Genomic DNA, 62,474 nt, shown 5'->3' on the forward strand with positions numbered 1-62,474 from the left:
ATGGGGTTTAAGGGGTGAAGGGTTAAAAGGGGGAGATGGGGGTTAAGCCGAGAGGCATTAAAAGCAGAAGATGGGGATTAAAGGGGGAGATGAAGGTTAAAGGGACAGGTTTGGGTTAAACAGGGACATGGGGGTGAGGGGACATGGGGGTTAAGGGGAGAGAGATTAATGGGAAGATGGGGTTTAAAGGGAGAGGGGTTAAAGGGGGAGAGGGGTTAAAGGGGGAGATGGGGGTTAAAGAAGAGTGATGGAGCTTCAAGGAACAGATAGGGGTTAAGCAGGGACATGGCAGTGAGGGGGGCATGGGGGTTAAGCGGAGAGGGGTTTAAGGGGAGAGGGGTTAAGGGGAGTGGGGTTGAAGGGGGAGATGGGGTTAAGGGGATAGGGGTTAAAGGAAGAAGGATTAAGGGGAGATGAGTTAAAGGGGAGAGGGGTTAAAGGGGGAGATGGGGGTTAAAGGGGAGAGGGGTTAAAGGGGGAGATGGGGGTTAAAGGGGAGGTGGGTTAAAAGGGAAGCGGGGTTAAAGGGGAGATGGGGTTAAGGGGGAGAGGGGTTAAGGGGAGAGGGGTTAAGGGGAGAGGAATTAAAGGAGGAGATGGGGTTAAGGGGGAGAGGGGTTAAAAGGGGGAGATGTGGGGTTAAAGGGGGAGATGGGGTTAAGGGGATAGGGGTTAAAGGAAGAAGGATTAAGGGGAGATGGGTTAAAGGGGAGAGGGGTTAAAGGGAGAGATGGGGGTAAAGGGGAGAGGGGTTAAAGGGGAGAGGGGTTAAAAGGGGAGATGGGGGTTAAAGGGGAGAGGGGTTAAAGGGGGAGATGGGGGTTAAAGGGGAGAGGGGTTAAAGGGGGAGATGGGGGTTAAAGGGGAGAGGGGTTAAAGGGGGAGATGGGGGTTAAAGGGGAGAGGGGTTAAAGGGGGAGATGGGGGTTAAAGGGGAGAGGGGTTAAAGGGGGAGATGGGGGTTAAAGGGGAGAGGGGTTAAAGGGGGAGATGGGGGTTAAAGGGGAGAGGGGTTAAAGGGGGAGATGGGGGTTAAGGGGAGAGGGGTTAAAGGAAGAAGGGTTAATGGGGAGATGGGGTTAAAGGAGAGATGGGGGTTAAAGGAGAGATGGGGGTTAAAGGGGGAGATGTGGGGTTAAAGGGGGAGATGTGGGGTTAAAGAGGAGATGGGTTAAAAGGGGGAGATGGGGGTTAAAAGGGGGAGATGGGGGTTAAAAGGGGGAGATGGGGGTTAAAGGGGGAGAGGGGTTAAAAGGGGGAGAGGGGTTAAAGGGGAGAGGGGTTAAAAGGGAGAGGGGTTAAAAGGGGGAGAGGTGTTAAAGGGGAGAGGGGTTGTTAAAGGGGAGAGGGGTTAAAAGGGGGAGATGGGGGTTAAAGGGATAGGAGTTAAAGGAAGAAGGATTAAAGGGGAGATGGGGGTAAAAGGGGAGAGGGGTTAAAGGAAGAGATGTGGTGTTAAAGGGGGAAATGGGGGTTAAAGGAAGAAGGGTTAATGGGGAGATGGGGTTAAAGGGGGAGATGTGGGGTTAAAGGAGAGATGGGGGTTAAAGGAAGAAAGGTTAAAGGGGAGATGGGGGTTAAAGGGGAGATGGGTTAAAGGAAGAAGGGCTAAAGGGGAGAGGGGTTAAAGGGAGAGGAATTAAAGGGGGAGATGGGGTTAAGGGGGAGAGGGGTTAAGGGGAGAGGAATTAAAGGGGGAAATGGGGTTAAGGGGGAGAGGGGTTAAAAGGGGGAGATGTGGGGTTAAAGGGGGAGATGAGGTTAAGGGGATAGGGGTTAAAGGAAGAAGGATTAAGGGGAGATAGGGGTTAAAGGGAGAGATGTGGGGTTAAAGGGGGAGAGGGGTTAAGGGGAGAGGAATTAAAGGGGGAAATGGGGTTAAGGGGGAGAGGGGTTAAAAGGGGGAGATGTGGGGTTAAAGGGGGAGATGAGGTTAAGGGGATAGAGGTTAAAGGAAGAAGGATTAAGGGGAGATAGGGGTTAAAGGGGGAGATGGGGGTTAAAGGGGGAGATGGGGGTTAAAGGGGATGGGGTTAAAGGAAGAAGGGTTAATGGGGAGATGGGGTTAAAGGAGAGATGTGGGGTTAAAGGGGGAGTTGTGGGGTTAAAGGGGAGATGGGTTAAAAGGGGATGGGGTTAAAGGAAGAAGGGTTAATGGGGAGATGGGGTTAAGGGGATACAGGTGAAAGGAAGAAGGATTAAGGGGAGATGGGGGTTAAAGAGGGAGATGGGGGTTAAAGGGGATGGGGTTAAAGGAAGAAGGGTTAATGGGGAGATGGGGTTAAAGGAGAGATGGGGGTTAAAGGGGGAGATGTGGGGTTAAAGGGGAGATGGGTTAAAAGGGGGAGATAGGGGTTAAAGGGGAGAGGGGTTAAAAGGGGGAGATGGGGGTTAAAGGGGAGAAGGGTTAAAAGGGGGAGATGGGGGTTAAAGGGATAGGGGTTAAAGGAAGAAGGCTTAAAGGGGAGATGGGGTAAAAGGGGAGAGGGGTTAAAAGGAGAGATGTGGGGTTAAAGGGGAAATGGGGGTTAAAGGAAGAAGCGTTAACGGGGAGTTGGGGTTAAAGGATACATGGGGGTTAAAGGGGGAGATTTGGGGTTAAGGGGATGGGGTTAAAGGAAGAAGGGTTAAAGGGGAGATGGGGTTAAAGGGGAGATGGAGGTTAAAGAGGAGAAATGGGTTTTAAAGGGACAGATAGGGGCTAAACAGGGACATGGGTTGAGGGGGACATGGGGGTTAAGGGGGGAGGGTTTAAAGAAGGGAGATGGGAGTTAAGGGGGAGGGTTTAAAGGAGGGAGATGGGGGTTAAGGGGGGAGGGTTTAAAGGAGGGAGATGAGGGTTAAGGGGGGAGAGTTTAAATAAGGGAGATGGGGGTTAAGGGGAGAGGGTTTAAAGAAGGGAGATGGGGGTTAAGGGGAGAGGGGTTAAAGAAGGGAGATGGGTGTTAAGGGGAGAGGAGTTAAAGCGGGACCTGGCGGTTAAAGGGACAGATAGGGATTAAACAGGGGCATGGGGGTGAGGGGGCGATGGGGATTAAGGGGTGATGGGTTAAAGGAGGACATGGGGGTTGAGGGGAGATGGGTTAGAAGGGGAGATGGGGGTTAAAGGGAGATGGATTAAAAGGGGAGGATGGGGGTTAAGGGGAGAGGGGTTAAAAGGGGAGGATGGGGGTTAAGCCGAGAGGTGTTAAAAGGGGAAGATGGGGGTTAAAGAGAGGAAATGGGGTTTAAAGGGACAGATATGGGTTAAACAGGGACATGGGGGTGAGGGGGACATGGGGGTTAAGGGGAGAGAGATTAATGGGGAGATTGGGGTTAAAGAAGAGTGATGGAGTTTCAAGGAACAGATAGGGGTTAAGCAGGGACATGACAGTGAGGGCAACATGGGGGTTAAGGGAACAGGGGTTAAAGGGGGAGATGGGGTTTAAGGGGGCAGATAGGGGTTAAAACAGGGAGATGAGGGTGAGGGGGACATGGGGTTTAAGGGGAGAGGGGTTAAAGGGGGAGATGGGAGTTAAAGGGGAGAGATGCGGTTTAAAGGGACTGATAGGGTTAAACAGGGTCATAGGGGTGAGGGAGACATGGGGGTGAGAAGGAAATGAGTGTTATCGGGAGAGGGGTTAAGGGAGAGTTGGGAGCTAAGGGGAGAGGGGTTAAAGGGGGAGATGGGGGTTAAGGGGAGAGGGGTTAAAGGGGGAGATGGGGGTTAAGGGGAGAGGGGTTAAAAGGGGGAGTTGGCAGTTAAGGGGAGAGGAGTTATATAGGGCAATGGGGGTTAAAGGGAGATGGGGGTTAAAGGGGAGATGGGGTTAAGGGGAGAGGGGTTAAAGGGGGAGATGGGGTTTAAGGGGTGAAGGGTTAAAAGGGGGAGATGGGGGTTAAGCCGAGAGGCATTAAAAGCAGAAGATGGGGATTAAAGGGGGAGATGAAGGTTAAAGGGACAGGTTTGGGTTAAACAGGGACATGGGGGTGAGGGGACATGGGGGTTAAGGGGAGAGAGATTAATGGGAAGATGGGGTTTAAAGGGAGAGGGGTTAAAGGGGGAGAGGGGTTAAAGGGGGAGATGGGGGTTAAAGAAGAGTGATGGAGCTTCAAGGAACAGATAGGGGTTAAGCAGGGACATGGCAGTGAGGGGGGCATGGGGGTTAAGCGGAGAGGGGTTTAAGGGGAGAGGGGTTAAGGGGAGTGGGGTTGAAGGGGGAGATGGGGGTTAAGGGGAGAGGGGTTAAAGGGGGAAGTAGGGGTTAAGGGGGAGATGGGGTTTAAAGAGAGAGGGGTTAAAGGGGGAGATAGGGATTATGCAGGGACATGGCAGTGAGGGGGACATGGGGGTTAAGGAGAGAGGGGTTTAAAGGGGGAGATGGGGGTTAAGCAGGGACATGGCAGTGAGGGGGGCATGGGGGTTAAGGGGAGAGGGGTTAAAGGGGGAGATGGGGTTTAAGGGGAGAGGGGTTAAAGGGGGAGATGGGGGTTAAGCAGGTACATGGCAGTGAGGGGAACATGGGGGTTAAGGGGAGAGGGGTTAAAGGGGAGATGGGGTTTAAGGGGAGAGGGGTTAAAGGGGGAGATGGGGTTTAAGGGGAGAGGGGTTAAAGTGGGAGGATGGGGGTTAAGGGGAGAGGGGTTAAAGGGGGAGATGGGATTTAAAGGGAGAGGGGTTAAAGGGGGAGATGGGATTTAAGAGAAGAGGGGTTAAAAGGGGAGGATGGGGGTTAAGGGGAGAGGGGTTAAACGGGAAGATGGGGTTTAAAGGGAGAGGGGTTAAAGGGGGAGATGGGGGTTAAGCAGGGACATGGCAGTGAGGGGTACATGGGGGTTAAGGGGAGAGGGGTTAAAGGGGAGATGGGGTTTAAGGGGAGAGGGGTTAAAGGGGGAGATGGGATTTAAGAGGAGAGGGGTTAAAAGGGAGGATGGGGGTTAAGGGGAGAGGGGTTAAACGGGAAGATGGGGTTTAAAGGGAGAGGGGTTAAAGGGGGAGATGGGGGTTAAGCAGGGACATGGCAGTGAGGGGTACATGGGGGTTAAGGGGAGAGGGGTTTAAAGGGGGAGATGGGGGTTAAGAGGAGAGGGGTTAAAAGGGGAGGATGGGGGTTAAGGGGAGAGGGGTTAAAGGGGAAGATGGGGTTTAAAGGGAGAGGGGTTAAAGGGGGAGATGGGGGTTAAGCAGGGACATGGCAGTGAGGGGTACATGGGGGTTAAGGGGAGAGGGGTTAAAGTGGGAGATGGGGTTTAAGAGGAGAGGGTTAAAAGGGGAGGATGTGGGTTAAGGGGAGAGGGGTTAAAGGGGGAGAGATGGACTTTAAATGGACTGATATGGGTTAAACAGGGACATGGGGGTGAGGGAGAGATGGGGGTTAAGGGGAAAAGGGTTAAAGGGGGAGATGGTTAAAGAGGAGAGATGCGGTTTAAAGGGACTGGAAGGGTTAAACGGTAATAGGGGTGAGGGAGACATGAGGGTTAGAGGGAGATGAGTGTTAATGGGAGAAGGGGGTTAAGGGGAGAGGGGTTAAAGGAGGAGATGAGGGCTGAGGGGAGATAGGTTAGAAGGGGAAATGAGGGTTAAGGGGAGAGGGGTAAAAGGGGAGGATGGGGGTTAAGGGGAGAGGGGTTAAAGGGGGAGAGATGGACTTTAAAGGGACAGATATGTGTTAAACAGGGACATGGAGCTGAGGGGGAGATGGGAGTTAAATGGGTTAGATGGAGTTTAAAGGGACAGATATGGGTTAAACAGGGACATGGGGGTGAGGGGGAGATGTGGGTTAAGGGGAGATGTGGTTTAAAGGGGAGAGAGTTTAAAGGGGGGAGATGGGGTTTAAAGGGACAGATAGGGGTTCAAACAGGGACATGGGGGTGAGGGGGACATGGAGGTTAAGGGGAGAGGGGTTAAAGGGGGGAGATGGGGGTTAAAGAGGAGAGATGCATTTAAGGGGACAGATAGGGGTTAAACAGGGGGTGAAGGGGAGATGTGGATTGGGGAAGTGAAATAACTCCACAGAGGCCAGTGTCCCATGACCAAGTTACCCTTTATTTACACGTGCATCGTACATGTCACTGACCCAGGTAGCTCAGAGCCGGCCCCTAGAGTGAGCGGAACCCCTGTTTATGTTTTTTTTTCTTTGCAGGTGCCGGGCACATTGAAGAACAACAAGGGAACCCCTATTTATTTTTTTCTCTTACAATGGTAGTGCTTATATTTTCCCCAGCACCGATGTTGTGTGTGTGTAGGTGTGAGACACAGTGTAAGACAACCGGTGTATTAATCTTTATTCAACTTCCACCACCAGGAACAAAGGAATTACCTGAGTGGCTAGTGACAAGCAATGCCCTTCTCATGAAAGGGGTGTACTGCATGATCCGAACCCCTGTTTATATCTGTCAGCCAGGGCTCCCTGATTGATTCAGGTTAACAGCCCCAATCAGGGAACACATATTCTGTGCGGTCCACCTCTTTCCAATCACTACAGGGGTGGGGGGGGGCGAGAGGTATGGGAAAGTGGGAAATTGAGAGTGAGAGCTTGGGGTGTCTGAAGCATGGGAGAGCTGGGTATTGGGTGGGGGTTAGGAGGGATTGGCGCCAGTGAGGTGGGGAGGAGAAGTGGAACAAGGGTTGGTGGTGTGGGAGACTGTGGGGGGAGGGAGGCGGTTGAGACAGGAAAGGAGGCATAAGGAGGTGGGGGGTGAAGGTTGGAGGTTGGAAGGGTCTGGGGAATGGTGCAAGTATGGAGGGGGAAGGAATTGGGGAGAGGTATTGCTGAGGGGGTTAGCGAGAGGCTGGGGAAGGGAGGGTGAGGAAGAGTGTGGGGGGGATGGAGGCGGGTGGAAGAAAGTTGGTGGAGGGAAGAGGAGGAGGAGGGGGGGAAGGAAGAGGATAGGGGATGGAGCAGAGTGGTGAGAAGGGGAGAAAGCAGGGAGGGGAGACATTCTGTGAATGGCATTGCTTATGTCCCAGCTGTTGGCACCCTAGTCTCCCATCCGTTCGCCCCCTTTTCTTGATGTGGCTGCCTGTACGGGTCGGAAACCCCCAGATCATCTGCTTGCTTTGTCTCAGCTGCTGAGGGCACTTGCAAAACTGCCCCTTCAATGCTACCCCACCCCACCACCACCACCATCATCAAGGAGAGTTGGGGTTAAGCTCCATTTCTCGCTCTCCGTAAGTGAGTCAGATTTAGACACCAAATTCAACTTTCAAAACCACTCTTCTGTTTTTTTTTTAATTGCATACTCCAGTGGGTTGTGAAATGACTTGCTATTTTAAGACAAGCAAAACTACATGGGCCAAGCAAGTGCTGACGCTCTTGCCCTTTCACAGAGATAAGACTGGGTGCGATTGGTGAACAGTTAAGCTGTGAACCTTACCCACCGTCCTGTAGGTGGGGAAACTCTCCGTTCCTTTGCAGACTGCGTGTACCCTCACCCACAATCTGTTTACAGAATTGCGTATTGTGCTGTTTTGATGTGCTTAACCAACCACGTCTCACCTGGAGATTCCCCCCCCCCCCCCCCCCACTCATGATCTCACAGTTTGTGAATCACGAACAGCTGCTTTTGCTTGCCCATCCCCTTCCCAAATCCACAAACAAGTCTTTGCACTCTTGCAACAAAACGAGAAAGAGGTGGAGAAACTCAGCAGGTCGTAGAGTCATAGAGCTGTATAGCACAGAAACAGACCCTTCGGCCCAAATCGTCCATGCCAACTAGATAGCCTAAATTAATCTAGTTCCCATCTAGAGTCATAAAGGTGTACAGCAAGGAAACAGACGCTTCGGTACAGCCCCTCTATGCCAATGAGATATCCTAAATTAATCTAGTCCCATTTCAGCCAGAGAGTGGGGAATCTATGGAATTCACTGCCACAGAAGGCTGTGGAGGTCATGTCATTGAGTATATTTAAGACTGATATAGGTTGAGAATTAAGGGGATCGAGGGGAGAAAGTGGGAGAATGGGGTTGAGGAACCTATCAGCCATGGTTGAATGGCAGAGCAGACTCGATGGGCTGAATGGCCTACTTTCTGCTCCTATACCTTACGGTCTTTAGTCATAGAGATGTACAGCATGGAAACAGGCCCTTTGGTCCAGCTCCTGCGTGCCAACCAGATATCCTAAATTAATCTAGTCCCATTTGCCAGCATTTGGTCCATATCCCTCTAAACCTTTTCTATTCATGTACCCATTCAGAATGCCTTTTAAATGTTGTCATTGTACCAGCTTCCACCACTTCCTCTGGCAGCTCAGTCCACATCCATACCATCCACTCTGCATGAAAAAGTTGGGTCCCTTTCCAATACTCCAGTTACGTTCTCACCAATGCCTTGTACAATTGCAGCAACACCTCCCTACTCTCATACGCTATACCTTCAACAATACATTCTATTTGCTCTCTTGGGTCTTCTGAGATTGCATTGGGATAAAGTTTGAGAAGTGTTACTTTACAGCAAAGAGAATTTTAGGTGCTTACCACTCCCCACCTCCCCAGTCCTGAGAAAGTGTGGTAAATGTTTTTATCATTTATTTGCAAATACCTTTCCCTAGTTTAGTTGATAAAGTCAGTGGAGATTGCTGGGCATGTGCGGAGACATGAATGAATGAGTTTAATTGTCACTTGTGTTTTGCACTGAGAAAAACAGTAGAATACAGTGAAAAGTAATGCCATTTACAAGTTCGCTGATGACACCACCATAGTCGGTCGAATCTCAGATGGCGATGAAACAGCTTACGGACGGGAGGTGGAAGAAATGCCGTCAAAACCAAGGAACTCATTATTGACTTTCAGCAGGATGTTACTCATGCCCCCTCCTACACATTAACAGCACAGTGGTGGAACGAGTGAGGAGTGTCAAGCTCCTGGGAGTGGTCATCCACAACGAGCTTTCTTGGACTCTTCATGTGGACGCACTGGTTACAAAGGCCCAACAACGTCTCTTCTTCCCTCAGGCAGCTGAGGAAATTTGGCATGACGGCGAATACCCTTTGCCAACTTTTATAGGTGCGTCATCGAGAGCGATCTGTCTGGATGTATCACTGCCTGGTATGGCAGCTGTACCATTCAGGATCGGAGACGGTTACAGAGAGTGGGGAACTCGGCCCGGACAGTCACAAAGGCCAACCTCCCATCTATAGAATCCATCTCCCAGGCCCCACTGTCAAGGAAAGGCCGCCAGCATTCCCAAAGATCCACCCCACCCTGGCAATGTTTCTCTACAACCTCTACCATCGGGGAGAAGGTACAGAAGCCTGAACACACGCACCAGCCGGTTTCGAAACAGCTTCTACCCTCCTGTTGTTAGAATACTGAATGGACTCACAAACTCTTAACATTCGCCCGTACCTGTATTTTTGTTTTTGCCGCTGTTTACCTGTTATTTACTTCTCTATGTGACTTAACTCTGTGATCTGTCTGTGTTGCTCACAAGACAAAGCTTTTCACTGTGTCTCGGCCCACGTGACATTCAACTCAATCCAAAGCCTATCCACTTGCACCAATTTGAATAGTTTCAAGAATATGAAAAAAAAATAAGGTCGAGAGTGTGTTGCTTGAAAAGCGCAGCAGGTCAGGCAGCATCCAAGGAGCAGGAGAATCGATGTTTTGGGCATAAGCCCTTCATCAGGAATGCTTTTCGAGCACCACACTCTCAACTCTGACCTCCAGCATTTGCAGTCCTCACTTTCTTTTATGAAAAAGATAGAAAGATATGGCTTTAAAAACGGTCATGGAGATGTACAGCACAGAAACAGACCCTTCGGTCCAACCCGTCCATGCCGACCAGATATCCCAACCCAATCCAGTCCCACCTGCCAGCACCCGGCCCATATCCCTCCAAATGCTTCCTATTCATGTCCCCATCCAGATGTCTTTTAAATGTTGCAATTATACCAGCCTCAACCACTTCCTCAGGCAGCTCATTCCATACACGTACCACCCTCTGTGTGAAAAGATTGCCTCTCAGGTCCCTTTCAGGTTTTTCCCCTCTCACCCTAAACCTATCCCCCTCTAGTTCTAGACTCCCTGACCCCAGGGAAAAGACTTTGCCTATTTACCCTATCCATGCCCCTCATGATTTTATAAACCTCTCCAGTCCTGAGGCAGCCCATCCTCGACAACGCCAGTGGCAGCCATCATTCCACCGACACCTCACCACCGTCTACACTGGACCCAACCAACGTTGAAGTCGCCACTCTTCAGCTGCCATCTTTGCTGCCAGGCTGATTCTCCTCCACCGTCACCTCATGGCCACCTGCACCGGACCCACCCACGCCAGAGACACGTCTCCTGCTGCCGGGCCTACCTCAAGGTCGTCCTTCCTCCACCGCATGCACTAGACCCAACCACCAACCAAGTCGCCGATCCTTCAGGCGCCGTCTCTCGTTGCTGGGGTCTACCTCGCCGATATCACCTCCACGGGCGTCCATTCCGATGCTCGCCCCAGGCATTAAGTGGTGGCTCACTTGCCACCGCCGTGAGATCCTCGCTGGGTCCACTTGAGTTCGCACTGGGATTCCGTAAGTCATGGAGACGCATGTGCAACAATCAAGCAACATCTTGGTTTCAAAGTGTTTCCTTAGAGTCATAGAGATGGTCAGCACGAAAACAGATCCTTTGGCCCAACTCGTCCATGCCAACCAGATATCCTCAGTTAATCTAGTCCCATTTAGACTCATAGAGATATACATCATGGAAACAGACCCTTCGGTCCAACTCATCCATGCTGACCAGAGATCCTAAATTCATCTAGTTCCATTTAAAGTCATAGAGGTGTACAGCATGGAAAAAGATCATTTGGTCTAATTTGTTCGTCCCAACCAGATATCCTACATTAATCTAGTCCCATTTAGAATTATAGAGATGGTCACCATGAAAACAGATCCTTCTGTCCAACTCGTCCAACTTGTCCATGCCGACCAGATATCCTAAATTAATCTAGTCCCATTTAGAGCCATAGAGATGGCCCGCACATAAACAGACCCTTCGGCCCAACTCGTCCATGCTAACCAGATATCCTAAATTAATCTAGTCCCATTTAGTTATAGAATTGTACAGCACGGAAACAGAAACTTAGGTCCAACTCATCCATGCCGACCACATATCCCAACCTAATCTAGTCCCATTTAAGTCATAGAGATGTACAGCATGGAAACACACCTTTCGGTCCAACTCATTCATGCCGACCAGATATCCTAAGTTAACTGGGTTGCTACTTCAAAAAAGCAACTATATATCAGACATATTCCTCCAGCTTCTGGCTCACTCAACAGGAAACCGATACCTTTCTGCAAGGCCATGTTGTTGTTGACCCCACTCGAACCCCCACTGAAAATACTTCAAGAAGGTACCCCAGAGCCTGAATTTTTCTTATTTTGAAGGCAAACGTAAGGTGCTGTGTTCCGCATGCAATACGATTGGCCAAAGTATTCGACGTTAAGCAAAGCACCATTTATTTATTTATATAGAGTCGTAGAGATGTAGGGCACGGAAACAGACCCTTCGGTCCAACCTGTCCATGCCGACTAGATAACTGAAATTAATCTAGTCTCATTTTCCAGCACTCGCCCCATCTCCCTCTAAACCCTTCCTATTCATATACCCATCCAGATGCCTTTTAAATGGTGCAATTGTAACAGCGTCCACCACTTCCTCTGGCAGTTTATTCCATTTATGCACCACAGAACCCAATCAAATTACAGTATGGAGACAGGCCCTTCGGCCCAGCACATCCATACCGACCCTCCGAAGAGTGACCCACCCAGACCCATTCCCCATATTCACCCCTGACAATGGGCAATTTAGCATGACCAATTCACCTAACCTGCACATCTTCGGATTGTGGGAGGAAACCGGAGCTCCCGGAGGAAACCCACGCAGACACGGAGATGGTGTGCAAACTCCACACAGACAGTCGCCCGAGGCTGGAATCGAACATAGGTTTCCTGGTGCTGTGAGGCAGCAGTGCTAACCACTGAGCCACCGTGCCACCAAGGAGTACTTGGATGTTGGAAAACAACTAGGAGAAAGTGAGGACTGCAGATGCTGGCGATCAGAGCTGAAAAATATGTTGCTGGAAAAGCGCAGCAGGTCAGGCAGCATCAAAGGAGCAGGAGCTGAAGAAGGGCTTGTGCCCGAAACGTCGATAATTCCTGCTCCTTTGATGCTGCCTGACCTGCTGCGCTTTTCCAGTAACACATTTTTCAGCTGTTGGAAAACAAGGTTGGTTCCCCAGGAAATATCATTGGGCTAAGTTGTGAATACATGGAATGCGTTGCGCGTGGTGGTGGTGGAAGCAGAGTCATTAGGGACATTTAAGCGACTGCTGGATAGCAGTGAATTAAGGGGTGCGTAGGTTAAGTTATTTTATTTTACATTCGGATTAATCCTCGGCACAACATCGTGGGCCAAAGGGCCTGTTCTGTGCTGCACTTTTCTATGCTCTAAGTTGCTGTCAATAAAACCATTTCTTTAAAATTGATTGGTAATTGTTTGAATGTGCTCTATGATTATGGCCTGTACCTCTCTTTAAGAAAAGAATGAAAAATGTTTTAAGCCATGTATATGCGCAGTTTCTCCGAGGAACATGGAAGTGTTTAACCTCTGCATTACTGGACGACCTGTGCCTAGCTGAGACCGAATAAAGTGTGAAATCTTACAGGAATCCACCAATCGCGGAGCCAAGAGACCCCTCCCGTGGGTCGAGATCTTCAAAGTGCTGGTCCTGTTTTTCTCTTCCCGGTTATAAATAGATCCGTGCGGTTGAGGTACTGACGTGGAGCGAGTCAGCAGCACTGCAGCCAAGGTTATCATAAAAGTCTAACGTTTGAGGGAAGCCCCCAAGTAAGAGCCGTTTATAAAAGGGAATGAAAATCAGCTGCTGATGCCTGAGGAATGCGATGGCATGTGTCAGACAGTACGCGAGCAATTCTGGATCTTCGAAAGATTAAGCTGCCGGCATCTTTCCAGACCGTATGGTTGCTCTGTCATTAGACAGACTGGCGTTGGTTTCATGTTGGAGTCACCACGCCTCAGGTAAGGAGAGAGGTTGAACCCATACGGTTGACATCACTCAGACCCCCTTCCCTGTTGACCCAAAAACAGTAACTGAAGTCGGATCCTGAAAAGTAGAACAGGTACAGACCACAAGGCATCCATATGTTTGTAAAATTAATCAGGTCAAAAATCTCCAGACTTCTATGGCTTTATTCAGGAGAATGATATACAGATGAAGTTACAACCCCACACAAAAATCAAAGGAGATTGTTCCAAAATGACAACAGATTTTGATAATCTTGCTGGGCACATAGGGAACAAAAGTAGATTTCCAAACTAGTGGTTTCCAAACCCAGCATCAGGGACCCAGGTTTGATTCCACCCTGAGTCTGGTGTGGAGTTTGCACGTTCTCCCCATATCTGCATGGGTCTTTTCTGGGTGCTCCGGTTTCCTCCCACAGTACAAAGATGTGCAGGTGGATTGGCCGTGTTAAATTGTCCCAGTATCCAGGAATGTGCAGGTTAGGGTGGATTGGCCATGTTAAAATGTCCCAGTGTCCAGGAATGTGCAGGTTAGGGTGGATTGGCCATGTTAAATTGTCCCAATGTCCAGTAATGTGCAGGTTAGGGTGGATTGGCCATGTTAAATTGTCCCATAGTGTCCAGGGATGTGCAGGTTAGGGTGGATTGGCCATGCTAAATTGTCCCATGGTGACCAGATATGTGCAGGTTAGGGTTAGTTGGCCATGTTAAATTGTCCCAGTGTCCAGGAATGTGCAGGTTAGGGTGGATTGGCCATGTTAAATTGTCCCATAATGCCCAGGGATGTGCAGGTTAGGGTGGATTGGCCATGCTAAATTGTCCCATAGTGCCCAAGGATGTGCAGGTTAGGGTTAGTTGGCCATGTTAAGTTGTCCCATAGTGTCCAGGGATGTGCAGGTTAGGGTGGATTGGCCATGCTAAATTGTCCCATAGTATCCAGGGATGTGCAGGTTAAGGTGGATTGGTCATGCTACATTGTCCCATAGTGCCCAGGGAAGTGTAGGTTAGGGTGGGTTGGCCATGCTAAATTGTCCCATAGTGCCCAGGGATGTGTAGGTTAGCGTGGATTGGCTATGCTAAATTGTCCCGTAGTGCCCAGGGATGTGCAGGTTAGGGTGGATTGGCCATGCTACATTGTCCCATAGTGCCCAGGGATGTGCAGATTAGGATGGGTTAGCCATGCTAAATTGTCCCATAGTGCCCAGGGATGTGCAGGTTAGGATGGATTGGCCATGTTAAGTTGTCCCGCAGTGTCCAGGAATGTGCAGGTTTGGGTGGGTTGACCATGCTAAATTGCCCCATTATGCTCAGGGATGTGTAGGTTAGCGTGGATGGGCTATGCTAAATTGTCCCGTGGTGTCCAGATATGTGCAGGTTAGGGTTAGTTGGCGATGCTAAATTGTCCCGTAGCGTCCAGGGAGGTACAGGTTAGGGTGGATTGGCCATGCTAAATTGTCCCGTAGTGTCCAGGGATGTGTAGGTTAGGGTGGATTGGCCATGCTAAATTGTCTCGTAGTGCCCAGGGATGTGCAGGTTAGGGTGAATTCGCCATGCTAAATTGTCCCGTACTGCCCAGGGATGTGCAATTTAGGATGGATTGGCCATGCTAAATTGTCCCGTAGTGCCCAGGGATGTGTAGGTCAGGGTGGATTGGTCATGCTAAATTGTCCCATAGTGCCCAGGGATGTGCACGTTAGGGCGGATTGGCCGTGCAAAATTGTCCCATAGTGTCCAAGGATGTGCGGGTTAGGGTGGATTGGCCACGCTAAATTGTCCCATAGCGTCCAGGGAAGTACAGGTTAGGGTGGATTGGCCGTGCTAAATTGTCCCATAGTGCCCAGGGATGTGCAGGTTAGGGTGGATTGGCCATGGGAAATTGTCCCATAGTGTCCAGGGATGTGCAGGTTCGGGTGTATTGGCCATGCTAAATTGTCCCATAGTGCCCAGGGATGTGCAGGTTAGGGTGGATTGGCCATGCTAAATTGTCTCGCAGTGTCCAGATATGTGCAGGTTAGGGTGGATTGGTCATGCTAAATTGTCTCGTAATGCCCAGGGATGTGCAGGTTAGGGTGGATTGGCTATGCTAAATTGTCTCATAGTGCCCAGAGATGTGTAAGTTATGGTGGATTGGCCATGCTAAATTGTCCCTCAGTGTCCAGATATGTGTAGGTTAGGGTGGATTGGCCATGCTAAATTGCCCCGTAGTGCCCAGGATGTACAGGTTAGGGTGGATTGGCCATGCTAAATTGTCCCATAGTGCCCAGGGATGTGCAGGTTAGGGTGTATTGGCCATGCTAAATTGTCCCACAGTGCCCCGGGATGTGCAGGTTAGGGTGGGGTAGGCCATGCTAAATTGTCCCATAGTGCCCAGGGATGTGCAGGTTAGGGTGGGTAGGCTATGCTAAATTGTCCCATAGTGTCCAGGGATGTGCAGGTTAGGATGGATTGACCATGCTAAATTGTCCCATTATGCTCAGGGATGTGCAGGTTAGGGTGGATTGGCCATGCTAAATTGTCCCGTGGTGTCCAGATATGTGCAGGTTAGGGTTAGTTGGCGATGCTAAATTGTCCCGTAGCGTCCAGGGATGTGTAGGTTAGGGTGGATTGGCCATGCTAAATTGTCCCGTACTGCCCAGGGATGTGCAATTTAGGATGGATTGGCCATGCTATATTGTCCCGTAGTGCCCAGGGATGTGTAGGTCAGGGTGGATTAGTCATGCTAATTGTCCCGTAGAGCCCAGGGATGTGCACGTTAGGGCGGATTGGCCGTGCAAAATGTCCCGTAGTGCCCAGGGATGTGCAGGTTAGGGTGGATTGGCCATGCTAAATTGTCTCGTAATGCCCAGGGATGTGCAGGTTAGGGTGGATTGGCCATGCTAAATTGTCTCATAGTGCCCAGAGATGTGTAAGTTATGGTGGATTGGCCATGCTAAATTGTCCCTCAGTGTCCAGATATGTGTAGGTTAGGGTGGATTGGCCATGCTAAATTGCCCCGTAGTGCCCAGGATGTACAGGTTAGGGTGGATTGGCCATGCTAAATTGTCCCATAGTGCCCAGGGATGTGCAGGTTAGGGTGGATTGGCCATGCTAAATTGTCCCATAGTGCCCAGGGATGTGCAGGTTAGGGTGGGTTGGCCATGCTAAATTGTCCCGTAGTGTCTGGGGATGTGCAGGTTAAGGTAGATTAGCCTTGGGAAATGTAGGGTTACGGGGACAGGGTGGGGTCGCTGTTCGGAGGTTAGTTTGGACTCAATGGGCTGAATGGCCTGCTTCCACATTGTAGGGATGCAATGTTGGCTTGGCTAGCATTTATTTCCCATTCCTTATCGTCCACAAGGCACTTCAAGTCAACCATTTACTTGGTGGGGTGTTGGGGGGGGGGGGGGGGGGGGGGGGGGGGGGGGGGGGGGGGGGGGGGGGAGGTTGGAACCACATGTAAGCCAGACCAGGTAAATTCGGCAGTTTTTTTCCCCCCTGAAGGGCTTAGTGAACCAGATGGGTTTTCCCACCAATTGATAACAGATTCATGGTCATCACTGGACACTTGCTTCCCATTCATATTCCACCAACTGCCATGGCAGGATTTGAACCCGGGTTCCCGTAACATTACCTGGGTCTTTGGATTAACGGTCCATAGATAATACCACCTGGTCATTGCTTCTCTGGACCATCAGAACCTCCTGCTAATCAACCAATTTACCAGCCCCCTAACCAGTGATAATGATTTTTCTTTTTGAAAAAAACTCCCATCGGGTTCACTCATGGGGAAAGGAAACTGACTATAGTTTGCCCCACAGCGGTGGCCTTACCTCTGAAGTGGCCCTAGTCACTCAACCGAGGGAAACTCAGGATGGGTCGTGAATGCCAATCCTTGCCAGTAAGATCTGGCAAACACTTAAAAAAAATGCTGTCTGGATAAGCAGTCCCTGGGATGTGTGCCGTTCGCAAATTGATTTGTACGTAAGACAGAACGCAACATGAAGGAGCTGTTCCTCAGCACAAGAAATATTTGTATGTCCAGTCTTTAAAATTAAGCCCCCCCTACATGGCATCGCGCTGGTACGTATGGGCAGGGACTTTCGTAAATCAGGGACCCCCCGTTCTCGTCACAGACACAAGGTCTCAATACAAACAAAATGCACCAGCCCCACGAGTCAATTTGTTTTATAAAATCTCTTTTTATTGCCATCGAAGACATACAAAATTTTGTTGCGCCTCAAAACTGTAAAACACAAAATCGAACCTCTCGTGCTGGAGTAAACACTTGTGATCATACAGACGTACAGCACGGGAACAGACCCTTCGGTCCATGCCGACCAGATTATCCCAACCCAATCTAGTCCCACCTGCCAGCACCCGGCCCATATCCCTCCAAACCTTTCCTATTCATGTCTCCGTCCAGATGCCTTTGGTCGTCCATTCCCCCCCCCCCCCCCCCCCACCAAATTTCTCCCAACCCTCACGTCCTGCTCTAAACGCGAGATGGGGCAGGGCATCGAGACCCGAGGGCCACGCTGTTTGATTTTGCTATAGCACGGCAGTTGTTCCACTCTCCACTTGCCCCCCCCCCCCGTGCACTGCCGCCATGGGAGCCTGTGATGCGGGGCCGATCTCACAGACTGATGCCCGCGTGGGCCACCTCCCTCCGCTTGATGGGCAGCACCCTCCGGGGATTGTGTGGCTCAGGTTTTGGTCAGAAAGCTCTACCCACCCTCCCAGAACAACCTGCAGAGTTGGAGCATGATTGGCACTTTGGCAGAGATGCCACGCCATTAAAATGCTGTCCCTCTGTGACGACCCAGAGATCCCACGGGATAAACAAATGTCAAGGTTGTGAACTCTGACCTTCTTTACCTCTGAACTGTGTTCACAACTCCCTCGCAATTCCTCTACCAACTGTGAGAAATTGATTCAGGATTGGGGCAGCGCCAGGCACCCGGGTTCAATCCCCCCCTCCCTGGGGGTGACTGTCTGTGTGGAGTTTGCACATTCTCCCCCGCCCCGCCGTGTCTGTGTGGGTTTCCTCCGGGTTCTCCGGTTTCCTCCCACAATCTGAAGACGTGCAGGTTAGGGTGGATTGGCCATGCTAAATTGTCCCGTAGTGCCCAAGGATGTGCAGGTTAGGGTGGATTGGCCATGCTAAATTGTCCCATAGTGCCCAGGGATGTGCAGGTTAGGGTGGATTGGCCATGGGAAATTATCCCGTCGTGCCCCAGGGATGTGCAGGATAGGGTGGATTGGCCATGCTAAATTGTCCCATAGTGCCCAGGGATGTGCAGGTTAGGGTGGATTGGCCATGGGAAATTGTCCCATAGTGCCCAGGGATGTGCAGGTTAGGGTGGAATGGCCATGGGAAATTATCCCGTCGTGCCCAGGGATGTGCAGGTTAGGGTGGATTGGCTATGCTAAATTGTCCCGTAGTGCCCAAGGATGTGCAGGTTAGGATGGATTGGCCATGCTAAATTGTCCCATAGTGCCCAGGGATGTGCAGGTTAGGGTGGAATGGCCATGCTAAATTGTCCCATGGTGCCCAGGGATGTACAGGTTAGGGTGGATTGGCCATGCTAAATTGTCCCATAGTGCCCAGGGATGTGCAGGTTAGGGTGGAATGGCCATGCTAAATTGTCCTGTACTGTCCAGGGATGTGCAGGATAGGGTGGATTGGTCAGGGGTAAATCTAGGATAGTAGGGGAATGGGTCTGGGTGGGTCACTCTTCGGAGGGTCGGTGTGGACTTGTTGGGCTGAAGGGCCTGCTTCCACACTGTAGGGCATCTGGGATTCTATGAATATTGTACCACACACATCTCCTTATATTGTCTTGGATCTTGGGGTGTGGGCTGGGTCAGCATTTATTAAATAAACCAGGCAGCTTGCTCGGGTCATTGGCCTGAGGGCAGTTAAAGAGTCTGCTACATTGCTGTGGGTCTGGATTCACGTGTATGTCAAAGCAGGTAAGGGTGTTACATCTCCTTCCCCCTCGAGGTGTTTTTATAATGATCATTACACGCACTGTAAAAAGGATATTATTAAACTGGAAAGAGTGCAGACAAGACGTTAGCTGGACTGGAAGGTTTGAGTTAGAGGTTGAGTAGACCGGGACGTTTTTTTTTTCCCCCTGAAGGGAGAGACTGAATAGTGTGGGGCTGTTTTCCTTGGAGTGTCAGAGGCTGAGGGGTGACATTATAGAGGTCTATGAAATCATGAGGGGCATGGGATAGGTTTAAATAGACAAGGTCTTTTCCCTTGGGGTGGGGGGAGTCTAAAACTAGAGGGGCCTAGGTTAAAGGTGAGGTGGAGGGGGAAGAGGCACAAAAGGGTCAAGAGGGTGGTGAGTGTCTGGAACAGGCTACCAAGAGGTCGTGAGAGTAGAATTTTGTCATTTAAGAGACATTGGGAAGGTACACAGATATGGACCAAACGCGGGCAAATGGGACTCGTTTTGGGCTGTGAAATGTGGGTCAAAAGGGCCTGTTTTACATGCTGTAGACCTCCATTGAAAAGAAAAGATGCTGGAGATCACAGTGGGACAGGCAGTATCCAGAGAGAGAGAGAGAGAGAGCAAGCTAACGTTTCGAGTCTAAATGACTCTGCACAGAGTTCAGTTCTTCCCCCTGAAAATTGTCACCCGCCCAGGTGAGCTTTGTACCCAAATAGCCCGAAGGAGCTCTGGGTTTAACCAGCGCTACTGCGGTTAGCGTGACACCACAGTCTCCCCGGTTCAATGACAGTGCTGATGAGAGTTAGACGTTTAAGCCGTTTGTACTCCAATGACCACACGCACAGGCAGAACTGCAGCAGACACCAACAAACTCTTCCAGCTTTTCCCCAACATGACCGTGTATACAGCATCGATAAAACAGTCTCACTAAAATTAAAATAAGAACCCTACAGTCCATCTACATAAAATAGTAAACTTATCATTTTTGCTCCAAATTTCTTTGTAAATATCGAATACCTATGAAGAGTAATATTTTCAATTCATTTTTGCAATTTCCTTTTTTTTAAGAAAGATTACTATTGTATAAAACCTTAGAAATAGCGAAAAATAAGTTGGATATCAATTCTTCTTCCTCTTCTTTAAATTACTTGCAGTCCTCTCCGTGACTAGCTTCTCCCAAGGAGACGCCATATTCCTTCGGGGAAACAGTTCCTGAGATGGCCACTTTTTGATATTTTCGGAATACTCAAGACGAAAGTGAGGCAGGTCGTGTTTTCCGCTCCCCTTCAGAAAGCCGGGCAGTCATGCGGCGGAACGTTCATGGTCGGAAGCAGGGTGGGGGGTGTGGGGGGAATTCCTTCTCCCACTTGGTCCCGGTGAGACACCAAGGTAGAGAGCCTCGACCCGACGAACAATCCCTTTCTGTCAAACCCCGACAGGCATTCGCCAACATTTTCCGTTCCGACTTCCTTTCGTTCCCAACCTCCGCACCCTGCTACCTCCCCCACCACCCGCCCGCTCCCCCCCCCCAAGTCCATCCCAATTCAACTCATGCCAAGCATAAGTCTGTCAAATCTGCTCATCAAAGAGCCAATCGGCCAGTCACCTTTAAGGCTTGAAGGTTCGTCTTCACTTCCCTGGGAGCATTTGATGGGGATGGAGTGGGGTGGGGAAGGAAAGTGGAAGAGGCATTCCTAGATTCAGGAGTATTGTGGGTTGGTGGGAGTGGGTTGGTGGGAGTGGAGGAGGTGGGGGGTGGGGGGGTGGGGGGGGGGGGGGGGGGGGGGGAGTGACACTTGGAATCCTATTCTCTGCTGCTCCCCCGATAACGTTTTCACAAGCAAACCCTTTGCGAATTATGCAGGCCAGCAGTATTGCCTAACAGCCCCCTGAGGTGGTGAGACGCCATCTTGAATGTACACAGGGTGAAGATGATCAGAGAGAGAGAGAGAGAGACAGAGAGAGAGAGAGATATTCCAGGCTTTCAACCCCAAGAAGGGGAGGCTGGGATTAGATGGTTTCGTCGGATGGCAGAGCGGACCTGACGGGCTGAATGGCCTATGTTTGCCTCTACATCTCTTATCCACCGGGAGTGGAGGGGTTAGCGAGTCCGAGGGGAACCTCTCAAATGGTACCGGTGATCCGTATTGGTGGTGGGATCACGTTGGAGGGACGGGTTGTACCACCACGTGCATGTGTCTCGTGAAAGGAAGAGGTGAGGAGAATTCTCCTTTGCTCTCTGAATCTGGGGTCTGCCTCAACCCAGAAGGACAGCCCCAACAGTGTCTTGTACAACGACTGCAGGGGGGGCGGGGGGGAGGGGAAGAAGAGGGTAAGTTCGGGGGGGAGCGGGGGGGAATTGGTGGGGGGCGGTGCTCCAAACCCTTTTCGAAATGGGTCATTGGAATACCCTTTTATTCATGGAACAGTGGAGGAAGGGTACTCTATTTTTGCAAACGCAGAGGTAGATAATGGAGTCAAAAGGCCACTGGGGTCGTTTTGTTCTATCTATGTGGGCATTTCTGGGCAGGCCAACATTTATTGCCCATCCCCAATTGCTAGGAGGACATGTGAGAGTCAACGTGGAATCATGTGTAGGCCAGACCCCGTAAGCATAGTGGTTTCCTTCCCTTAGGGAGCCAGATTGAGTGGTTTTTTTATCCCCCAACAATGGATCATCATTCGGCTCTTCATTCCAGATCCTTTGTTGAATTGAAATTCCACCATATGCGATGGTGGGATTTGAACCCAGGTCCCCTGAATATTACCGGGATTAACGGTTTCACGCTAATGTGATGCAGCTGGAATGTGGAGTCAAGGTCACAGTTAAAGTAAAGTAAAGGGGGCGGGAGTAAGCAAGAGTGAAATGGCCGTCAGCCATGATTAAATGGCGGAGTGGCCCCAATAGGCCGAACGGCCTAACCTCCACTCCTGTGTCTTACGGAGCCCTTGAGCCTGCTCTGCCGATCGGCGGGTTATTGGCTGATCCACATTCCCGTTCCCTACTTTCTCCCCCATTCCCTGCGATCAGCTACCATCTTACTCAATGGGGGGGGGGCGCGAGGCCTTCTCCTTTCTCGTGGCCGTCCGTACGGTCTTGGGATGGGCGCTGGTTTCCTGAGCTCAGACAGCACCCCCTCTCCCCCCAACCCCCATCCAACCCGCAAGCACCATCCGGACAAGAGCTCCAGTTTCGGACAGACGCGAGGAGGAATTTCTTCAGTCCGTGGAATTCCCTGCTGCCGAGAGCAGTCGGGGCGGGGTCGGTGAGGACGTGAAAGGCCGAGTTGGGCCGGATGGTAATCAGCGAGGGGGGATGTGTGTGGTGGTGGGGAGGGAGGGTTGGGGGTGGTGGAAATTAAGTCAAGAAATCAGAACTGAAGACCGTCAGGTAAGGCCATCGCCTCACTCAGCGGAGGAGCTGACTCGATGGAAGAAAAGTGGACCACTCCCCGCCCAACAACCACCCACATCCCCTCCCCCACCCGACATCCCCCACCCCCAACCCCCGCCAAGAGGGGGCTTCCAGCCCAGCAGCTCACTGAGGAGAAAATGGAATCTGGGGTCTACCTCAACCCAGAAGGACAGCCCCAACAGTGTCTTGTACAACGACTGCGAGGGGGGAGGGGGGAGGGGGGAGGGGAGGGGGGGGGGAGGGGAAGAAGAAGGTAAGTTCGGAGGGGGGGGCGGAAATTGGTGGGGAGGGTGGGGGGGGCGGTGCTCCAAACCCTTTGCGAAATGCGTGAAGACGGCCCGGGTCCCAGCGTGTCCTGAAACGAGAGTACAAGGGGGGAGGGGTGGGGGTCAGACAGACCAGTCAGGGAGACGGGCGGGATGAAGCAACAACAACAAAAAAAAAAGATCCGCCTTCGCCTGGCGCCGACTCCCAACCCATCCGGTTCGGCAGGCCTGGTCAATGCTATGTTGCCGGTGAACAGGGCAAAGGGGAGCCAATGTGCGCGCACTCACTGCCAGGGTACGCATGCGGTAAGGAATGGCATCTGGGGATCTGCAGTGGTGGCCTCAGGTACCAAAATGGCCGCCCAGCCGAGCGAGCCAGCCAGTAGACAGCAGGGACCAACATGGGGAGTGGCTGGACTTTGCACGTGACAGAGGATAGGGAGGTCACTTCACTCAGTGCACGGGGATTTTTGGGTGTCCTCGTTCGAATATGTGCACATCATGGATCTGATAATACTTGAGACTCAAAGACATAAAGAAATGTAGCAACAGATGTGTAGGTTAGAGTGGGGTGGCCATGCTAAATTGTCCCATAGTGCCCAGGGATGTGCAGGTTAGGGTGGATTGGCCATGCTAAATTATCCCGTCGTGCCCCAGGGATGTGCAGGTTAGGGTGGATTGGCCATGCTAAATTGTCCCATAGTGCCCAGGGATGTGCAGGTTAGGGTGGATTGGCCATGCTAAATTGTCCCATAGTGCCCAGGGATGTGCAGGTTAGGGTGGATTGGCCATGCTAAATTGTCCCATAGTGCCCAGGGATGTGCAGGTTAGGGTGGATTGGCCATGCTAAATTGTCCCGTAGTGCCCAGGGATGTGCAGGTTAGGGTGGATTGGCCATGCTAAATTGTCCCGTAGTGCCCAGGGATGTGCAGGTTAGGGTGGATTGGCCATGCTAAATTGTCCCATAGTGCCCAGGGATGTGCAGGTTAGGGTGGATTGGCCATGCTAAATTGTCCCATAGTGCCCAGGGATGTGCAGGTTGGGGTGGTTTAGTCAAGGGTAAATGTAGGGTAATGGGGAATGGGTAAGATACTCTTTAAGGGTCGGCGTGGACTTGGTGGGCCGAAGGACTGTAGGGATTCTGAACAAAAAATATATTCGTCTAAAGAATGTGGAGAACTGGAAGGAAAGCAGACAGATAGCGAGGCAACAACATCAAAAACCAGGTCTGCCACCTGGAACGTCTTGGCCTGTATGCGGAGGAACGTTTAACGCCATCCTGGACCTCGAGGGATCGCCACGATGCGTAATCCTTGCCTCTCCGGGGGGGGGGTTCTGTCTAAGGAGCCTGACTGCAGTGGGTCTTGTAGACGGTACACCCTGCTGTGACTGGGGGAGGGAGGGGGTTGGAGGGAAGGCGGGTGTTTGTGGGTGTGGTGCCAATCGAGGGGGGGGGCTGCTTTGTGCCCGGACGGTGTCGAGCTTCTCGGGTGTTGTCGGAGCTGCCCCCCCGTCTGTCCAGGGCGAGTGGGGAGTATTCCCTCACCCTCCTGACTCTTGCCTGGGCGACGGTGGGACAGGCTTTGGGGAGGGTGTCAGGAGGGGAGTTACTCGCTGCAGGATTCCCAGCCTCTGACCCTGCTCTTGTAGCCCCGGTGTGTTTATGGCTGTGTCCAGTTCAGTTTCTGGTCAACGGTAACCCCAGGATGTTGATAGTGGGAGGATTCAGTGATGGTAACACCATTGAACGTCAAGGGGGTGATGGTTAGATTCTCTCTCAATGGTAACCCCCAGGATGTTGATAGTGGGAGGAATTCAGTGATGGTAACACCATTGAATGTCAAGGGGGCGATGGTTAGATTCTCTCTCAATGGTAACCCCCAGGATGTTGATAGTGGGGGGATTCAGTGATGGTAACACCATTGAACATCAAGGGGGCGATGGTTAGATTCTCTCTCAATGGTAACCCCCAGGATATTGATATTGGGGGGATTCAGTGATGGTGACACCATTGAACATCAAGGGGGCGATGGTTAGATTCTCTCTCAATGGTAACCCCCAGGGTGTTGATAGTGGGGGGGATTCAGTGATGGTAACACCATTGAACGTCAAGGGGACGATGGTTGGGTTCTCTCTCAATGGTAACCCCCAGGATGTTGATCGTGGGAGGATGCAGTGATGGTAACACCACTGACCGTCCAGGAGGGTGAGGATTAGATTTGCTCATGTCGGGGATGGTTTTGCCTGGTATCAATGTTACTCGCCATTTGTCAGCCCAGAGTTAAATACTGCTGCACGTGATCCAATGTTGGAGCAGCTGTAAGTGGATCGGAAAAGCTTGCAGTTATCCCTAAACACCGAACTTCTGACAGAGAGACGACGAGGCAACTGAAGATGACAGGTCAGGAACGCTCTTACCTTGCCTAAAACTTGGTTCCAATCAAGTGGAGCATTCTCCCTCAATTCCCAACAGCAAGGATTGGGAAGTCTGTGCTGGAGAGCCAGGCAATAACATATCACGCACCCCCCCCACCCGCCTCCCAACCAGGTAACAACACCTTCCTCCGACACCAATCTCTGCACAACTCCTTCAAACGGTGCCAGTCCGCATGGGACTTACCTCCCTCACATGTGCCCCATGGGGTTGGGGGAGTCTCCAATTCCCTGATGAACTACCATGTGCGTGGACGTGGATTCGACATTGGAGATCTTCTCTTCCTCCCTTCGCTTCAGGCAAGCGGCTTTAGGGTTCAGGTTCCTCTCTGGAACAAGACGAAAACCCCAGGGTGAGCCTTTCCTCCCTCCTGCATCATTCCGCACCCCCGCCCGTTGGCCCAAGACTCATTCAAGGCTAAGTGGGAGGGGGAAGTAGGGCTGGCGGGAGGGGGGGAGAAAGATAGCTGAGAGTACGATAGGTGGATGGAGGTGGGGGTAAAGGTGACAGGTCAGAGAGGAGGGTGGAGTGGATAACTGGGAAGGTAGGTTAGGTCATGAGGGCGGTGCTGAGCTGAAAGATTGGAAGATGGGGTGGGCGGGGGGGGGGGCGGAGGGGAGCTATTTAAGCTGGTGAAACCAACATTGATGCCCTGGGGTTGGAGGGTCCTGAGGCGGAAGACGAGGCATTCTTCCTCCAAGCGTCAGGTGGTTAGGGTGAGGCGATGGAGGAGGCCCAGGATCTGCATGTTCTTGGCGGAGTGGGGGGGGGGGGGGGGGCGGGGGAGTTAAAGTGTTCAGCCACAGGGCAGTAGGGCTGGTTGGTGCGGGTGTCCCAGAGGTGTTCTCTGAAGCGCTCTGCAAGTTGGCGTCATGTATCCCTGACGTAGAGGAGACCACATCGGGAACAACGGACACAGCAAATGACGAGTGTGTGGAAGTGCGGGTAAAACTCTTGACGGATGTGGGAGGAACAGGGGAACGGACCATGGGGTCAGTCGCGACAGGGACAGGTTGAGTCAGGAGAGCAAGAGGAAGGCAAGATATTCCCATTGCCTCAACTCCCCGCCCCCCCCGCTCCACCCCAAACTACCAACATCCTCCGGGCTACCATGGAGATTGAAGTCAGGGAGCAGGAGGTTCAGAAAGGACTTGGGGGGGGGGTTGGGTGTATCTGGGACGCACTGCTGAAAAAGTGTGTGTTAAGAGACAGTAAAACAGTGCAGACGCTGGAATCCAACGTAGCCAGGCAGGGGGCTAGACGAACGCGGCAAGCCAGGCAGCTTCAGGAGATGGAGAAGTTGACGTTTCGGGGTGTAACCCTTCTTCGGGACTGGGGTGGGGGGGTGGGGTGACGGATTCATTCCTCCCACTGACCAACCAGGTCGTACCCTCTGCCTGTCTTCCCTTATCCCCACTTCACCACCCTGTCCCCTCCTCCCCCTGTCTCTGCAGCTCCCACCACCCCAAGCCCTGAAGAAGGGTTACACCCTGAAACGTTGACCTCTCCACCTCCTGCCTTGCCGCCATCTCCCATTTCTCGAAAGTCAGGGACCCGCAAAGAATTTTTTTTAAGTGTCTTTATCCAGATGAGCACATGGAATGGGTAAGGCTGGAGAATGGGACAGGGATAGAGAGGTGCTTGCTGACCAGCGCAGAGATGATGGGCTGAAGGGCCTCTTTCAGTACTATCAACACCCTCTGACCTAACTTAATTTCCTAGCTAAGTCATTCAGGCCTACCTCCACAGCAGAGTGGGACTTGAATCCCAGGTCTTCTGGCCCAGAGGTAGGGACACTACAACTGTACCGCAAGTGTCCTCTCCATTTCCCCCCCCCTGATGAATCCTTTTGCTCAGGGGTCCCAGGCCAGCGCGGATAAAGATGGCAGATTCTCTTCACTGAGATTCGAGCGTGTCACCTCCGAGTCGGAGGCGCACTCAGCTCCGAAGGGGGGGTGGGGGGGGCCATTCGGTCTACCCTCTCCACGCCAGCCAACAAAGCTCCCGACTTCACTCATCGGAGAGGATCTCGAGGCGGTAGATGAGGCGTTCTTCCTCCAGGCGTCGGGTGGTAAGAGTCTGGCGATGGAGGAGGCCCAGGATCTGCATGTCCTTGGCAGAGTGGGAGGGGGAGTTGAAGTGTTCAGCCACGAGCGGTGGGGTTTGTTGGTGCGGGCGTCCCTGATGTCTCTTCCTCTCTCTCTGTCATGCCCTATTCTCTCTCTCTCTGTCTCTCGCGCCCTCTCTCTCTGTGTCTCTCTCTCGCCCCCTCTCTCTCTCTCTGTCTCTCCCTCTCTGTCTTGCACCCTCGGTCTCTCTCTCTCGGTCTCTCCCTCTCGGTCTCTCCCTCTCGGTCTCTCTCTCTTTCTGTCTCTCGTGCCCTCTCTTTCTCTCTGTCTCTCGTGCCCTCACTCTCTCTCTGTCTCTTGCCCCCCTCTCTCTCTGTCGTGCCCTATTCTCTCTCTCTCTCTCCCTGTCTCTCTCTCTCTCTCGTGCCCTATTCTCTCTCTCTCCCCCTCTCTCTCTCTCTTGCCCTCAGTCTCTCTCTTTCTGTCTCCCTCCCTCTCTCTCTCGCCCCCTCTCTCACTGTCTCTCCCTCTGTCTCTCGCGCCCTCTATCTCTGTTCTCTCTCTCTCTCTGTCTCTTGTGCCCTCATTCTCTCTCTGTCTCTCTCTCTATCTCTCGCCCCCCCCTGTTGTGCCCTATTCTCTCTCTCTCTCTCCATCTCTCTCTCTGTCTCTCTCTCTCGTGCCCTATTCTCTCTCTCTCTCCCTCTCTGTCTCTCCCCCCTCTCTCTCTCTCTCTCTCTGTCTCTCCCTCTCTCTATCTCTCTGTCTCTCGCGCCCTCTCTCTCTGTCTCTCTCTCTCGTGCCCTCACTCTCTCTCGCGCCCCCGTCTCTCTCTCTCGCACCCTCTCTGTCTCTCTCTCGCCCTCCCTCTCTCTCTGTCTCTCCCTCTCTGTCTCACACCCTCTCTCCTTCTCACGCCCCTGCTCTCTCTCTCTCTCTCTCTGATGTCCTCTGAAACGATCCACAAGTAGGCGTCCTGTCTCCCCGATGTAGAGGAGACCACAACGGATGCAGTAAATGACGTGTGTGGAAGTGCAGGTGAATCTCTGACGGATGTGGAAGGAACAGGGGGGGGGGGGATCAATCACGCCAGGGACAGGTCAAGTCGGAAAAGCTAGGGGAGGTTTTTCAGCTTCCAGTCCTTGGACGGACGCTACGGAAATACTATCCAAATATTTAAGCTTCTGACCCATCAGTCATTTCAGGCAGGTGTGTTCCAGGTACCCACTGGGCTTCTTGCGAGAAACATTGTCCTCAACCGTCCTATGTCTTACTTTAAATCCATGGTTTTACCCTTGTATGAGTGGAAAAGGTATCTTCTATGCCCTTCATCGCCTCATAATTCCCCCCCCCCGCCCCAGTCAGGTTCCCTCCCCCCAACCTTCTCTGCTCTGAGGAGAGCAATCCCAGTCTACCCCATCCTAGTTGAGACCCAGGCAACATCCTGGTACATCTCCTCTGCACCCCCTTCTAGCGCAGTCACACCCCCTTCTCTATCGTGCGGTGACCAGACCTGCATGCAGTTGTGGCCTAACCGATGAAAGATTCCCTACAGCGTGGAAACAGGCCCTTCGGCCCAACCAGTCCACACCGACCCTCCGAAGAGTAACCCACCCAGACCCACTTCCCTCTGACTAATGCACCGAACACCCGTGGGCAGTTTAGCACGGCCAATCCACCCTGACCTGCACGTCTTTGGACTGTGGGAGCACACCCGCGCAGACACGGGGAGAATGCGCAAACTCCACACAGACTGTAGGCTGCTCTGAAATCTAGTAACGGCCGAACAGGCCGGGGCTGTTTTCCCTGGAGCGTCGGAGGCTGAGGGTGTGACTTTTATAGAGGTTTATAAAATTATGAGGGGCATGGATAGGGTAAATAGACAAGGTCTTTTCCCTGGGGCAGGGGAGTCCAGAACTCGAGGGGCATAGGTTTAGGGTGAGAGGGGAAAGATATAAAAGAGACCTAAGGGGCAACTTTTTCACACAGAGTGTGGTGCGTGTATGGAATGAGCTGCCAGAGGAAGTGATGGAGGCTGGTACAATTACAACATTTAAGAGGCATTTGGGTGGGTCTATGAATAGGAAGGGTTTGGAGGGCTGGGTGCTGGCAGGTGGGACTGGATTAGGTTGGGATATATGGGTCGGCATGGACGGGTTGGACCGAAGGGTCTGTTTCCGTGCTGTACATCTCTATGACTCTAAGTCAGGCAGCATCCAAGGAGCAGGAGAATCGATGTTTCGGACAAAAGCTCTTATTGAACCTGCAACCCATTCTAAAAGACGCAAGACTTAACAACAACTTAGGTTTATTAAATATATTGTTTCAGTTGCAAGACACTGATCTTTTGCTGTAAATTCTGTGTCTTATTGTCCTGCCACACAGCCACCTGATGAAGGAGCAGCGCTATTCGAAAGCAGAACATTCCCAGAAAACCTTCCATATGCCAGGAATGGTGTAAAGCTGAGGTGCCTGATTTATATGGGAAAACAAATCACGCCGTTTTTCAGAACAGCATAAAATCCTCTTCGGGTTCGTGAAATCAGAGAGTAACGTGGGCCTTTGGTAAAAGCGAAATTGTGTAAAGGGAGCGTTTGAAAAGCGAGGGACACCTGTACTTCCAAATAAACCTGTTGGACTATAACCTGGTGTTGTGGGATTTTTAATTATGGCGACTTGACCACCTCTGTCCCCACCTCCCGGTGTGTTGCTTAAGGGTCTATTTACAATCGGGCCCACCTCTGACTTGACCACAGCTGTCCCAATCCTCCCGGTGTGTTGCCTAAGGCTCCATTTACAATCGGGCCTACCTCTGACTTGACCACAGCTGTCCCAATCCTCCCGGTGTGTTGCCTAAGGCTCCATTTACAATCGGGCCTACCTCTGACTTGACCACAGCTGTCCCAATCCTCCCGGTGTGTTGTTTAAGGCTCCATTTACAATCGGGCCTACCTCTGGCTTGACCACAGCTGTCCCATTACTCCTGGTGTGTTGCTTAAGGCTCCATTTACAATCGGGCCTACCTCTCACCTGACCACAGCTGTCCCCACCTCCCGGTGTGTTGTTTAAGGCTCCATTTACGATCGGGCCTATCTCTCACTTGACCGCCTGTGTCCCCATCTCCCGGTGTGTTCCTTAAGGCTCCATTTATGATCGGGCCTACCTCTCACTTGACCGCCTGTGTCCCCATCTCCCGGTGTGTTGCTTAAGGCTCCATTTACAATTGGGCCTACCTCTCACCTGACCACAGCTGTCCCCACCTCCCGGTGTGTTGTTTAAGGCTCCATTTATGATCGGGCCTACCTCTGTCCCCATCTCCCAGTGTGTTGCTTAAGGCTCCATTTATGATAGGGCCTACCTCTGTCCCCATCTCCCGGTGTGTTGCTTAAGGCTCCATTTACGATCGGGCCTACCTCTAAGAAGTCCACCACTGTCCCCACCTCACGATGTGTAGCCTAAGGGCACCATTTACAAAATCGGGCCTACCTCTGACTTGTTGCTCCAGGCCGAGAATGACGGAGACGGCCTGGTGGAGGATCAGGAGCTTGGTCTGCGGCTTGTCGTTCTTCATGTGGAGTTGGCACATGCGGCCCAGCTCCTTGAAGGCCTCGTTTATGTCGCGCACACGGAGGCGTTCCCGGGCATTGTTCGCCATGCGCCGGTCCTTCTCCCGCTCGGCCTTCTGCTCCGGGTTCAGGTCGTCGTCCTCGTGGTTACTGAAACGGGGGTTGGGGAAGGGGAGGAGGGATGGGGAGAGGTCAGGTGAGCTGGAGGTGGTTTGGGGGGGGCAAGTGGGGGAGAGAAACAGACCGCGCGCGTGACGCAACGGAGATCACCCTCACCGGGAGCCGGATTGGGGGAACGGCGATGGATTATTTACCCAGAATGTGGCAACGGGGAGAAGGGGGGGGGGGAGGAGGGGGGATGGGATGTGCAGCAAGACCAGAGCGTCTCCTCATACAGCACAGAAATAAACCCTTCGGCCCAACTCACCAGCACTGCAACGGAAAGCACCAAATGATGCGGTGGTCGTCATGGCGATAGGATTCCGGTACAACAGCACGCCTGCTCAACCACAGAATCCCTACACTGTGGAAACAGGCCACTCGGCCGATCGAGTCCATACCAACCCTCTGAAGACCATCTCACCCACACGCACACCCCTACCCGATCCTATTACCCTAGCATTTCCCAACGCCAATCCACCCTAACCTGCACATCCCTGGGCACTATGGGACAATTTAGCATGGCCAATCCACCCTAACCTGCACATCCCTGGGCACTATGGGACAATTTAGCATGGCCAATCCACCCTAACCTGCACATCCCTGGGCACTATGGGACAATTTAGCATGGCCAATCCACCCTAACCTGCACATCCCTGGGCACTATGGGGCAATTTAGCATGGCCAATCCACCCTAACCTGCACATCCCTGGGCACTATGGGACAATTTAGCATGGCCAATCCACCCTAACCTGCACATCCCTGGGCACTATGGGACAATTTAGCATGGCCAATACACCCTAACCTGCACATCCCTGGACACTACGGGACAATTTAGCATGGCCAATCCACCCTAACCTGCACATCCCTGGACACTATGGGACAATGTAGCATGGCCAATCCACCCTAACCTGCACATCCCTGGGTATTACGAGACAATTTAGCATGGCCAATACACCTTAACCTGCACATCCTTGGGCACTACGGGACAATTTAGCATGGCCAATCCACCCTAACCTGCACATCCCTGGACACGATGGGACAATTCAGCATGGCCAATCCACCCTAACCTGCACATCCCTGGGCACTATGGGACAATTTAGCACGGCCAATCCATCCTAACCTGCACATCCCTGGGCACTACGGGACAATTTAGCATGGCCAATCCACCCTAACCTGCACATCCCTGGGCACTACGGGACAATTTAGCACGGCCAATCCACCCTAACCTGCACATCCCTGGGCACTACGGGACAATTTAGCACGGCCAATCCACCCTAACCTGCACATGTTTGGACTGTGGGAGGAAAGTGTAGCACCCGGAGGAAACCCACGCAGACACGGGGAGAATGTGCAAACTCCACACAGACAGTCACCTGAGGGAGGTATCGAACCCGGGTCCCTGGCGCCGTGAGGCAGCGGTGCTAACCATGGCAATTGTGCAGGGGTGCGACCATACCTGGAATACTGTGTGCTGTCTGTCTCTGAGGATGGATTTTCTGGCTAGGGGAGGGAGTGTAAGAAAGACTGATTCCTGGGACGGGAGCAAGTGTCATATGGAGGGAGGCCGGATCAGTTAGGACTACGTTCACTGTTGGGGGGGGGGCGGGGTTTAAAGAAATGGGGGTTGGGGGAGGAATCTCATAGAAACCTGTAAACATCTAACAGCACATTCCCGATGATGAGGAGTCACGGTCGAAAGGAGATGGGGCGGGACAGGAGGTGAGGAGAAATGTGTTCACCTAGAGAGTGGGGATTCCTTGTCCCAGAAAGCGGTCAGGTGTCCGAACATGGTGTCAGAGGTGGCCATAATTCTCAGAGGAAACCCCGACCCAGAATCCCCAGTGCCCACGTGACCCAAATCGGAACAGATTAAATGTTACAGAGAGTGTAGGCCCGGAGGGGCTGTCTCTCCAGGCTGGGGAGGTCAGACACTGGGTGGTGGGAGTTGGGATGGGGTCTTGGGACTCACAGGATAAAGGGGCATGCATCCGAGAGACGGATAGATTTTTCATCTCTGGGAGGGGACTGGCGAGAGGTGGGAGTTCTGCTGAGATGCGAACGAGGGGATTTGCGTTGGGGAGTGTGGAGGGGTCTGGAGTCACGTGTAGGCCCAGACTAGGTAAGGACAGCAGATTTCCCCCCCTCCCCCCCACCCCATCAGTTAGCAAACCCTGATGGGGCTCTTAAGGCAAATCCACCACCATTAGAGTAACTTTTAATTCTGTGTTGCAAATTTGGAGGGGGATTTGAACCCAGTGCCCTCTGAACTTTAACTCTAATCCAGTGACACCCCCCCTCAAAACAAGGGTTGGCTGAATCACGATGGAACAGAACAGACTCAAGGGGCAGAGTGGTCACCACTAGTTGCTATGAGAGATTGGGAACAGCAGAACACGTAGACTTTGTGAACAGGACGGGGACGTGTGAGGGGGACAGCGCGATGGGCAGCGCAGGATCGGGGGTGAGGGGAGACAGCGACCCACCTTGAGCGACTCCGGCTAAGCTTGTCTTTCCTGGGATCACTGGCGTCGTCGTCCTCCGATAGGTCGTCTTCCAACTGGGAGCTGAGACTGTTCTCCTTCTCTTTGTCATCTGCTTTGGTCTCCGAGGAGAGCGCCTGGGCACCCCCAGAGGCAAAAGCTGCCAAAAGGAGCAGGGGAGGGCGTTAGGGCAGAGGGCAAATGGACCGACACGCCAGAGAGAAGGTGGCTGTCAGGCAGTGGTCAGGGTCCGGGCCGTGGTTCTGGGCAGCAGGGGGGGTTGGTGCTAGGGTTTGGAGTTGGGTTAGGGTTGGGGTCAAGGGTTGGGGTTAAGTGCGCAGGACAACTCCTACCTCAGCCCTGTGCTGGGTGGGTGGGTTAGGGTTAGGGTTAGGGTTAGGGTTAGGGTTAGGGTTAGGGTGCATGTGGGCCAGCTTCTACCTGGACACACACCCTGTGCTGGGTGGGTGGGTTAGGGATAGGGTTAGGGTTAGGGTGTGTGTGTGGGACAGCGCCTACCTGGACACACGTCCTGTGCTGGGTGGGTGGGTTAGGGATAGGGTTAGGGTGTGAGTGGGACAGCGCCTACCTGGACAGACGTCCTGTGCTGGGTGGGTGGGTTAGGGTTAGGGTTAGGGTGGGTGTGTGGGACACCTCCTACCTCTGCACACGTCCTGCGCTGGGTGGTTGGGTTAGGGTGAGGGTTAGGGTGAGGGTTAGGGTTAGGATGGGTGTGTGGGACACCTCCTACCTCTGCACACGTCCTGCGCTGGGTGGTTGGGTTAGGGTGAGGGTTAGGGTGAGGGTTAGGGTTAGGATGGGTGTGTGGGACACCTCCTACCTCTGCACACGTCCTGCGCTGGGTGGTTGGGTTAGGGTGAGGGTTAGGGTTAGGGTTAGGGTTAGGGTGGGTGTGTGGGACACCTCCTACCTCTGCACACGTCCTGCGCTGGGTGGTTGGGTTAGGGTTAGGGTTAGGATGGGTGTGTGGGACACCTCCTACCTCTGCACACGTCCTGCGCTGGGTGGTTGGGTTAGGGTTAGGGTGGGTGTGTGGGACACCTCCTACCTCTGCACACGTCCTGCGCTGGGTGGTTGAGACCGGCAGCAGCGAGAGCTGCAGAAACGACACTGGGCAATCCTGAGAGACTGGAATGGAGATTTGTTGCTTCCTCACGATGAGTAGGTACCTGTGGGTGAAACAAGCAGGACACGGTCAGACTGCCATCAGGAAATCCGACTGACCTCAACTTGTAGAGGTCACTGTCTGGGCACAGCGGGCACCATCTCCCTCTGTCCATCTCTCCCTTGCCCGTTCTCTGCTTTCAGAACATAGAACAGTACGGGGCAGAACAGGCCCTTCGGCCCTCGATGTTGTGCCAACCTGTGAACTATTCTCAGCTCGTCCCCCTACACTATCCCAAAATCATCCATGTGCTTATCCAAGGATTGTTGAAATCTCCCTAATGTGGCTGAGTTACCTACATTAGCAGGTAGGGCCTTACCACTCTCTGAGTAAAGAACCTGCCTCTGACATCTGTCTTAAATCTATCACCCCTCAATTTGTAGTTATGTCCTCTCGTACACGCTGATGTCATCATCCTAGGAAAAGGACTTTCACTGTCTCCCCTATCTAATCCTCTGACCATCTTGGATGTCTCTATCAAATCCCCCCTTAGCCTTCTTGTTTCCAATGAGAACAGACCCAAGTCTCTCAGCTTTTCCTCATAAGACCTTCCCTCCTGACCAGGCAATATCCTGGTAAATCTCCTCTGCACCTTTTCCAATGCTTCCGCATCCTTCCCAAAATATGGCAACCAGAACATGTACACAATATTCCAAGATTGGCCGCACCAGCGTTTTGTATGGCTGCAGCATGATATTGCGGCTCCGGAACTCAATCCCTCTACCAATGAAACCGAACACACCGTATGCCTTCTTAACAGCACTATCAACCTGGGTGGCAACTTTCAGGGATCTCTGAACGTGGACTCCAAGATCCCTCTGCACGTCCACACGACCAAGAATCTTTTTATTGTCCCAGTACTCTGCCTTCCTGTTATTCGTCCCAAAGTGCATCACTTCACATTGAGCTGCATTGAACTCCATTTACCAACTCTCAGCCCAATTCTGTAGTTTATCCAAGTCCCCCTGCAACCTGCAACATTCTTCCAAACTGTCCATTATTTCACCGACTTTAGTGTCGTCTGTAAATTTACTAATCCATCCACCTTTGCCTGCGTCCAAGTCATTTATAAAAATGACAAACAGCAGTGGTCCCAAAACAGATCCATGTGGCACACCACTAATAACCGGACTCCAGGCTGAATATTTTCCATCAACCACCACTCGCTGCCTTCTTTCAGAAAGCCAGTTTCTAATCCAAACTGCTAAATCACCCTCAACTCCATGCCTCTGTATTTTCTCCAACAGCCTACCATGTGGAACCTTATTAAAGGCTTTACTGAAGTCCATGTATACCACGTCAACTGTCCTACCCTCATCTACATGCTTGGTCGCCTTCTCAAAAAAACTCAGGTTTGTGAGACACGACCTGCCCTTGACGAAACCATGTTGACTATCTGAAATCAAATTGTTGCTTGCTAGATGATTATAAATCTTATCTCTTATAATCTTTTCCAAAACCTTTCCTACAACAGAAGTAAGGCTCACTGATCTATAATTACCTGGGTCATCTCTACTGCCCTTTTTGAACAAGGGCACATTTGCAATCCTCCCGTCCTCTGGTCCTAAACCTGTAGATAATGACGACTCAAAGATCAAAGCCAAAAGCTCTGCTATTTCCTCCCTAGCTTCCCAGAGAATCCTCGGCCCAGGGGACTTGCCTACTTTCACTCCTTCTAGTATTGATAACACCTCTTCGTAACTAACCTCGATCCTTTCTAGTCTAATATCTCGTACCTCATTCTTCTCCTCTACAATATTCTCCTTTTCCTGAGTGAACACTGATGAGAAATGTTTATATAGCACCTCTCCGATCTCCACAGGGTCCACACTCAACTTCCCACTTCTGTCTGTGATTGACCCTGACCATCCTTTTATTCCTCACGTATCTATAAAAAGCTTTAGGATTCTCCTTTATTCTATTTGCTAAAGACTACTCTTTGCTCTTCTTAACTCTCTCTTTAAATCCTTCCTAGCTGATCTGTAACTCTCCATCGCCCCATCTGAATGGTCTTGCCTCATCAACACATAAGCCGCCTCATTCTTCATAACAAGAGATGCAATTTCTGTTGTAAAACACGGTTTCCTTACCTTATCACTTCCTCCCTGCTTGACAGGGACATACCTATCAAGGACACGTAATATCTGTTCCTTAAAACAGCTCCACATTTCCATTGTCTGCATCCCCTGCATTTTGCTACCCCATTCTATGCATCCTAATTCTTCCATAATCTCATTATAATTGCCCTCCCCCCATCGATAACTCTTGACCTGTTGCACGTACCTATCCCTTTCCATCGCTAAACTAAACGTAACTAAATTGTGGTCACTCTCTCGAAAGTGCACACCTACGACTAAATCAAACACCTGGCCTGGTACATGACCAAGCATTTCCCTCCATCTCCCTCAGGCAGGGTCAGTGCTGAGGGAGCGGGTGCTGTGGGAGGGTCAGTGCTGAGGGAGTGGGTGCTGTGGGAGGGTCAGTGCTGAGGGAGTGGGTGCTGTGGGAGGGTCAGTGCTGAGGGAGTGGGTGCTGTGGCAGGGTCAGTGCTGAGGGAGTGGGTGCTGTGGGAGGGTCAGTGCTGAGGGAGTGGGTGCTGTGGCAGGGTCAGTGCTGAGGGAGCGGGTGCTGTCGGAGGGTCAGTGCTGAGGGAGCGGGCGCTGTGGGAGGGTCAGTGCTGAGGGAGCGGGCGCTGTGGGAGGGTCAGTGCTGAGGGAGTGGGTGCTGTGGCAGGGTCAGTGCTGAGGGAGCGGGCGCTGTGGGAGGGTCAGTGCTGAGGGAGTGGGTGCTGTGGGAGGGTCAGTGCTGAGGGAGTGGGCGCTGTCGGAGGGTCAGTGCTGAGGGAGAGGGCGCTGTCGGAGGGTCAGTGCTGAGGGAGTGGGCGCTGTCGGAGGGTCAGTGCTGAGGGAGTGGGCGCTGTCGGAGGGTCAGTGCTGAGGGAGTGGGCGCTGTAGGAGGGTCAGTGCTGAGGGAGAGGGCGCTGTCGGAGGGTCAGTGCTGAGGGAGTGGGCGCTGTGGGAGGGTCAGTGCTGAGGGAGTGGGCGCTGTTGGAGGGTCAGTGCTGAGGGAGTGGGCGCTGTGGCAGGGTCAGTGCTGAGGGAGTGGGCGCTGTGGGAGGGTCAGTGCTGAGGGAGTGGGTGCTGTGGGAGGGTCAGTGCTGAGGGAGTGGGCGCTGTGGGAGGGTCAGTGCTGAGGGAGTGGGCGCTGTCGGAGGGTCAGTGCTGAGGGAGTGGGTGCTGTGGGAGGGTCAGTGCTGAGGGAGTGGGCGCTGTGGGAGGGTCAGTGCTGAGGGAGTGGGTGCTGTCGGAGGGTCAGTGCTGAGGGAGTGGGTGCTGTCGGAGGGTCAGTGCTGAGGGAGTGGGTGCTGTCGGAGGGTGAGTGCTGAGGGAGCGGGTGCTGTGGGAGGGTCAGTGCTGAGTGAGTGGGTACTGTCGGAGGGTCAGTGCTGAGGGAGTGGGCGCTGTGGGAGGGTCAGTGCTGAGGGAGCGGGTGCTGTCGGAGGGTCAGTGCTGAGGGAGTGGGTGCTGTCGGAGGGTCAGTGCTGAGGGAGCAGGTGCTGTTGGAGGGTCAGTGCTGAGGGAGCGGGCGCTGTGGGAGGGTCAGTGCTGAGGGAGCGGGCGCTGTGGGAGGGTTAGTGCTGAGGGAATGGGCGCTGTGGGAGGGTCAGTGCTGAGGGAGCGGGTGCTGTGGGAGGGTCAGTGCTGAGGGAGTGGGTGCTGTTGGAGGGTCAGTGCTGAGTGAGTGGGTGCTGTGGGAGGGTCAGTGCTGAGGGAGTGTGTGCTGTGGGAGGGTCAGTGCTGAGGGAGCGGGTGCTGTCGGAGGGTCAGTGCTGAGGGAGCGGGTGCTGTGGGAGGGTCAGTGCTGAGGGAGCGGGTGCTGTCGGAGGGTCAGTGCTGAGTGAGTGGGTGCTGTGGGAGGGTCAGTGCTGAGGGAGCGGGTGCTGAGGGAGGGTCAGTGCTGAGGGAGCGGGTGCTGTGGGAGGGTCAGTGCTGAGGGAGTGGGTGCTGTCGGAGGGTCAGTGCTGAGGGAGCGGGTGCTGAGGGTGGGTCAGTGCTGAGGGAGCGGGTGCTGTGGGAGGGTCAGGGCTGAGGGAGCGGGCACTGTGGGAGCGTCAGTGCTGAGGGAGCGGGTGCTGTGGGAGGGTCAGTGCTGAGTGAGTGGGTGCTGTGGGAGGGTCAGTGCTGAGGGAGTGTGTGCTGTGGGAGGGTCAGTGCTGAGGGAGTGGGTGCTGTGGGAGGGTCAGTGCTGAGGGAGCGGGTGCTGTGGGAGGGTCAGTGCTGAGGGAGTGGGTGCTGTGGGAGGGTCAGTGCTGAGGGAGTGGGTGCTGTGGGAGGGTCAGTGCTGAGGGAGCAGGCGCTGTGGGAGGGTCAGTGCTGAGGGAGCGGGTGCTGTCGGAGGGTCAGTGCTGAGTGAGTGGGTGCTGTGGGAGGGTCAGTGCTGAGGGAGCGGGTGCTGTGGGAGGGTCAGTGCTGAGGGAGTGGGTGCTGTCGGAGGGTCAGTGCTGAGGGAGTGGGTGCTGTGGGAGGGTCAGTGCTGAGGGAGCGGGTGCTGTGGGAGGGTCAGTGCTGAGGGAGCGGGTGCTGTGGGAGGGTCAGTGCTGAGGGAGCGGGTGCTGTCGGAGGGTGAGTGCTGAGGGAGCGGGTGCTGTGGGAGGGTCAGGGCTGAGGGAGCGGGCACTGTGGGAGGGTCAGTGCTGAGGGAGCGGGTGCTGTGGGAGGGTCAGTGCTGAGGGAGCGGGTGCTGTGGGAGGGTCAGTGCTGAGGGAGCGGGTGCTGTCGGAGGGTCAGTTAGGGTCTGAAACATACAGTTTGAGAATGTGGTGCAGGCAGGTTCAACTGAGGCAACGAAGGCATCTGAGTGGATGTATTGGGCCAGAAGTTGGGGAAGGGGGCGATGGCTTATCTCTGGGCCCCATCGCCCGCCTGAATTGAATTCCTCTGCGCCAGAACCACTCTTTGACTCTGTGCAAAGGGAAAGGGATTGCAGTCGCTGTTCCTAGTCAACAGTGAGAGAGAGCTCCAAGGGCAGTTTGGGCCATGAGCAGCAGGTGGCGCCATTGTCTGTCAGATACATGGGTGAGGCCACCACGGGTGAATGACCGATCCTCAGCCAAACCCCAACACACCGCTCTACCCTCTTCCCTTCGGGCCTGCTCCCATCAGTTTCGGACCACAGAACTCCGAGGTTGGGGTGGGGGAGGGGGGGTTAGTTCGACCACGGTCACCAAAAACAAGGGTACCGAAACCCCCAACTGAACCAGACTGTAGATAACACGAGGGTCAGCCCCAAGTGACCTCTGCGCCTTCACTCTATCATTGTGTCACCTCCCTTGACATACTTAGCAAGCTCAAAATCACTCCTCAGCCTTTTGGGTGGGGAGGGGGGGTCTCTGCTCTTACCCCCATCCTGGTTGTGATATAGAGAGCCCAAAGCCTCTGCAGTGTCACACACTAACAGCTCAACCTCAGGTTACAAGTTAGATACAACACCGGGATCAAGGGATTTCTCTCGCCTGAGAGAATGTGCCAGGGTGGGAGAGTGTGTCAGCGTGAGAGAGTGTGTCTGTGTGAGAGAGTGTGTCTGTGTGAGAGAGTGTGTCAGTGTCAGTGTGAGAGTGTCTGTGTCTGTGTCAGTGTGAGAATGTGTCAGTGTGAGAGTGTCTGTGTCTGTGTCAGTGTGAGAGTGTCTGTGTCAGTGTCAGTGTGAGAGTGTGTGTCTGTGTCAGTGTGAGAGTGTCTGTGTCTGTGTCAGTGTGAGAGGGTGTGTCTGTGTCAGTGTGAGAGAGTGTGTCTGTGTCAGTGTGAGAGTATCAGTGTCAGTGTGAGAGTGTCTGTGTCAGTGTTAGTGTCGGAGAGTGTGTCTGTGTCAGTGTGAGAGTGTCTGTGTCAGTGAGAGAGTGTGTCAGTGTCAGTGTGAGAGTGTCTGTGTCTGTGTCAGTGTGAGAATGTGTCAGTGTGAGAGTGTCTGTGTCTGTGTCAGTGTGAGAGTGTGTGTCTGCGTCAGTGTGAGAGTGTCTGTGTCTGTGTCAGTGTGAGAGAGTGTGTCTGTGTCAGTGTGAGAGTGTCTGTGTCAGTGTTAGTGTGAGAGAGTGTGTCTGTGTCAGTGTCGAAGAGTGTGTCTGTGTCAGTGTGAGAGTATCAGTGTCAGTGTGAGAGTATCAGTGTCAGTGTGAGAGTGTCTGTGTCAGTGTTAGTGTCGGAGAGTGTGTCTGTGTCAGTGTGAGAGTGTCAGTGTTAGTGTGAGAGTGTGTCTGTGTCAGTGTGAGAGAGTGTGTCTGTGTCAGTGTGAGAGTGTGGCTGTGTCAGTGTGAGAGAGTGTGTCTGTGTCAGTGTGAGAGAGTGTGTCTGTGTCAGTGTGAGAGTGTGGCTGTGTCAGTGTGAGAGAGTGTGTCTGTGTCAGTGTGAGAGTGTCTGTGTCAGTGTCAGTGTGAGAGAGTGTGTCTGTGTCAGTGTGAGAGTATCAGTGTCAGTGTGAGAGTGTCTGTGTCAGTGTTAGTGTCGGAGAGTGTGTCTGTGTCAGTGTGAGAGTGTCTGTGTCAGTGAGAGAGTGTCTGTGTCAGTGAGAGAGTGTGTCTGTGTCAGTGTGAGAATGTGTCAGTGTGAGAGTGTCTGTGTCAGTGTCAGTGTGAGAGAGTGTGTCTGTGTCAGTGTGAGAGTATCAGTGTCAGTGTGAGAGTGTCTGTGTCAGTGTTAGTGTCGGAGAGTGTGTCTGTGTCAGTGTGAGAGTGTCTGTGTCAGTGAGAGAGTGTGTCTGTGTCAGTGTGAGAGTGTCTGTGTCAGTGTTAGTGTGAGAGAGTGTGTCTGTGTCAGTGTGAGAGAGTGTGTCTGTGTCAGTGTGAGAGTGTGGCTGTGTCAGTGTGAGAGAGTGTGTCTGTGTCAGTGTGAGAGAGTGTGTCTGTGTCAGTGTGAGAGTGTGGCTGTGTCAGTGTGAGAGAGTGTGTCTGTGTCAGTGTGAGAGTGTCTGTGTCAGTGTCAGTGTGAGAGAGTGTGTCTGTGTCAGTGTGAGAGTGTCTGTGTCAGTGTTAGTGTGAGAGAGTGTGGCTGTGTCAGTGTGAGAGTGTCTGTGTCAGTGTGGGAGTGTCTGTGTCAGTGTCAGTGTCGGAGAGTGTGTCTGTGTCAGTGTGAGAGTGTCTGTGTCAGTGAGAGAGTGTGTCTGTGTCAGTGTGAGAGTGTCTGTGTCAGTGTTAGTGTGAGAGAGTGTGTCTGTGTCAGTGTGAGAGTGTGGCTGTGTCAGTGTGAGAGAGTGTGTCTGTGTCAGTGTGAGAGTGTGGCTGTGTCAGTGTGAGAGAGTGTGTCTGTGTCAGTGTTAGAGTGTGGCTGTGTCAGTGTGAGAGAGAGTGTCAGTGTCAGTGTGAGAGAGTGTGTCAGTGTCAGTGTCGGAGAGTGTGTCTGTGTCAGTGTGAGAGTGTCTGTGTCAGTGTCAGTGTGAGAGAGTGTGTCAGTGTCAGTGTCGGAGAGTGTGTCTGTGTCAGTGTGAGAGTGTGGCTGTGTCAGTGTGAGAGTGTCTGTGTCAGTGTCAGTGTGAGAGTGTCTGTGTCAGTGTTAGTGTGAGAGAGTGTGTCTGTGTCAGTGTGAGAGTGTGGCTGTGTCAGGTTTAGTGTGAGAGAGTGTGTCTGTGTCAGTGTGAGAGTGTCTGTGTCAGTGTCAGTGTGAGAGTGTGTTTGTGTTAGTGTGAGAGTGTGTCTGTGTCAGTGTGAGAGTGTCTGTGTCAGTGTGAGAGAGTGTGTCTGTGTCAGTGTGAGAGTGTCTGTGTCAGTGTTAGTGTGAGAGTGTGTCTGTGTCAGTGTGAGAGTGTGTCTGTGTCAGTGTGAGAGTGTCTGTGTCAGTGTTAGTGTGAGTGAGTGTGGCTGTGTCAGTGTGAGAGTGTGTGTCAGTGTCAGTGTCGGAGAGTGTGTCTGTGTCAGTGTGAGGGTGTGGCTGTGTCAGTGTGAGAGTGTCTGTGTCAGTGTGAGGGTGTCTGTGTCAGTGTCAGAGTGAGAGAGTGTGTCTGTGTCAGTGTGAGAGTGTCTGTGTCAGTGTTAGTGTGAGAGTGTCTGTGTCAGTGTCAGTGTGAGAGAGTGTGTCTGTGTCAGTGTGAGAGTGTCTGTGTCAGTGTTAGTGTGAGAGAGTGTGTCAGTGTCAGTGTGAGAGTGTGGGTGTCAGTGTCAGTGTCGGAGAGTGTGTCTGTGTCAGTGTGAGAGTGTGTCTGTGTCAGTGTGAGAGTGTCTGTATCAGTGTTAGTGTGAGAGAGTGTGGCTGTGTCAGTGTGAGAGTGTGTGTCAGTGTCAGTGTCGGAGAGTGTGTCTGTGTCAGTGTGAGAGTGTCTGTATCAGTGTTAGTGTGAGAGAGTGTGGCTGTGTCAGTGTGAGAGTGTCTGTATCAGTGTTAGTGTGAGAGAGTGTGGCTGTGTCAGTGTGAGAGTGTGTGTCAGTGTCAGTGTCGGAGAGTGTGTCTGTGTCAGTGTGAGAGTGTCTGTGTCAGTGTCAGTGTGAGAGTGTCTGTGTCAGTGTCAGTGTGAGAGAGTGTGTCTGTGTCAGTGTGAGAGAGTGTCTGTGTCAGTGTCAGTGTGAGAGAGTGTGTCAGTGTCAGTGTGAGAGTGTCTGTGTCAGTGTTAGTGTGAGAGAGTGTGTCTGTGTCAGTGTGAGAGTGTCTGTGTCAGTGTGAGAGTGTGTGTCAGTGTCAGTGTCGGAGAGTGTGTCTGTGTCAGTGTGAGAGTGTCTGTGTCAGTGTCAGTGTGAGAGTGTGTGTCAGTGTCAGTGTCGGAGAGTGTGCCTGTGTCAGTGTGAGAGTGTCTGTGTCAGTGTGAGAGTGTGTGTCAGTGTCAGTGTCGGAGAGTGTGTCTGTGTCAGTGTGAGAGTGTGGGTGTCAGTGTCAGTGTCGGAGAGTGTGTCTGTGTCAGTGTGAGAGTGTCTGTGTCAGTGTCAGTGTGAGAGTGTGTGTCAGTGTCAGTGTCGGAGAGTGTGTCTGTGTCAGTGTGAGAGTGTCTGTGTCAGTGTCAGTGTGAGAGTGTGTGTCAGTGTCAGTGTCGGAGAGTGTGTCTGTGTCAGTGTGAGAGTGTCTGTGTCAGTGTCAGTGTGAGAGAGTGTCTGTGTCAGTGTGAGAGAGTGTCTGTGTCAGTGTCAGTGTGAGAGAGTGTGTCAGTGTCAGTGTGAGAGGGTCTGTGTCAGTGTTAGTGTGAGAGAGTGTGTCTGTGTCAGTGTGAGAGTGTCTGTGTCAGTGTGAGAGTGTGTGTCAGTGTCAGTGTGAGAGTGTGTGTCAGTGTCAGTGTGAGAGTGTCTGTGTCAGTGTGAGAGTGTGTGTCAGTGTCAGTGTCGGAGAGTGTGTCTGTGTCAGTGTGAGAGTGTCTGTGTCAGTGTCAGTGTGAGAGTGTCTGTGTCAGTGTCAGTGTGAGAGAGTGTGTCTGTGTCAGTGTGAGAGAGTGTCTGTGTCAGTGTCAGTGTGAGAGAGTGTGTCAGTGTCAGTGTGAGAGTGTCTGTGTCAGTGTTAGTGTGAGAGAGTGTGTCTGTGTCAGTGTGAGAGTGTCTGTGTCAGTGTGAGAGTGTGTGTCAGTGTTAGTGTGAGAGAGTGTGTCTGTGTCAGTGTGAGAGTGTCTGTGTCAGTGTGAGAGTGTGTGTCAGTGTCAGTGTGAGAGTGTGTGTCAGTGTCAGTGTCGGAGAGTGTGTCTGTGTCAGTGTGAGAGTGTCTGTGTCAGTGTCAGTGTGAAAGAGTGTGTCTGTGTCAGTGAGCGAGAGGGTGGCTGTGTCAGTGTGAGAGTGTCTGTGTCAGTGTCAGTGTGAGAGTGTCTGTGTCAGTGTCAGTGTGAGAGAGTGTGTCTGTGTCAGTGTGAGAGAGTGTCTGTGTCAGTGTCAGTGTGAGAGAGTGTGTCAGTGTCAGTGTGAGAGTGTGTGTCTGTGTCAGTGAGAGAGAGAGTGGCTGTGTCAGTGAGAGAGAGAGTGGCTGTGTCAGTGTGAGAGTGTGTGTCTGTGTCAGTGAGAGAGAGTGTGGCTGTGTCAGTGTGAGAGAGTGTGGCTGTGTCAGTGTGAGAGTGTGTGTCTGTGTCAGTGAGAGAGAGTGTGTCTGTGTCAGTGAGAGAGAGTGTGGCTGTGTCAGTGTGAGAGTGTCTGTGTCAGTGTCAGTGTGAGAGAGTGTGGCTGTGTCAGTGTGAGAGTGTGGCAGTGTCAGTGTGAGAGTGTCTGTGTCAGTGTGAGAGAGTGTGGCTGTGTCAGTGTCAGTGTGAGAGAATGTGTCTGTGTCAGTGTGAGAGTGTGTGTCTGTGTCAGTGTGAGAGAGTGTGTCTGTGTCAGTGTGAGAGTGTGTGGCTGTGTCAGTGTGAGAGTGTCGCTGTGTCAGTGTGAGAGAGAGTGTCAGTGTCAGTGTGACAGAGTGTGTCAGTGTCAGTGTGAGAGAGTGTGGCTGTGTCAGTGTGAGAGTGTGTAGCTGTGTCAGTGTAAGAATGTCTGTGTCTGTGTCCGTGTCAGTGTGAAAGTTTGGGCGTATGTGAAGCTGTGTGTCTTTGTGTGAGGGTGTGTGTGTGTGAGAGAGTGAGTGAGTGTGTGTGTGTGGGAGAGAGTGTGTCAGTGTCAGTGTGTCTGTGTCTGTGTCAGTGTGAGAATGTCTGTGTCAGTGTCAGTGTGAGAATGTCTGTGTCAGTGTCAGTGTGAAAGAGTGTGTCTGTGTCAGTGTGAGAGTGTCTGTGTCAGTGTGAGAGAGTGTGTCTGTGTCAGTGTGAGAGTGTCTGTGTCAGTGTCAGTGTGAGAGAGTGTGTCTGTGTCAGTGTGAGAGTGTGGGTGTATGTGAGACTGTGGGTCTTTGTGTGAGTGTGTGTGAGAGTATGTGTGTGTATGTGAGACAGAGAGAGAGTGTGTGTGTGTGTGTTTGTGGGGTGTGTGTGAAAGTGTGCCTGTCTGTGTGAGTGAGTGAGAGCGAGTGAGTGATTGAGTGAGAGAGTGATTTAGTGAAGTGAGAGAGCGAGTGAGTGAGAGTGTGAGACAGTGGTGTGTGTGCAAACAAGTAGATGTGTGTGTGAGCGTGTGGGTGTGTGTGTGGGTGTGTGCGTGTGGTGTGTGAGTGGGTGTACGATTGTGTGTGTGGGTGTGTGTGAGTGTGCGATTGTGTGTGAGCGTGTGGGTGTGCATGTGAGTGTGCAATTGTGTGTGTGTGAGCATGTGGGTGTGTGAGTGTGTAATTGTGTGTATGTATGTGTGTGTGTGAGTGTGTGGGGGTGTGTGTATGTGTGTGCAATTGTGTGTGTGAGTGTGTGATTGTGTGTGTGGGTGTGTGTGTGTGAGCATGTGGGTGTGTGTATGTGTGTGCGATTGTGTGTGATCGTGTATGTGTGAGTGTGTGATTGTGTGTGTGGGTGTGTGTGTGAGTGTGTGATTGTGTGTGTGGGTGTGTGTGTGTGAGCATGTGGGTGTGTGTATGTGTGCGCGATTGTGTGTGATCGTGTATGTGTGAGTGTGTGATTGTGTGTGTGAGTGTGCGATTGTGTGTGTGGGTGTTTGTGTGTGAGCATGTGGGTGTGTGTATGTGTGCGCGATTGTGTGTGATCGTGTATGTGTGAGTGTGTGATTGTGTGTGTGGGTGTGTGTGTGAGTGTGCGATTGTGTGTGCGACATGACCGTGGCTCTGTCACACTCCCTGAATCCCTGGCACTTTGATCCTGGGATGAGGGTCTGACGTCATTAAACAGGTCCCACTGGCCTTCCAGAAATCCGTGAACATGGACTGGGGGGTGGGGGGAGAAACAGAGAGAGAGAGAGAGAGACAGAGAGAGAGACAGAGAGAGAGACAGACAGACAGAGAGACAAAGACAGAGAGAGAGAGAGACACAGAGACAGAGACAGAGACAGAGAGAGACAGAGACAGAGAGACAGAGAGAGACAGAGACAGAGAGACAAAGACAGAGAGAGAGACACACAGAGACAGAGACAGAGAGAGACAGAGAGAGAGAGAGAGACAGAGACAGAGACAGAGAGAGACAGAGACAGAGAGACAGACAGACAGAGAGACAAAGACAGAAAGAGAGAGAGAGTCAGAGACAGAGACAGAGACACAGAGACAGAGAGAGAGACAGACAGACAGAGACAAAGACAGAGAGAGAGAGAGACAGAGAGACAGAGACAGACAGAGTCAAAGACAGAGAGACAGAGACAGAGAGAGAGAGAGAGAGAAAGAGAGAGAGACAGAGAGAGAGACAGAGAGACAGAGAGAGAGACAGAGAGACAGAGAGAGAGAGAGACAGAGAGAGACAGAGAGAGAGACAGAGAGACAGAGAGAGAGAGAGAGAGAGACAGAGAGACAGAGAGAGAGACAGAGAGAGAGACAGAGTGAGAGAGAGAGAGAGAGAGACGGGGGGAGACAGAGAGAGAGAGAGAGAGAGAGAGAGAGAGAGAGAGACAGAGAGACAGAGAGAGAGACAGAGAGAGAGACAGAGTGAGAGAGAGAGAGAGAGACGGGGGGAGACAGAGAGAGAGAGAGAGAGAGAGAGAGGGCTAAGGGACACTGGACTCGAAATCCCGCTCTCACACTCTCTCCCTGTTTACACACTTTCAAATTCTACTCTGCTCAGGAAATAAATCACTCAGGGTGGCTTGGCCCTTTCTCCCAGAGCAGGTCTGTGAGAGAGAGAGAGACGCAGATGGCAGGTGTGAAACCAGAGGTCTCCGCCAATCGACTCTGAGGGGCCTCACCCAGATAGCGTTGCCTTTCATTCCTGCGGGCGATTAGCATACAGCTGTCTGGATGGTGGAGGGGGAGGACAGGGAGGGGGTGAAGGGCCTGGCAGCTGATCAGAGGAGACCCCGCACACAACAGATCCTTTCAGACACAAAAAAAAAATGGGGCCTCCCTCTGTCCCTCAGACTCACCCCGCCCCCACCGACAGCTGCTGGGAGATGGGCACGGCTTAAGGTCGGCGCCAACAACTCCCTGCATTGACGTAGCGCCCCAGGAGCCACCCACTGGGAGCGAGACGTGGCCCGAAGCGCAAGGCGGATGGGAGGGGGTGTGGGTCGAGCGACGGGTCAGTCAGACGCGGGGCTTCTAAAGCGAGGGGGAGTGGGGTCAAAACCCCCGAGGCAGCTGAAAGTACAGGGCGCCCCACCTCCCTGAGGGAGGGGGAGGAGGGAGGAGGGATGGGAATTGGAGCTGGGGGTAGGAGGGCAGTTGGTGGAGGGAGTGGGTGGTGCGCGGTGGGGTTAGGACGCCCGCAGCGGTCTTCAGAGGGACTTGGGGTTGGGTCAGCTCGATGCTGAGGGAGCGGGCACTGTCGGAGGGTCAGCGCTGAGGGAGCGGTCGCTGTTGGAGGGTCAGTGCTGAGGGAGTGGGCACTTTCGGAGGGTCAGTGCTGAGGGAGTGGGCACTGTCAGAGGGTCAGTGCTGAGGGAGTGGGCACTGTCAGAGGGTCAGTGCTGAGGGAGGGGGCACTGTCGGAGGGTCAGCGCTGAGGGAGGGGGGCGCTGTCGGAGGGTCAGCGCTGAGGGAGCGAGCCCCACATTCTCCCCCTGACTCTCTGAGGGAGCGAGCCCCACATTCTCCCCCTCACCCCCTGAGCGAGCGAGTCCCACGTTCTCCCCCCGGCTCCCTGAGGGAGCGAGCCCCCCATTCTCCCTGAGGGAGCGAGCCCCCATTCTCCCCCCGGCTCCCTGAGGGAGCGAGCTCCCCATTCTCCCTGAGGGAGCGAGCCCCACATTCTCCCCCTGACTCCCTGAGGGAGCGAGCCCCCCATTCTCCCCCTCACCCCCTGAGCGAGCGAGCCCCACATTCTCCCTGAGGGAGCGAGCCCCACATTCTCCCTGAGGGAGCGAGCCCCATATTCTCCCCCCGACTCCCTGAGGGAGCGAGCCCCCCATTCTCCCCCTCACCCCCTGAGCGAGCAAGCGCCACATTCTCCCTGAGGGAGCGAGCCCCATATTCTCCCCCTGACTCCCTGAGGGAGCGAGCCCCCTATTCTCCCCCTGACTCCCTGAGGGAGCGAGCCCCCCATTCTCCCTGAGGGAGCAAGCCCCACATTCTCCCCCTGACTCCCTGAGGGAGCGAGCCCCCCATTCTCCCTGAGGGAGCGAGCCCCACATTCTCCCCCTGGCTCCCTGAGGGAGCGAGCCCCCCATTCTCCCCCTGACTCCCTGAGGGAGCGAGCCCCCCCATTCTCCCTGAGCGAGCGAGCCCCATATTCAAGCTGGACAGGAGTCTCATAGAAACCTACAGCATTCTAACAGAACCAGACGGGCCAGCATAGAGAGAGGGGCAGAGTGGACCACACAGGGGAGGAAGGTGGTGGGCGGGTTCACTGAGAACTGGGTGGAGTGCGGTCCAGAGTACATCCAGTGGGAAATTGGAGAGCATATTCCCCCTTCACGCCCCTTCCCACACATCCCCTCACCAAAGATCAGGTCAAACCAGGATCCTTACCAAATGGCGAGGTGGGCCTCAAGGTCTCATGGGCTCAAGTTGGTCGATCTCAGGTCCCAGGCCCACACAGTCGAATAGCTAGCGGGATTCTCCCACTAGCCCCCCCGCAGTGCCCAAAGTTCGGACTCCCTGTGCACATTACTTCCGCAATCGCAGACAACCACCTCGCCAGGCTGGACTGCGCGCCCAACGCAAATCCGTCACGAGGGAAAACACAACCCTCCCTCATCCTCAGTCAGCCAGCTCTCAGTGGGTCGTAGGGACGGCCATTATTCCGATGGGAATTGGAGGGGGCGGTGGGGGAGGGGGGGGGGGAATAAACGTCGGGAGGTTTTGCTAAAAAACTATACCAGAGGGGAGCTGGGACACCGTGAGCAGGTTCGGGGGCCACGTATCTAAGAAATGATAGACGCGGAGGCTGTTCCCTCGGCCGATCCCTGGGGACGGAGGGGAGTGTCTGACGAGGGAGAGGGTGAGTGGGGCCTGGGGGTGCAGGAGAATGTGGGGGGTGACCTTATTGAAGATTCTCGGAGGGGGAGGGGGGAGAGGTGTGGAGAGAGTGCTCCCCCCAACAATGTGTGTGTGGGAGGGTCTGGGATCGGATGGAGGCCCCCATTTCAGAGTAAGGAGTCGCCCATTGAACACGGAGATAAAGAGGAATTCATTCTCTACCCCCCCACAGAGGGGGGAGTCTCTCCTTACTACGGGAAGGGTGTGATTGAAGGCCGAGACGGATTTTTCATCAGGAAAGGGGAATGGGGGGGGGGGCGAGGGAAGGGAGGAAAACGTGCGAGTTGAGGCTCTCGTTGGGTGAGGGAGCAGACTGGATGGGCCAAAAGGTCTCCTCCCACCGCCTCAACCCCCTCCCCCCTCACCCCACCCACCTCCCCCCCCCCCCCCCCCCCCCCCCCCCCCCCGGCGACGGGCCAAACCAGGACGCCAACGCCATCGCCGCCCGCCATTACTCACCATGGACGCTGTCGCTCGGCTGGGGGGCCCGAGGGTAGGGGTGGTGTAGCCAGCGCCCAGGGTGGCCACCAGCCCACCGTGAGGGGTGGGGGCGAGGAGGCTGTGCAGGTCGCCGTGCCCACTGGGGAGGCTGGACGAGGACCCCACGGCATGGTTCCGCAGGATGTGAATGGCGTCGTCCAACCGATCCAGGCGGTCTTCCATCCGGCTTTGCTGCACGGAACGGGGGGCGCGAGAGACAGAGAGAGGAGACACACGTGTGAAAATCGTTCCCCAGGTCTTCTTCCCCCCCCCACCCCGTTCCCCAATGAAGCAGGTGGAAGACCGTTTGCTCAGAAAATTACCCGCTATTGAACTTTTTCATCCCACACTGGTCAGGACACGTGCAAGAATGCCACTTTTTCCGAAGCAAAAACTCACTCGCTGGATGAGAGTAAGCATCCATTGCCCATCCTTGATTGTCCCATTGCTGAGGGGAGGGGGGGGGGACCTGGAGTCACATACACATGGATGAGGACACCCGATTTCTTTCCCCATAGACGAGCCCCCATTATTAATCAGCCCGTCACCGTTTCTCTGTCCAAATTCTTTTGAAAAATGAATCCAATTTTCCCAAATCCGCGATCCTCTGCTTTCTAACAGAATTTGAGGCAGGGGGTTCAGAGTTACTTTCGCACCCGGTTGGTCTCCTCTGCGTCGGGGAGACAGGACGGCTTCTTGCGGGATCGCTTCCAGGAACATCTCTGGGACCCCCGCACCCACCACCAACCCCACCGCCCCGTGGCTGCACACGTCAACTCTTACGACTCCATTGTTGGGCATCTCGGTCTGAATTGCATTGGCGTAGCCTCGGCAAGCTTTGCGTTTCGTTGCGCTAAGCCGAGAACGAGGGAAAGAGTGTTACTGATGCGTGATGGGATACTGGAGGACTTGGCGCCAAGATGGTGCCCTTGGACTAGGGCAGGGCCACTCAGACCGGGGAGTGCCTCACCCTCCCGCCTCCCTACCTCCGCTGTCCGTACGGATTGCGGCATTTACGGCTCTGAACGAGGCCCTTCAGCCCATCACCAATCATGGAACAGCTACCCATTCTCGTCCCGTTTCCCAACGCCTCGGCCTACACCCTTGGGCTTTTCCATTGCCCGTCCCGTCTCCAAGCAGTTCCTCAATCTCTTCCAGGATCTACCATTCAGGCACCCTGGGGTTGAAAAATAACCTCCCCCCTCTCACCACCCTGACCCACCAACTCCAATACCGCTCCTTACCCACCCACCCTCCCTTGTTATGGACGGTCCTTATTTCCTTTTCATGCCCCTGGGAACTCTGTACATCTCAGTTAATGCTCGAGGGTACCTAACCCCAACTTATCCAATCTCTCCTCATCGCTGAATCTGTCCAGCCCAGCTAACCATCCACTACACCCTCTACACCTTCGTCAGTGCAATCACATAGTCACAGAGATGTACAGCACGGAAACAGGCCCTTCGGTCCAACCCGTCCATGCCGACCAGATATCCCAACCCAATCTAGTCCCACCTGTCAGCACCCGGCCCAAACCCTTCCTACTCATGTCCCCATCCAAATGCCTCTTAAATGTTGCAATTGTACCAGCCTCCACCACTTCCTCTGGCAGCTCATTCCCTACACGTACCACCCTCTGTGTGAAAAAGTTGCCCCTTAGGTCCCTTTCCCCTCTCACCCTAAACCTATCCCCCTCTAGTTCTGGACTCCCCAAACCCCAGGGGAAAGACCTTGTCTATTTACCCTATCCATGTCCCTCATGGTTTTATAAACCTCTATAAGGTCACCCCCTCAGCCTCCGACGCTCCAGGGAAAACAGCCCCAGCCTGTTCAGCCTCTCCCTGTAGCTCAGACCCTCCAACATCCTTGTAAATCTTTCTGAACCCTTTACAACATCTTTCCGATAGGAAGGAGACCAGAATTGCACGCAATATTCCAACAGTGGCCTAACCAATGTCCTGTACAGCCGCAACATGACCTCCCAACTCCTGTACTCAATACTCTGACCAATAAAGGAAAGCATACCAAACACCTTCACTATCCTATCTACCTGTGACTCCACTTTCAAGGAGCTATGAACCTGCACTCCAAGGTCTCTTTGTTCAGCAACACTCCACACCGAGCGCATTGATGTCGGGTGAATGTGTGTACCAACGACAGCAGTGGGCAGACGCCCAGTATGTAGTGAGTTAACAGTTCTGTCGTCTCGGTCTGTAACCCTAACCAATACCCTCTGACCCCTTAAGGGTATAACCGTGAGGAAGCCCCCCTCACTCTGTGCACCGAGAGGATCTCGCAGGGAGACTGACCACCCACAGACATCGATGTCACAGGCACAGAGTGGCTCAACAGCACATTTCCACCCTCTCTCCAATCTCGTGTTCCCTCCGTCCGGTGTACAGGGAGCTTTACACTGTATCCAGTAATGACCCTCAGGCTGTCCCTGTCCTGTGGTGTTTGATTGGGGGGGCGGGGGTTGGGGCGGAAAATCAGTGTAGAGAAAGCTTTACTCTGTATCCAATCCCCGTGCTGTCCCTGTCCTGGGAGTGTTTGATGGGGGGGACAGTGTAGAGAGGGGCTGTCCCTGTCCTGGGAGTGTTTAATGGGTGATGTTGTACAGGGAGCTTTACTCTGTATCTAATCCTGTGTTGTCCCTGCCCTGGGAGTGTTTGATGGGGAGGACAGTGTAGAGGGAGCGTTACTCTGTATCTAACCTTGTGCTGTCCCTCCTGGGAGTGTTTGATGGGGGGGACAGTGTAGAGGGAGCTTTACTCTGTTTCTAACCCCCTGACCTGGGAATGTTTGTTGAGGGGGACAGTGTAGAGGGAGCTTTACTCTGTATCTAACCCTGTGCTGTCCCTGCCCTTGGGAGTGTTTAATGGGGGGACAGTGTAGAGGGAGCCTTACTCTGTATCTAAACCCGTGCTGTCCCTGTCCCTGGGAGCGTTTAAGGGGTGATGTTGTAGAGGGAGCTTTACTCTGTCTCGAAACCCAGTGGAAGCTACGAACAACTTTGCGGGGTTAAAAAAGCAGGGGGCAGGAGGGGGAAAAAAGCAGGAATTAGACGCGGAGGGGGTGCAGAAGAGAGCGAGAAAGCAAGTCAAAACGAGGTTAATTGAACGATCACACATCTCCATTAAGATAGAGATGGCATCATGCAAGGGCTCCTTATGCTGCTGCTCAACTTTCTACAGGGGATGAAACAGCGAGGGGAGGGTCCGTTAGGAAGTTAAATCGCCGCCAGCAGGGAATAACCAAAGGCACAGGGTGAAGGCGCCATCCTCTGAAAGAGGCAACCTCCAGAGGGGTACGGGGAGGGGTCACAGTGCTCCAATCCCCCCGTGTGTCACACCCCCGTCCCCCTTCCACACACACACACACACACACACACACACACACACACACGCACACACACACACGACCTCCCGCTCCCACCTCCACCTGAGGCCATTCAGCCCACGCATGTCCCCTCCTGGGCGCCACCACGCTGCTTCGTATCACCGGGGAGGTGGGTGGGGGGAAACGCTTCGGCCCGACGGCTCGACCCCCCCCCCCCCCCACCACCGCCCTTTCGTAGAGGGGCTGCTAGTCAAATTCCCAACCCGATTCCCCCCCCCCGACTCCCAACAGCGCGGAGGGTGGGCCCCGTCTCTTCGTTTTGGGAAGGGAGGTGTCCAGGAGTCACGTGTAAAGCCCCAGAGAGGGTAAAAGACAGACTCTTCCACCTCCCCCCCCCCCCCCCCCCCCCCCCACCCACACACGCGTCCACTCAATCTTCCATTCCAGATTTTATCACCGGAGCCCAAACCTCACCATCTGTCATGGTGGGATTGGAACCCAAGTAACTCCCTCCCACTCTGCACCCACCCATTACCTTTAGGGGAGGGTGGGCCCCCTAGGTTATGACCCCAAGTGACATCACCACCCTCATCATGACCCGCCCAGCCCACCCCAATTCTTAGAATCACAGGATCCCGACACATGTTAATATAGGCCATTCGGTCCATCAAATCAACACCTAGCCTCCGAAGAGCATCTCACCCAGAACCCTTCCCCACCCCAACCCTCTTCCTATAACCTAGCATTTCCCATGGCCAATCCACCCTAACATATACATCCCCGGGCACTATGGGACAATTTCCCATGGCCAATCCACCCTAACCTGCACATCCCTGGGCACTATGGCACTATTTAGCATGGCCAATCCACCCTAACCTGCACATCCCTGGGCACTATGGGACAATTTCCCATGGCCAATCCACCCTAACCTGCACATCCCTGGGCACTATGGGACAATTTAGCATGGCCAATCCACCCTAACCTGTACATCCCTGGGCACTATGGGACAATTTCCCATGGCCAATCCACCCTGACCTGCACATCTTTGGACTGTGGGAGGAAACCCACGCAGACACGGGGAGAATGTGCAAACTCCACGCAGACAGAGGGGAGTCGAACCCGGGTCACTACTGCTGGGAGGCAGCAATGCTAACCACTGAGCCACCCTCTGCTGTTCATGGTGGGCAGGGGCGGATTATAGACATTTGTGTTGTGCCCGGTTCTGGGTGCCCGGATTGTGGTAGCGCCCGGCTAGCTAACTCTCCACTTACCAGGGAGTGGAGGGGATTCTCATAGTTGGGTGAAGTCGAACTCTGCACCGCAGGCCGAGACCACTGGGTAGAACCTGCCGGAAGGAGACGTACCAATTAACATCACAATCCCATCATGCATCAGAATAAATCGCCTCCGGCCGGTGCAGACAAAATGTAGGCAAGGAGACCCCTCAGTGTCCGACAACCTGACATCCCCATCCTCCTCGGAGCCCTCCCTCCTCCACCCGCAAGCGCCTCACATGGCTAAAGGTGCCCCTCAGCATCCGGGTACCATGTGTATACACTTCTGTGGCTGTCTGAGGGAGCGGGTGCTGTGGGAGGGTCAGTGCTGAGGGAGTGGGTGCTGTGGGAGGGTCAGTACTGAGGGAGTGGGTGCTGTGGGAGGGTCAGTGCTGAGGAAGCGGGCGCTGTCGCAGGGTCAGTGCTGAGGGAGGGGGGTGCTGTGGGAGGGTCAGTGCTGAGGGAGTGGGCACTGTTGGAGGGTCAGCGCTGAGGGAGCGGGTGCTGTTGCAGGGTCAGTGCTGAGGGAGTGGGCACTGTTGGAGGGTCAGCACTGAGGGAGCGGGTGCTGTTGCAGGGTCAGTGCTGAGGGAGTGGGCACTGTTGGAGGGTCAGCGCTGAGGGAGCGGGTGCTGTCGCAGGGTCAGTGCTGAGGGAGTGGGCGCTGTGGGAGGGTCAGTGCTGAGGGAGTGGGCACTGTTGGAGGGTCAGCGCTGAGGGAGCGGGTGCTGTGTGAGGGTCAGTGCTGAGGGAGCGGGTGCTTTTGGAGGGTCAGCGCTGAGGGAGTGGGCGCTGTCGCAGGGTCAGTGCTGAGGGAGCGGGCGCAGTTAGAGGGTTGGTGCAGAGGGAGCGGATGCTGTCGGAGGGTCAGTGCTGAGGGAGCGGGCGCTGTTAGACGGTCAGTGCTGAGGGAGCCGGCACTGTTAGACGGTCAGTGCTGAGGGAGTGGGCACTGTCGGAGGGTCAGTGCTGAGGGAGTGGGCACTGTCGCAGGGTCAGTGCTGAGGGAGCGGGTGCTGTGGGAGGGTCAGCGCTGAGGGAGTGGGCGCTGTCGCAGGGTCAGTGCTGAGGGAGCGGGCGCAGTTAGACGGTCAGTGCTGAGGGAGCCGGCACTGTTAGACGGTCAGTGCTGAGGGAGTGGGCACTGTCGGAGGGTCAGTGCTGAGGGAGTGGGCACTGTCGCAGGGTCAGTGCTGAGGGAGCGGGTGCTGTGGGAGGGTCAGCGCTGAGGGAGTGGGTGCTGTGGGAGGGTCAGTGCTGAGGGAGCGGGCGCTGTCGCAGGGTCAGTGCTGAGGGAGTGGGCGCTATGGGAGGGTCAGTGCTGAGGGAGTGGGCGCAGTGGGAGGGTCAGTGCTGAGGGAGTGGGTGCTGTGGGAGGGTCAGTGCTGAGGGAGCGGGCGCTGTGGGAGGGTCAGTGCTGAGGGAGCGGGCGCTGTGGGAGGGTCAGTGCTGAGGGAGCGGGTGCTGTGGGAGGGTCAGTGTTGAGGGAGCGAGCGCTGTGGGAGGGTCAGTGCTGAGGGAGCGGGTGCTGTGGGAGGGTCAGTGTTGAGGGAGCGGGCGCTGTGGGAGGGTCAGTGCTGAGGGAGCGAGTGCTGTGGGAGGGTCAGCACTGAGGGAGCGGGCGCTGTGGGAGGGTCAGTGCTGAGGGAGTGGGTGCTGTCAGAGGGTCAGTGCTGAGGGAGCGAGTGCTGTGGGAGGGTCAGTGCTGAGGGAGCGGGTGCTGTCGCAGGGTCAGTGCTGAGGGAGTGGGCACTGTTGGAGGGTCAGCGCTGAGGGAGTGGGTGCTGTCGCAGGGTCAGTGCTGAGGGAGTGGGTGCTGTCGGAGGGTCAGCGCTGAGGGAGCGGGTGCTGTGTGAGCGTCAGTGCTGAGGGAGCGGGCGCTTTTGGAGGGTCAGCGCTGAGGGAGTGGGCGCTGTTGGAGGGTCAGCGCTGAGGGAGTGGGCGCTGTTGGAGGGTCAGCGCTGAGGGAGTGGGCGCTGTCGGAGGGTCAGTGCTGAGGGAGTGGGCGCTGTCGCCGGGTCAGTGCTGAGGGAGCCGGCACTGTTAGACGGTCAGTGCTGAGGGAGTGGGCACTGTCGGTGGGTCAGTGCTGAGGGAGTGGGCACTGTCGGTGGGTCAGTGCTGAGGGAGTGGGTGCTGTGGGAGGGTCAGTGCTGAGGGAGTGGGCGCTGTGGGAGTGTCAGTGCTGAGGGAGTGGGCGCTGTGGGTGGGTCAGTGCTGAGGGAGTGGGTGCTGTGGGAGGGTCAGTGCTGAGGGAGTGGGTGCTGTGGGAGGGTCAGTGCTGAGGGAGTGGGTGCTGTCGCAGGGTCAGTGCTGAGGGAGCGGGTGCTGTGGGAGGGTCAGCGCTGAGGGAGTGGGCGCTGTGGGAGGGTCAGTGCTGAGGGAGCGAGTGCTGTGGGAGGGTCAGCACTGAGGGAGCGGGTGCTGTGGGAGGGTCAGTGCTGAGGGAGCGGGCGCTGAAGGAGGGTCAGTGCTGAGGAGTGGGTGCTGTCGGAGGGTCAGTGCTGAGGGAGCGGGTGCTGTCGGAGGGTCAGTGCTGAGGGAGCGGGCGCTGTCGGAGGGTCAGCGCTGAGGGAGTGGGTGCTGTGGGAGGGTCAGTGCTGAGGGAGCGGGTGCTGTGGGAGGGTCAGCGCTGAGGGAGTGGGTGCTGTGGGGAATAATAGCGTGTTTGAGGCTATGGTGTAAACAGTGAGAGCTCAGGGAGACGTTACAGTCGGTCACTCTGAGGGAAATGTGGGTGAAGTCATCGCTATGGCATCCTGCACTTCCTGTGAATGACATTCTCTTTCCACAGAGATCGACTGACGATGCGAGAATATGTTGACAGCCTCGGACTAGCCCTCCCTGAATCTCCACAACCTTTCTGTTTCCCTTCCCTCCATCTCAACGTCACCCCCAGTAAACCAGCCCCATTCGCCCCCTTTGCCCCCAAACAGCCTTTTCTGCCTTTCCCCCTCCTCTCCCAAAACTCTCCCCTCCTCAATAAAAGACCCTTCCTCCCATCTCATCCCTCCTATCCCAAATCGCCCCCACTCCTCTTCATTCTTCCATTTCCCACAACCAGGCCCCTCCTCCGGGGGGGAGAGAGAGAGAGAGGGGAGCAGAGGGGTGGGGGGGGAGAAAGAGGGGAGAGAGAAGAGAGAGAGAGACAGAGAGAGAGAGGGAGAGTGGGGGGACAGGGGGCTGGGAGGGAGGGGGGAGAGAAAGGGGAGAAAGAGAGAGAGGGGGGTGAGAGAGAGAGAGGGGGTGAGAGAGAGAGACAGAGGGGGGAGAGAGAGAGAAAGAGAGAGGTGAGAGAGAGAGGAGAGAAAGAGGGGGGGAGAGAGAAAGAGGGAGAGTGAGAGAGGGAGAGAGAGAGAGAGAGGGGGGGAGAGAGAGAGAGAGAGAGAGAGAGAGAGAGACAGACAGAGAGAGAGAGAGAGAGGGAGGGGTCAGAGAGATAGGGAGGAGAGAGAGGGGAAGGGGAGGGTGGAATGGGAGAGTGGGAGTGGAGGAGGGAAGAGTGGGGGGAGAAGGGGAGAGTGGGAGGGGGGAAGGGGAGAGTGGGGGGGAGGAAGGGGAGAGTGGGGGGAGGGAGAGTGGGGAGAGGAAGGGGAGAGTGGGAGGAGGGGAGGGGAGAGTGGGGGGTTGGAGAGAGTGGGGGGGAAAGGGGAGGGTGCAGGGGAAGGGGAGAGTGGGGGGCAAGGGGAGAATGGGGGAGGAAGGGGTGAGTGGGGGGATAGGGGCGAGTGGGGGGTAGGGGAGAGTAGGGGGGGTAGGGGAGAGTGTGGGGGCTACGGGAGAGTGCAGGGGGAAGGGGAGAGTGTGGGGGGAAGGGGAGAGTGGGAGGGGAAGAGGGGAGAGTGGGGAGGAAAGGGGAGGAGGGGAGAGTGTGGGTGGGGGGAATGGCGGGAGCTGGGGTCGCTGGGCGCCTGTGCACCAGGGAATGCTGGGAGCAGCGAGTGCGGCCTATCTCTGACCCACAGCCTCGGCCTAGGCCCGGGTGGTGGGGAGTGGGAGGGTGTATTGGAGCAGCAGCTGCCCCTTTCCCCAGGGGGACCCAACCCCCAGCCTCAGGCAGTACCCATCGGGTACAAAACACTGCCCCGTATGTCCCGTGTGTGTGTGGGGGGGGTGGGGGGGTGTGGGAAGAGTTAAGAAGCTCCATCCCACCTGGGGCTGCGGCCTCTCTCCCTCACAGTCTGGGGTGTCAGGGCAGTGCGGCTGGGTCATGGGGACTGCAGTCTCTCTCCCTCACAGCCTGGGGTGTCAGGGCAGGGCGGCTGGGTCATGGGGACTGCGGCCTCTCTCCCTCACAGCCTGGGGTGTCAGGGCAGGGCGGCTGGGTCATGGGGACTGCGGGCCTCTCTCCCTCACAGCCTGGGGTGTCAGGGCAGGGCGGCTGGGTCATGGGGACTGCGGTCCCTCTCCCTCACAGCCTGGGGTGTCAGGGCAGGGCGGCTGGGTCATGGGGACTGCGGGCCTCTCTCCCTCACAGCCTGGGGTGTCAGGGCAGGGCGGCTGGGTCATGGGGACTGCGGTCCCTCTCCCTCACAGCCTGGGGTGTCAGGGCAGGGCGGCTGGGTCATGGGGACTGCGGTCCCTCTCCCTCACAGCCTGGGGTGTCAGGGCAGGGCGGCTGGGGTCATGGGGACTGCGGTCCCTCTCCCTCACAGCCTGGGGTGTCAGGGCAGGGCGGCTGGGTCATGGGGACTGCGGGCCTCTCTCCCTCACAGCCTGGGGTGTCAGGGCAGGGCGGCTGGGTCATGGGGACTGCGGGCCTCTCTCCCTCACAGCCTGGGGTGTCAGGGCAGGGCGGCTGGGTCATGGGGACTGCGGGCCTCTCTCCCTCACAGCCTGGGGTGTCAGGGCAGGGCGGCTGGGTCATGGGACTGCGGTCCCTCTCCCTCACAGCCTGGGGTGTCAGGGCAGGGCGGCTGGGTCATGGGGACTGCGGGCCTCTCTCCCTCACAGCCTGGGGTGTCAGGGCAGGGCGGCTGGGTCATGGGGACTGCGGGCCTCTCTCCCTCACAGCCTGGGGTGTCAGGGCAGGGCGGCTGGGTCATGGGGACTGCGGGCCTCTCTCCCTCACAGCCTGAGGTGTCAGGGCAGGGCGGCTGGGTCATGGGGACTGCAGTCCCTCTCCCTCACAGCCTGGGGTGTCAGGGCAGGGCGGCTGGGTCATGGGGAAGGGTCAGCAAACACCTGCCCGTAAACATCCACCCGTTCCGCCAGGCCCCTGCACTCTCCTGGAGCTCCCCTCGAGCTGGGCTGGGCCCCGGGGGAGGGGGGGGGGGGGGGGGGGGGGAGTAGTGGGAGGTCGGTGGGGAACGAACTACCTTCCCCAGGCTGACGGGAGTATTTACACCAGGCCCCTTTAACGCAGCAACAAAACATCCGCAACTCTCCCTCCACCCTCCTCTCTCTCTCTCCAGGAGCCTGATCACAGCAACGTCACTGCGAGAGAATGTGGTGTCGATCCAACTGTGGGCCCCCAGGCCTGTTAGAGAGAGTGTGCCTTAAAGGAGACAGAGTCAGAGAGACACAGTGAGGGGGCGAGAGAGAGAGAGAGAGAGAGAGAGAAAGAAAGAGAGAGAGAGAGAGAGAGAAAGAAAGAGAGCAAGAGAATGAGGTGGGGAGAGAGAGAGTGAGAGAAAGTGTGAGAGAGAGAGAGTGAGAGTGTGTGTGAGAGGGGGGGAAAGAGGGATAGAGGGAGAGAAAAAACAGTGAGAGGGAGAGAGAGAGTGAGAGAGAGGAGAGAGAGGGAGTGAGAGAGTATGAGAGAGTGAGAGTGTGTTTGAGAGAGAGAGAGGGAGGGGAGAAGGATAGAGAAAGAGAATGCGACAGAGAGAGAGAGAAAAACAATGAGAGCGAGAAAGAAAGAGAGAGAGAGAGAGAGGGAAAGAGAGAGAGAGTGGGAGATAGAGAGAAAGAGAAAGAGAGACGAGGAGAGAGAGAGAACAATGGGGATAGAGAGAATGGGGGTAGAGAGAGCGGGGGGAGAGAGAACGAGAGGGAGAGAGAACGCGGTGGGGAGAGAGAACAGGGGGAGAGAGAGAACGGGGGGAGAGAGAGAAAACGGGGGGAGAGAGAACGGGGGGAGAGAGAGAACAGGGGGAGAGAGAGAACGGGGGGAGAGAGAGAACGGGGGAGAGAGAGAACGGGGGGAGAGAGAGAACGGGGGAGAGAGAGAACGGGGGGAGAGAGAGAACGGGGTGGGGAGAGAACGGGGGAGAGAGAAGGGGGAGGAGAGAACGGGGGAGAGAGAACGGGGGAGAGAGAGAACGGGGAGAGAGAACGGGGGGAGAGAGAACGGGGGAGAGAGAACGGGGGAGAGAGAGAACGGGGGAGAGAGAACGGGGGGAGAGAGAACGGGGGGAGAGAGAGCGGGGGGAGAGAGAGAACGGGGAAGAGAGAGAGAACGGGGGGAGAGAGAGGGGGGGAGAGAGGGGGGGGAGAGAGAGAACGGGGGGAGAGAGAGAACGGGGGGAGAGAGAGAACGGGGGGAGAGTGAGAACGGGGGAGAGAGTTCAAGGGGGGGAAGAGAGAACGGGGGGAGAGAGAACGGGGAGAGAGAAGGGGGGGGAGAGAGAACGGGGGAGAGAGAACGGGGGAGAGAGAGAACGGGGGAGAGAGAACGGGGGAGAGAGAACGGGGGGAGAGAGAGCGGGGGGAGAGAGAGAACGGGGAAGAGAGAGAACGGGGGGAGAGAGAGGGGGGGAGAGAGAGAACGGGGGAGAGAACAGGGGGACAGAGAACGGGGGGAGAGAGAAGAGGGGGAGAGAGAATGGGGGGAGAGAGAACGGGGGGGAGAGAGAACGGGGGGAGAGAGAACGGGGGGAGAGAGAACGGGGGGAGAGAGAACGGGGGGAGAGAGAACGGGGGAGAGAGAACGGGGGAGAGAGAGAACGGGGAAAGAGAGAGAACGGGGGGAGAGAGAGAACGGGGGGAGAGAGAACGGGGGGAGAGAGAGAACGGGGGAGAGAGAGAACGGGGGAGAGAGAGAACGGGGGAGAGAGAACGGGGGGAGAGAGAACGGGGGGAGAGAGAGAACGGGGGAGAGAGAACGGGGGAGAGAGAGAACGGGGGAGAGAGAGAACGGGGGAGAGAGAGAACGGGGGGAGAGAGAGAACGGGGGGGAGAGAGAACGGGGGAGAGAGAGAACAGGGGGAGAGAGAACGGGGGGAGAGAGAACGGGGGGAGAGAGAGAACGGGGGGAGAGAGAGAACGGGGGAGAGAGAACGGGGGAGAGAGAACGGGGGGAGAGAGAGAACGGGGGAGAGAGTTCAAGGGGGGGAGAGAGAACGGGGGGAGAGAGAGCGGGGGGAGAGAGAACGGGGAGAGAGAGAGGGGGGAGAGAGAGAACGGGGGGAGAGAGAGAGGGGGGAGAGAGAGAACGGGGGGAGAGAGAACGGGGAGAGAGAGCGGGGGGAGAGAGAGAACGGGGGAGAGAGAGAACGGGGGAGAGAGAACGGGGGGAGAGAGAGAGGGGGGAGAGAGAGAACGGGGGAGAGAGAGAACGGGGGAAGAGAGAACGGGGAGAGAGAGCGGGGGGAGAGAGAGAACGGGGGGAGAGAGAACGGGGGGAGAGAGAACGGGGGGAGAGAGAGAACGGGGAGAGAGAGCGGGGGAGAGAGAGAACGGGGGGAGAGAGAACGGGGGAGAGAGAGAACGGGGGAGAGAGAGAACTGGGGAGAGAGAGCGGGGGGAGAGAGAGAACGGGGGGAGAGAGAGAACGGGGGGAGACAGAGAACGGGGGGAGACAGAGAACGGGGGGAGAGAGAGAACGGGGGAGAGAGAGAGAACGGGGGAGAGAGAGAACGGGGAGAGAAAGAACGGGGGGAGAGAGAACGGGGGGAGAGAGAGAACGGGGGCAGAGAGAGAACGGGGGAGAGAGAATGGGGGGAGAGAGAATGGGGGAGAGAGAGAACGGGGGGAGAGAGAACGGGGGGAGAGAGAACGGGGGGAGAGAGAACGGGGGGAGAGAGAG

At 54.7% G+C, this 62,474-nt stretch overlaps 1 protein-coding gene across 1 annotated transcript; it reads right to left on the bottom strand.

Annotated features, from left to right (window-relative positions):
- Nucleotides 1-20,708: 20,708 nt before the first annotated feature.
- On the bottom strand, nucleotides 20,709-59,956 carry LOC122547332 (transcription factor 12). The gene is made up of 8 exons (XM_087984970.1): nucleotides 59,824-59,956; nucleotides 54,503-54,576; nucleotides 49,872-50,084; nucleotides 34,417-34,537; nucleotides 33,351-33,507; nucleotides 30,626-30,855; nucleotides 25,257-25,398; nucleotides 20,709-22,725 (listed from the first exon to the last, which is right to left on the bottom strand). Exons 1-7 carry the CDS (start codon nucleotides 59,879-59,881, stop codon nucleotides 25,262-25,264), a joined length of 990 nt encoding a protein of 329 aa, XP_087841096.1. The 5' UTR covers nucleotides 59,882-59,956; the 3' UTR covers nucleotides 20,709-22,725; nucleotides 25,257-25,261.
- Nucleotides 59,957-62,474: the final 2,518 nt, after the last annotated feature.

This window comes from Chiloscyllium plagiosum, unplaced genomic scaffold (genome assembly GCF_037043375.1).
Source record: "Chiloscyllium plagiosum isolate Xiang-an unplaced genomic scaffold, Cpla_swu_hap1 HiC_scaffold_50, whole genome shotgun sequence".
NCBI classification, from domain to species: domain Eukaryota; kingdom Metazoa; phylum Chordata; class Chondrichthyes; order Orectolobiformes; family Hemiscylliidae; genus Chiloscyllium; species Chiloscyllium plagiosum.

Coding starts and splice junctions, on each gene's coding strand:
- LOC122547332 (XM_087984970.1), bottom strand. CDS start 59,881: ATGTTTTGTTGCTGCGTTAAAGGGGCCTGGTGTAAATACTCCCGTCAG. Junction 54,577..59,823: donor CTCCCGTCAGCCTGGGGAAG/GTAGTTCGTTCC, acceptor TCCTTCCGGCAG/GTTCTACCCAGTGGTCTCGG. Junction 25,399..30,625: donor CCTGGAGCAACAAGTCAGAG/GTAGGCCCGATT, acceptor GTCTTGTTCCAG/AGAGGAACCTGAACCCTAAA.